This window comes from Hemitrygon akajei, unplaced genomic scaffold (genome assembly GCF_048418815.1).
Source record: "Hemitrygon akajei unplaced genomic scaffold, sHemAka1.3 Scf000045, whole genome shotgun sequence".
Classification (NCBI taxonomy): Eukaryota; Metazoa; Chordata; class Chondrichthyes; order Myliobatiformes; family Dasyatidae; genus Hemitrygon; species Hemitrygon akajei.
In genome coordinates, this window is record NW_027331931.1 from 2,582,920 (window position 1) to 2,655,008 (window position 72,089).

Consider the following 72,089-nt stretch of genomic DNA (forward strand, 5'->3'; position numbering starts at 1 on the left):
CAGAGCCGGGACCCCTCCTTGAGTACAGGATGTAGAGCCGGGACTCATTACACAGAACACAGAGCCGGGACCCCTCCTTGAGTACAGGATGTAGAGCCGGGACACATTACACAGAACGCTGAACAGGACGAGAGAGTTCGCAACACTAGGTAGCGGCAAAACAGCCGGACCTACCTAGCGAAGACGTGAACACAGACAGACAGTTCCAAACAGGGCGAGGCTCCAGGCAGAGACAAGGCGAGGCAAGGCAAAGGCTCCAGGCGAGGCAAGGCTAGGCAAGACAAGGCTCCAGGCAGATGCAAGTCTAGGCTCCAGGCGAGGAAAGGTTAGGTTCCAGGCGAGGCAAGGCTAGGCAAGGCAAGGCTCCAGGCAGAGTCAAGGCTAGGCTCCAGGCGAGGAAAGTTTAGGCTCCAGGCGAGGAAAGTTTAGGCTCCAGGCAGAGGCAAGGCGAGACTCCAGACACAGGTTGCAGTTCAAGGCTGAAGACAGAGGTTGCAGGCAGGGCTTCGGAAGGAGGGAAGGGAATAGTCCATCCTCAGGGTAACGGCAATGACGGACTGACTTACCCAACGGAGGCGAGGATCGGGAGGGGCAGATCCCACCGTAGGGTAACGGCAAGGACGGCCTGGCTTACCCCACGGAGGCGAGGACAGGATACCGACGGGACAAACCCACACAGAGGTAAGGACATGAACTGACGAGACGAACCCCACAGAGACAAGGACAGGATACTGAAAGACGAACCAGCCACCAGCCTCGAAACCAGGGACACTTATATTCCTGGGCCCAAGACGAGAATCAAGTACCTACGATTAAGCCCAAATGAGACAAGGGACAGCCAGAAGACGCGGAGTCTGGAGTCTACGGACAGGCCCGTGCGCCGGAACGCGGACTTCATGGACCGGACCATGACAGATATAGAGTACAGGCGTTTTTAGAGTACAGCAGTGTTTGTTACGCTGTTACAGAAACGTTGTGATTAAAATTTAGAGAAGATTTCTGATGATATTGCCAAGAAAAAATGCCTGAGAATGAACAGTGACTTTACAGAAATATTTACAATTATGAGAGTGAGAGACAAGGCCAGGGTTAATTATTTTCCTGAGGGCAGGGGAGACAAACACTAGGGAAATATATTTTGTAAGTGAGCAGAAGTTTTAAAAAGGACATGAGCAGCAATGGTTTCATGCAATTCATGCTGTATTGCTCTGTGATTCTGTCAGTAAGATGCACCAGATATTTCTGGACAGACATACCGAATGGTATGGACGTTGATGTTAACGGGAAATGTTTGGTCCCTAAGCCAGCTGCTGCTCTGATACAGGGGACAAACATGCTCTCATATTTACAAATTCATACTCTCTCTGACTCAATGTCTCCTTCTGTGTTATTCAGTGCACCACCAGTAGGTGGGGCTTTCCTGCACTGGGACCAAAGTTTAAACAAGAAGGCGACGTTCAACAATCGTCAGTCACAATCGGAATGGACACAGGTATGATTACAATTAGTCATTATAATCGTTTTAATTAAACTGCTCCACAGGGTGTACAATAATTCAAATGAAGAAATTTATGCAGGCGCACAGAAAGTTTTCATCAGACGTGGACATTGATACCAGTGGTAAAACAGACTTGAGTTATAGATCAATCCAGCAGTTCCATGGCATGGGCCTGACATCGGGAATGGTTGAATCGCTGCGTTCATCATGCAAAGCTTCACTTGAGTGAAAGGAACAAGTTCTCCTTGATCATGTGATCGTGAGTGAAACACAGACAGGAATGTGACAGCCGTCTTGTGAATGATGTGACAGTCCAGGGAATAGTCAGGGTCTGTTTCACTACCATACAGGCCCTGATGTGGAAGACGCTTTCAACTTTCATCTATGAAATCTGCCACCAGATGATTTGAGCAAGAGTTCTGGGATTGAGCGATTATGAGTACAGTTTAACTTTTGGAAGGGCAATTGCCCGCAAACTTTTCGGGCTGTTGCGCAGTGGAAATGTGGGAAGATTCCTATAGTCTATTTTCTATGGCCAAGTTAGAGAGGGTAACTTCCAACGGTTGGAATGGTTCATTTTCGATACATAAGTCACGGTTACAGATTTAAGCTTTGCTATAACGGTTTATTGCACTGACGAACACGAAGTTCTGCAGATGCAGGAAACCCAGAGTACCACAAACACAAAACTCAGTAGGTCAGGCAGCATCCGTGGAAGTGAATAAACAGTCTACGCTTTGGGTAGATACCCTTTATCAGAATTGACTGACGATGGTCAGTTCTCATGGAGTGCATCGACCACTTTGTAAGGTCCATTCACACGGCCGTACATTTACTCCCAGCAGACAGGCAGAGAAAAAAGAGCACGCCGCCAGTCGTAAGGACCAAGAAGGCATGGTCAAGGGAGTCGGTGGTTCACTTACAGGACTGATGAGTTGGACTAACCAATCACGAGAGGGCAGCATAAATAGCACCAGTTTTTCAGTCAGGCCCGGAATCAAGATTTAAAAAACAGAGCTTTGTTACTGTTTTTCGGAGCTGGGTTGTGAGCAATCACCGAGAGGGTTTCATTAGAAAGGGCAAATAAAATAACACAGGTGCAGTGGCTATTCTTTTGAACGCGCGAGTGGTTTTGGCTCATCAGGCTTAGGCAAGATCAGACTTGGGCGAGGTAAACTACCTGCTAAGTTCCTCTCTTTTTGTTCCGACTTGTTCATTCCTCGCCTATTAGTGTTCGGTGGTGTAGCCCATATGGCTCCGGGGCAGTATGTGGGACACCGGAATTCCGGGAGAACTCCAGGTTCCCAGATAAATATATCTGCATTAGCAGCAGCTCCTGGCTGAACGTATTGACAATGACCTTTGACCCATACAGGGTAACGAGGAGGTGACAGGAGCTGCGGCGAGGTAGTCACACCTAGGTTGCAGGAGGCAGGTATTTTGCAGCACTCGGTGGAGTTGTGGAAGTTAGTAATGTGTGGCAAATGATGCAGTACAATATTGACCGGTTATAGCAGAGAAACGGCAGGTGGACTGTAATGTGGCAAAGAGTGAGGAGATGCACATTGAGAAGCCAAATATAAGAAGAAGGTTCAAGACCATAAGGCACAAGACCCTGAGGAGAATTGATATATAGTATCGAAGAATTTAGGGTACAAGTGCATATTTCCGTGAAAGAGGCAACACATGTAGATGGATCGTAAAATCAATCTTCGGTATTGGTCGAATGTTGAGCCGATATGTGGGAAAGCCATAGTGTCGCTGTAGGAAACTTTGATCAGGGCACAATTGTGGTTTGCGTGCAGTTCTGGTTTACACATTACAGAATAATGTTGTGTCTCTGGATCTGGTTCAGAACCGAGTTGTATGGATTACAGAGTATCGTGTGTAAGGGGAAAGGCTTGGATTGCATTGACGCTCAGTCACTTAGTGTGGAAATGTCAAATCTAGAGGGCATGTACTCATGTGAAAGGGCGGATTGAACAAAGGAGAGTTACGATGTAGGCTTTCCACCGAGAGAGATCAGTGCCGGGAACGCGCTGCCAAGGACGAGATTGTATCAGATACGATTGCAGCCTTGAAGAGACATTTAAATGGACAAATGGACAGGCAGGTACTGGAGGTATATAGACCATGAGCATGTAGATAGGATTGTTTCACCTTGACATCATGGTTGACACCGGCATGGTGTCACGAAGGGTCTATTCCTGTGCTGTACTGTTCCATGTTCTATCCCTGTTTACAGATCTGAATTCCGCTATCTCCACCTTCCTGTCACATTGTGACGATCACCAACTGTTCCGGTTGACGAGATTCTACATGGAGCGGCTGGAGCAGGCGATTGAGGAGGGTGTGGAGGGAGTCAGCTTCACATTAATGGGCGAGGATCACTTCACCGGGCAAGAGTATCACGTAAGTGGAAGGGACACGGACTGAGTGTAGATCCTTCTGAAGCTTTCACAGAATTTAAAAAAAAACAAATGTAAAGAAACAGGTATGTGTGGGTCAACAAAACAGCTGTTCTCTCTCGCTGAGAGTTTATTTAGCAGAGACAAGCTCTGGCAGGATTCTCTCCAGTTGTGTGAACACATTAATTATTAGTGTTACGATACAGTCAGACATTGACTACCGACTTTAGTGATAGGACATGTTATGGGTACTACCAATGGACAGTGAATAACATTATTATTAATCTGTTCATCTTTCTACCTTGTTTCCAATGTTTGACCTCACTGGCCATTGAACGGAGTTGTCTTGAAGCTTCTGGGGTCCCATAATTCATATTATCTGTTTTGTCTTTCTCCACGCATTTCTGCGGTCTCCCTTCACCCGTCATGGGACCCCTCTGCATCACGTGAACAGACAACACTTGACTATTGCCTTTCCTTTGAACTACTGATGTTCTTTCATTTGATCGAGTATCTCATTATGCCTCATGGTTAAGGTACTGTCTGTTGCACGTGATTGTTCTATTTGGAGTTTCTAATGACTGCAGCAGATAATGTTAACTCTGAGAGTTTCAACATTAGTGTCATTGAAAATATTCCAACAGGGAGATACATTTACAGTGGTCTTCGTGCTCCTGGGCACACTCACCTGTTGCCACCGAGACTGAATTGTAGCAAGGAAACACAAATACCCCATGAGGCAGCTGACAGTCTCACTCCAAATTTCCTTCTAAGCATTGCTACCAGTTGACTTTGGTCTCTGATGCATGCACAATAGTCGTGGAATTGCTGTCTGCTCCTCACCGCCAGTTCCCAGCTGTAGGCTGACACTGGACCCTCATGGAGCCTGGCAGTGAAGTGTAATCCTGCTGTGGTTCACCAGCAATTAACCCAGGGAAAATCAACAGTGACCCTGTCACAGTTTGACCTAGCCATAGTCATCAAATTCTACAGTGCAGCAACAGGCTCTTCTGCCCATCTAGTGTTCACTGACCTATTATCTGCTTAGTCCCATTGATCTGCACCCGGACTGGAGACATCCAAAACTCCCCCATTGAATGAACTCATCCAAATTGATCTTAAATGTTCAAATCGAATGTACATTGACTAATTCCAATAGCAGCACGTTCCACACTCTCAGCAACCTCTAAGTGAACAAGTTCCCCTCATATTAAACACGAAGTACACTGCAGATGCAGTCAGGATTCGGCCCGAAATGTTGACTGCTCATTTCAATGGATGCTGCCGGACCTGCTGAGTTCATCCAGCTTGTTTGCAAGTGTTGAGTCCTCCTCATATTGCCTTGAACAGTTTAAGAATAAGGGGTAGGCCATTTAGAACTGAGATGCGGAAAAACGTTTTCACCCAGAGAGTGGTGGATATGTGGAATGCTCTGCCTCAGAAGGCAGTGGAGGCCAAGTCTCTGGATGCATTCAAGACAGAGTGAGATAGAGCTCTTATAGATAGCGAGGTCAAGGGATATGTGGAGAGAGCAGGAACGGGGTACTGATTGTGTATGGTCAGCCATGATCACAGTGAATGGCAGTGCAGACTAGAAAGGCCGAATGGCCTACTCCTGCACCTGCTGTCTATTGTCTATTGTTCACCAGTCATCATTACCCCATGACTTCTAATTCCAGTCGTACCCAACCTCAGTAGAAAATGCCTTTTCACACTAACTCTCTCTATACCTTTTATAAACTTGTATAGCTCTATCACATCTCTCTTGGTCCTCCTACACTCTATGGAATAATGTCCTAACATATTCACACTTTCTCTATATCTCAGGTCCTTGAGTCCTGGCAACAATCTGTATTTTTTTCTATACTCGTTCAATCTTATCGATATCCTTCCGAGAGGTAGGTGCACACATTGCTTCAAATTAGCCTCTGCAACATCAATTTCGACACAATATCCCAACTTCTCTATTCAATATTTTGACTTATGAAGGCCGATGTCCTAAAAGCTTTACAACGCCATCTACCTTCGACAACAATTTCAAGAAATTTCAGATCTGTATTCCCTGATACCTTAGTTTAAGCGCACTGCTCAATGTCCTACCACTCAATGTCTTAGTGGTATCGTGGTTTGTCCTCAAAAAGTGCAACATCTCTCACGTGTCTTCATCAATTCTATCTCCCAATCTCCATTCTACCTTTTTCTAGCTGTTCCATGTCCCGCTGCAAGCTCTGATAACCTTCTTCGCTGTCACTACCTTGGTGTCATCCAGAGATTTGCTGACCCAGTTTACCGCATTATCATCCGGACCGTTGATATATATGACAGACAACACCAGACCCAGTACAGATCTCTGCCGCACACCACTAGTCATAGACCTCCAGTCAGAGAAGCAAACCTCTACTGCCACTCTTACCTTCCCACGCGAATCCAATATCTAAACTAAATTACTACCATGTCATGACTGCCAAGCAAATTAATCTTATTCACCAAGATTTCATGAGGGGTCTTCTCAAAGGCCTTGCTGAAATCCATGTGGATATCATTCACTAACTTGTTTTCATTATTTGCTTGGTAACTTCCTCGAGAAGCTATAAGATTGGTTAGACGGGATCTACAGGGCACAAATAAGTGTTGACTATCAATAATTAATCCTTGGCCATCCAAATACTCATATTCGGTCCCTTAGAATACCTGACAAGTAACTTTACCACCACGGGTGCAGGCTCACCAGCCTATAATTCCCTGGCTTATTCTTACAGCCTTATTCAAACAGCAGAACCCTCCAATATGTCCGCATCTGACTTTTTAAATAGCTTTAAATACTCTTAAATACCTTTGCTGGAGCACCTGAAATCTCTGAACTAGCCTCAAACGAGGTACGAAGGAAAGTCCTATGGATTTATCCACCCTAATCTGCTTCAGGACAGCAAATACCTCCTCTATAATCTGTATAGAGTCCATGATTTCATTGCTGCTTTGCTTCATTCTCAAGAATCTGTATATCTCCTGAGTAAATATGAATGCAAAAAAAAAATCAATTTAAATCCCCCCCCCCCACCATTTTCAGCTTCATGCATAAAGTCCTACTCTGAACTTCAAGAGGACCAATATTGTCCATTGATATACTTCTGTTCTAAATACATTCGATGAAGGGTTAGGGGTTCTCTTTTCCCTTGACCGTTAGAGCAAACTCATGCCATACTTCAGCCCTCCCGATTTCCTCCTTTACTAATTCTTGCATTTCCTGTATTCATCAAGTACCTCATTTGATCCTTCGAGTCTGTACTTGCTATGTGCTTAGGGTCTGAATATATCCCAAAACCTAAGGTTCCCTAAATATCTTACCCTTGCCTTTTATTCCGTCATGAACATTCAAACTCTGTACTTGTGGCCACTTTTGCATTCGAACTCTGTACTCTCAAATTCTCAGTTTTGGAGGCCACACACATGGCAAGCACATCTGTACCAGAAAACAACCTGTCCAATCCACTTTCGTCAGATCCTTTCTGATACCATTAAAATTGGCCTTTCTCCAATTTAGAATATTAACCTGAGGACAAGACCTATCCCTTTCCATAAAAGATCTTTAAACTAATGGTATTGTGATCACCAGATCTATCTGTACTTGGAAACAACTGGTCCCAATCCACTTTCGCCAGATCCTTTCTGATACCATTAAAATTGGCCTTTCTTCAATTTAGATTCTTAACCCGAAGACCAGACCTAGCTTGTTCCATAATGATGTTTAAACTAATGGCAATAGATCCAAAGTGTTTACCTGCACACGTCTGTCACCTGTTTTGTTCCCTAATAGAATTCCAGTAGGCACTGTCATAGTTATGACCTCAATATATTAATTACAAAAACTTCCTTGAACTTATTTGACCAGCACTGTCGCATCCAGCCCTTTACAATATGGTTGTCCCAGTCGATAAATGGGAAGTTAAAATTATCTATCATCATAACCTTCTTTTTCTTGCAACTGTTTGTGATCTCTCTACAAAGGTGATCCTCTAAATCCATTGACTGTTGGGTGCGCTATAATATAATCCCAACCATTTATTGATCAATTTCACCCATGCAGTCTCAGTAGACGAGACCTCCAGCAATGCAGGGACATTTTTCCTGACTAGTTATGCCACCTCTCCTTCTTTAATTCCTCCCGCTCGATTGAATCAGTTCTAATGCAACGGAACGCTCAAATGCTGAACGGCCAGTCCTGCACCTCTTCCTACCAAATCACATCAATGGTTACTATGCTGTAATTCAATGTGCTGACCGATGCTCTAGGCTCATCGGCCTTTCCAACAATAATCCTTGCATTGACATAATACGCAACTCAGAACATTAGCTTCAGAATGTTTAGTGTCCTGACTCTGTATGTCAGCTTAACAACGTATTTCCCACACAGTCATCCATTATCGACTCTGGTTCTTCATCCTCCTGAAACTCTAGTTTAACACCTCCCCCATCCCTACGCCGCGCTAACAGCCCTTTCTGCAAGGGTATCAGTACCCCACTAGTTTGGGTACAAAACAATCACGTGTCTCCAGGTCCCATCTTCCTTGGAAGAGAGCTCAATCATCCCAACATCTGAAGCCCTCTGTAATGCACCATCTCATCAGCCACACATTAGACTGCATTATCATCCTACTTCAGGCCTCACTCGCACGTTTTATGGGTAGCAATCCTGAGAACATAGCACTAGAGTACCTGCCCTAGTAACTTAGCCCGAACCCCATAAAATCACTTTGCAGGACCTCATCACAATTCCTACTCTTGTCATTGGTACTGACGTGAACCACGACCTCTGGCAGCTCATCCTGTCCTTAAGAAAGTTTCAGACTCGATGCAAGATATCCCTGACCTTGGCAACACACCATCCAGACATCTTGTTCTCATAAATAGAATCACTTGTCTGTTCTCCTAACCATTGAATTCCCCCTGTCAGTACAGCTCAGCTCTTCTCACCCTTTCTGAGCCACAAAGCCAAACTCAGAGCCAGGGGCATAATCGCCGTGATTTTCCTCTACTAGGCAATACCCCGAAACAGAAAGCTGTATATCTGTTACAGAGGAGTTCCCTGCAGTGGCTTCCTATCCCCTTTCCCCCTCCTGATGGTTACCCAATTAGTTGTGTCCTGCGCCTTCTGTATAGCTCACTTCCTGTAAAGTCTGTCAGTCAACATTTCAGCCACCTGAATGATCCTGGTTTCACCCAGATCCAGCTCCAATTCCTGAGCACAGTCTGTGAGAAGCTGCCGCTGTATGCAATTCCTGAAGGTGCAGTTATCAAGGACACTGGAGGTCTCCCTATCATGCCACACAGTATAGGAAGAGCATTCCACTATCCTGCCTGGCATTCCCACTGCTCTAACCTTGAAAAAGAGGAAAAAATATCACCCAAAATCTACCTAAAGCCTCCGCCTCTCCTAACTGAACCCTCTCTGACACAAAGCCTCAAGTCCCCACTCTATCTCCAGCTCACTCACACTATGTCTGCTCCACTTAAACCTTGCCAAGTGGATAATTACCTTGCCATCCATGGCGCAGTCTGACCTTGTTCGCTTTTTTTTTAATCTTTCTCCCGCTATGAACACTTCAATGGCTCTCAGTGATCTGTGGTGAGCTGGGTCAGTCCATGTTCAGGGTAGATTTGTACCCATCCCTCCGCTCCTCAATATATTCCTCATTGTTCATTACAGAGCGTGACTGAGCTCGCGGAGAAGGGAAACCGAGCGGGCGCTTCCAAACTCCTCCTGGACCTGGTGATGGAGAAGGGCTCCGGGGCACGGAGGGTGATGTGGGAATCCTTTGTGAAACTACATCATCATTTACCGAAGCTGAGCAGAATATTGAATGAAATACAGGAACGTGGTAGGGTGAACAATACACTGTGTGTTACAGATGTCAATGCTGATGAATTTACAGTATTACACAGAACAGACTTCATGCAGGTTAATCTGTTTGAACAGGTGACGGCCAGTTCGCCTACATGGACACTGAGCGGGGTTTATCTGAAGTGCCCGCGCATCTGAAAGGTAAGTGATGGACTGGAAAGCTCAAAGCCTTTATTTCACTCTGAGAGTCTGAATACGTGTCTTTAGAGGCCTGTTTAGAGACTATCAGAGTCTGGGAGACAGGTTTTTGTTGTTATTTCACACTGAGAGTCTGAATACATCTCTTTAGAGGCCTGTTTAGAGACTGTCAGAGTCTGGGAGACAGGTTTTTGTTGCTGTGGCTGGAGGATAGGAAGCAATTTGCATTTGTCACAACACCCGGCACCTTCCCGGTCTCGGGATCTTTACCCAGTGGCCTCTATGAGTTTGATAAACAGACATTCCCGTCGGCCTCTGTTCTGTTGCAATCGCTGTACCTACCTCTCCACCTATCTTTGTATCATCCGCAAACTTTGCCACAAATACATTTATTCCATCATCTAAATCATTGACAAACAATCTGAAAGTCAGCGGTCCCAATACTGATCCCTGAGGAACACCACCAGTCACTGGCAGTCAATCAGAAAAAGGCCCCTTTTATTCCCACTCGCTGCCTGTCAGCAATTCCGCATCACGTGCCAGTATCTTTCCTGTGACGTCATAGATTTTTATCTGGTTAATCAGGTTCGTGTGCGGCACCTTATCAAATGCTTTCTGAAAATCCAAGTAAATGGCATCCACTGACTCTCCTTTGTCCAGCCTGCTTCTTACTTCCACCGTGAAATCTAACAGAACCATTGCTAACTTATATTGTCATTAGTCTCAAGTACCTCGAAACCTCTACCTTAATTAAAGACTCCAACTCTTTTCAATCGCCAAGTTTTAGCTATCTGGCCTATAATTTTCCTTCTTTTGCCTTTCCCCCTTTTAAAGACTAGAGTGACAATAACAATGTTCCAGTCCTCCGGGACCATGCCCGAATCAAGTGATTCTTCAAAGATCATGACCAATCCATCGGTCATCCCTTCAGCAACCTCTCTCGGATCTCTGGGATGTAGCCCATCTGGCCCAGGTGACTTTGCACCTTAAGGGCTTTCAGTATGCCGAGAACTTTTCTCTTTTGAAATAGCAATGGCACTCACTCCTACTGCCTGTCACTCGCAGACCACTGCACGCTGAGCATCTTCCATAGTGAAGATATATGCAAAGTACACATTAAGTTATTCTGACATTTGTTTGTCCACTATTACTATCACACCAACATCATTTTCCAGTGTTCCAGTATCAACTCTCACCTCCCTTTTACTCTTCATATAACTGAAAAAAGTGTTTATTATCCTGTTTTATATTATTGGCTTTTCTGCCCTCACATTTCATCTTTTCCCTTCTTATCGCTTTTTTAGTTGCCTTTTGTTGGATTTTAAAAGTTTTCTATTTATCCAACTTTCCCTCACTTTTGTTATCTTGCATGGCCTTTCCTCGGCTTTTATGCAATCCTTAACTTCCTTTGTCAACCATGTTTGCCGACACGTGACACTTGAGAACTTCTTCCTCCGTGGGCCGTATCTATCCTGCAAATTGTGACCTATTCCCGGAAGCTTCAACCATCTCTGCTCTGCCATCATCTCCACTGGTATCCTTCTCCAATCTACCTGGGAAAGCTTCCCTCTCGTGCCTCTGTAATTCACTTTATTCCATAGTGATACTGATACCATAAGTTATGCTTCTCCCTCTCAATCTGCAGTATGAATTCACTCATATTATGATCACTACCAGTTGAGGGCTCTTTTACATTAAGCTCCCTTATAAGATCCGAGCTATTACATAACACCCAATCAAAGACAGAATTTTCCTGAGTAGTTTCAAAAAAACTAGTTTGTTTGATTTTCCAATTCCCCGTGCAAATTGAATTATGTCATCACCTTGATGACACGCCTTTCCCAGCTCCCTTTGCAATCTCAACCCCACGCCCTCGCTACTATTTGCAGGCCGATATAAGATTCCCTTAAAGCTTTTTTAAACCCCTGTAGTTTCTTATCTCCACCCACAAAGATTCAACATTCTCTAACCCCATGTAACCTCTTTAACAAGATGTGATTCCATCTTGAACCAACACGGCCACACCACCACCGCCTATGCCTTCCTGCCAGTCCTTTCGATAAGACGTAAATCTTTTAACGTTAAGCTCCCAGCTATGGTCTTCTTTCAACCACGACATGGTGATGCCCACAACATCATACCGACCAATCTCTAATTGCGCCAAAAGTTTGTCCACCTTATTCTGAATGTTGCGTGCATTTAAGTGCAATGCGTTTAGTCCTGCATCTCCGCCCTTTTGAATGTTGTCGATGTGGTACAATTTAACAGTTTGCTCTGTCTGTATTTGAACCCAGTCATTGGCTTGTCCTTAATTACATTCATGTTAAACCCATCATCTACTTGTAAAACTGTTGGTTCATCCACAGCTCTATCGTCCTAGTTCCAGTCCCCCTGCCATTTTAGGTTAAAACACTCCCAACAGCTCCAGTAAATCTGCCCGTAAGAATATTGGTCCTCATCGGATTCACATGCAACCTGTGCCTTTTGTACAGGTCCTACCTGCCCCGGAAGTGGTCCCAATTATCCAGAAATCTGAATCCCTGCCCCCTGCTCCAAATGCTCTGCCACACATTTCTCTGCCACCTCATTCTATTCCTATTGCCACTGTCGGGTGGCACAGGCAGCAATCCTGAGATCACTACTTTTGAGGTCCTGTTCCTCAGCTTTTTTCCTAACCCCCTGTGTTCTGTTTTCCAGACCTCCTCCCTTTGCTTTTCCTATGTCGTTGTTACCAATGTTTGTCACGACTTCTGGCTGCTCAACCTCCCTTCTCAGGATATTGTGGACGCGTCCAGAAATATTTCGGACAATGGCACCTGAGAGGCAAAGTACCATCGGTGTCCACAGAATCGCCTACCTGTCCTCCTGACTTTAGAGTTCCCTATTCCCGCTGCCATCCTCTTCGGCTTCCTGCTCTTCCACACATCATCGGGGAATTGCCAGGGTTCATGTACCGGCTCCTCGGAGAATAAGAGACTGTAGACCAGTGCGGGGTGTGTTACATCGTGACTGGCTCAGCCTGGGAAATTCCTTTTCTGTGGCTCAGTACTGACAGTTTAATCCTAAAGGAGTGTCAAGAACATGGGGTCCATTGTGAGAGAAGGAAAAGTCAGTAGAGCAAGTAAATGCCCCCCCCCCCACTGTTACCCTCTGCAGGGTTGCACAGTTCAGCAGAAGCTGAGCAGTGAAAGCAGTGAAACCACCCGCTCCACACAACACTCTCCCCTCCAGAATCACGTGTGCACTTGGTGCTCGCTGGAACACCGGGGAATCTGCAAACTACCGACAGAGGGGAGAGTGGAGCCTTTAACAGCGGATCTGAATCAGATCAGAAATGTTTCTGGGCCGTCTTTCACTTTCAGACACTCTATTCTCTGATCACCCGATTTCACACAAACAGTGTCTTTAACGAGTATTTTTTTATTAAAGAAAATATGTTGTGAGCTCCATGTTCATCAGATCAGGCATTGACAACCTATTTCTGCCCGTCCTAAGATGTTCGAAGGAAACACATGGAGACGCTGCGGACACAGACTGAAACACTGAGAGTGAACACGATCCTGATGAGGGAGAAGGTGAAGGTTTTCCAGCTGGTTGATCGATACGCTGAGCTCACGGTCATTTCTACTGTTCGAGATCGGAGACTGGTGGAACATGAGCTGCTGGCAAGAGGCAGAGACCACGAGGAGTGGAGAGAAAAAGATCTCAGTGGTAAGCTGGAAAAAATCCGGACTGATCAGTTATTCAAGAAGAGCTTTGTTCAAAAATTGAAAAGATCTGTCTTTAGAAACAAATTCGGGATGTCTGCAGCAGTGGCCGGAGTCCCAGGGATTGGGAAAACAACAATGGTACAAAAGATTGTTTATGACTGGGCCACGGGGAAGATATACCAACAATTCCAGTTTGTCTTCAGTTTCAAATTCCGGGATTTAAACTCCATTAACTGCAGAATAAACCTGAAAGAACTGATTCTGCATCAGTATCCTTACTTTGGGAATATTCTGGGAAAGGTCTGGAAACACACAGAGGGACTGCTGTTCATATTTGATGGATTGGATGAATTCAAGGACAAAATTAACTTTGTTGATGGTCGGAGAGACACAGAATCACAGTACACAGATCCTGAATTCAAGTGCAACGTGTCTGACATTGTGTATAGTTTAATCCAGGGCAAGCTGCTCCCAGGGTGTTCAGTGCTGGTGACCACCCGCCCCACTGCGTTACATTTAATGGAAAAGGCAGACATCAGTGTCTGGGCTGAAATCCTGGGATTTGTTGGTGAAGAACGGAAGGAATATTTCATCAGGTATTTTGAAGATCGGACGGTGGCAGAAGCTGTTTTCAAACACGTGAAGGAGAACGAGATCCTGTACACCATGAGCTACAACCCCTCCTACTGCTGGATCCTCACTCTGGCACTGGGGCCCTTCTTCACACAAAGAGTCAGGGACCCACAGCGAGTTCCCAAAACCATCACCCAACTGTACTCCTACTATATTTACAACATCCTGAAAAACCACGGCCGTGAGATTGAGAGCCCCCGTGATGTGTTACTCAGGGTTGGTCAGATGGCCTACAGAGGAGTGTCTGAGAAGAAGATTGTGTTTACACATGGAGATTTGATCAACTACAATCTGCAGCCTTCCCAGTTCCTGTCCGGATTCCTGATGGAGCTTTTGGAGAGAGAGGATTCTGCCCAGAGTGTGGTGTACACATTCCCACACCTCACCATCCAAGAGTTTGTAGCTTCAGTCGCACAATTCCTGAATCCACATCCCGGGGATATCCTGAAGTTCCTCACTAAAGCCCACAACACGACAGATGGGCGATTTGAGGTATTTCTCCGTTTTGTTGCTGGTCTCTCCTCCCCAATGACAGCTCGGGGCCTGGAGGAGTTTCTGGGTCCATTTCCTCATCAAACAACCTGCCGGGTGATTGACTGGGTGAAGGAGGAGGTTAAACGCCAGAGTGGAAACACGAGGAATGAAGCTGGTAAAAGGAGCCTCCTGAACACATTGCACTACCTGTTTGAGTCTCAGAATCGTGGCCTGGCTCAGGCCACACTGGGATCTGTGGAAACACTTTCATTCAGTGGAATGACACTGACCCCGATTGACTGCGCGGTCCTGTCTCATGTCATCGGACTCTGTGATACAATAAAACACCTCGACCTGCAGGGCTGTCACATTCAGTGTGAAGGAATCCAACGGCTGGGACCCGGGCTGCACAAGTGCCAGGAGTTGAGGTAACTTGATTTATCTCTCACTCTGAACTGTGAAACTGTTCCATTGTGTTGTTTCAATGGAAAGGAATTTCGGTAAATTTGTAGTAAATCAGATTGTGAAGAATTATGACAAATGCCCAGGGGATCGGTCAGTAATTCCCCAAGGAAAGGAGGGTTCTTTGGTTCCTTGTGAAGGGATGTTGGAGACTTCATCAGATCAGTGAACAACGACCATTGCTTTAATGGTAGTAAATCACAGGAATGGCCGTGTTTCTCGCTGCCTGTGACCCGTCCATTGACAATGTTCCTTCTCACTGTTACTGACACCCAGACCGACACTGACTGCAGCAGGTGGGTCAGAGATTCACACCCCCTTCCCGGTGAGGGACAAGAGACTGTCAGCAGACTGTCCCAGTGAGAAGGAAAGAAATACCATTGTGAGATTGTCCTCACCTGCCCTTCCCCGTGTGTGACTTTGCTCACTTCCAGATACGCAAAGAGCGAGGGCGCATCTCCTCTGGGCCTCTGTTCAGACCCAACACACACATACAAAAAATTTCTGCATCTTCTCGTCTTGTAGGATTATCGTTTACCCTTGGAATCCTCCCGTGGGACCTCTCATCCCAATCCCCCTTCCATTCTTTGGAATCTTGCACACACCCCCATTCCTCCTGTAGGCTCTCTATTACTCTTTCCTCATCCTCCTGTGGGATGTCTTTTCCACACAACCCACACACCCCCCCGCCTTCCTGTAAGATCTCTTCTCCCCATCCCCCTTTCATCCTGTGGAATCTCTCTTCCCCATCCCCGTTCCCCGTGTGGGATCTCTCTTCCCCATCACCTTCCTCCTGTGTGATCCCTTCCTCCTTTGGGTTCTCTCTTCCCCATCCCTCTTCCTCCTGTGGGATCTCACTTCCCCATCCCCTTCCTCCTTTGTGATCTCTCTTTCCCATCCCCATTTCGCCTGTGGGAACTCTCCTCCCCATAGAATCATAAAATCATAGAACACTACAGCACAGAAAACAAGCCATTCAGTCCTTCTAGTCTGTACCAAAACCTTATTCCGCTAGTCCCATTGACCTGCACCCAGTCCATAACCCTCCAGTCCTCTCCCATCCATGTATCTATCCAATTTATTCTTAAAGCTTAAGAGTGAGTCCATATTTTCCAAATCAGATGGCAGCTCGTTCCACTCTCTCACCACCCTCTGAGTGAAGAAGTTCCTCCTAATGCTCCCCCTAAACCTTTCCCCTTTCACACTGAAGCCATGTCTTCTCATTTGTATCTCTCCTAATCTATGCCTATTCGCATTTACCCTGTCTATACCCTCATAATTTTGTAAACCTCTATCAAATCTCCCCTCATTCTTCTACGCTCCAAGGAATAAAGTCCTAACCTGTTCAATCTTTCCTTGTAACTCAACTCCTGCACACCCAGCAACATCCTAGTAAGTCTTCTCTGCACTTTTTCAAACTTACTGATATCCTTCCTACAGTTCGGTGATCAGAGCTGCACACAATACTCCAAATTTGGCCTCACCAATGCCTTATACAACCTCACCATAATATTCCAACTCCTATACTCAGTACTTTGATTTATGAATGCCAGGAGGCCAAAAGCCTTTTTTACAACCCTGTCCACCTGTGACGCCACTTTCAGGGGCTTATGTATCTGAACCCCCAGATCCCTCTGTTCCTCCGCACTCTTCAGTGCCCTACCGTTATTGTGTATGTCGTACCTTGATTTGTCCTTCCAAAATGGAACACCTCACACTTGTCTGCATTAAATTCCATCTGCCATTTTCTGGCCCATTTCTCCAGTTGGTCCAGATCCCTCTGCAAGCTTTGAAAGCCTTCCTCGCTGTCCACAACGCATCCATCTTAGTGTCATCCACAAACCTGCTGATCCAATTTATCAAATTATCATCTACATCATTGATATAGACAACAAACAACAATGGTCCCAGCACAGATCCCTGAGGCATACCACTAGTCACAGGTCTCCAGTCTGAGACCAATCATCCACTACCACTCTCTGTCTTCTCCCACACAGCCAATTCGAATCCAGTTTACAACCTCTCCATGGATACCTAGTGTCTGAACTTTCTGAACTAACCTCTTACGTGGGACCTTGTCAAAGGCCTTACTAAAGTTCATGCAGACAACATCCACAGCCTTTCCTTCATATGCATTCTTGGTAACCTCCTCGAAAAACACTACAAGATTCATTAAACATGATCTACCACACACAAAGCCATGTTGACTATCTTTAATCAGCCCTTGGTTGTCCAAATCCTTGTATATCCGATCTCTCAGAACACCTTCTGATAATTTACCTACTACTGATGTCAGGCTCACTGGCCTGTAATTACCTGGTGTACTTTTAGAGCCTTTTTCAAACAACAGAACTACATGAACTACCCTCCAATCCTCCGGCACCGCACCCGTGGCTGAGGACATTTTAAATATTTCTGCCAGGGCCCCTGCAATTTCTACACTAGTCTCTCTCAAGGTCCGAGAAAAAATCATGTCAGGCCCGGGGGATTTATCTATCTGTATTCACTGTAAGGCAGCAAGCAACACCTCCTCTTTAATCTCTATATGTTCCATGACACTAATGTTTGTTTGCCTTAATTCCATATCCGCTATGCCAGTTTCCTGAGTAAACACTGATGCAAAAAACCTGTTTAAGATCTCCCCCATCTCGTGAGGCTCCACACATAGACGACCACTCTGATCTTCTAGGGGACCAATTTTGTCCTTTACTAACCTTTTACTCTCAATATACTTGTAGAAACCCTTTGGGTTTACCTTCACATTATCTGCCAAAGCAACCTCATGTCTCCTTTTTGCCTTCCTGATTTCCTTCTTTAGTATTCCCTTACATTTTCTATACTCTTCAAGTACCTCATTTCTTCCTTGTTGCCTATACCTGCTAAACACCTACTTAACCAGATCACCAATATCACTTGTAAACCAACGTTCCCTATGCCTGTTAACTTTGCCTTTAATCCTGGCAGGAACATGCAAACTCTGCACTCTCAAAATTTCACCCTTGAAGGCGTTCCACTTACTAAACACATCCTTGCCAGAAAACAACTTAACCCAATCCACACTTCCCATATCCTCCCTCTTTTCCACAAAATTGGTCCTTCTCCAATTCAGAACCTTAACTGGTGGATGAGTCCTATCCTTATCCATAATTATCTTGAAACTAATGACATTATGGTCACTGGACCCAAAATGTTTGCTTACATATACTTCTGTCACCTGACCTGTCTGGTTCCCTAATAGGGGATCAGGTACTGCACCCTCTCTCGTTGGTACCTCAATATATTGATTTAGAAAACTTTCCTGAACACATTTGACAAACTCCACGCCATCTAACCCTTTCTCAGAGTGGGCGTCCCCGTCAATATGTGGAAAGTTAAAATCCCCTACGATTACAACTTTCTGTTTCTTACATTGGACTGCTAACTCTCTACAGATTTGCTCCTCCGATTCTCTGTGACTATTGGGCGGTCTATAATACAACCCTATTCGTGTGGTCGCACCTTTCCCGTTCCTCAGCTCCACCCATACGGCCTCTGCAGACGAGTCCTCCGGGCTGTCCCATCTACGCACAGCTGTGATATTCTCCCTGACTGGTAATGCCACTTCTCCCCCTTTCATCCCTCCGCCCTATCACCTCTGAAACAACGGAAACCCAGAACATGAAGCTGCCAGCCCTGCCCCTCCTGCAAACCAAGTCTTACTAATAGCAATAATGTCGATATAATTATCGTGCCAATCTACGCCCTAAACTCATCTGCCTTACCTACAATACTCCTTGCATCAAAATAGATGTACCTGAGAACATTTCTATCACGTACAAACCATTGATATCTGTCTATACAAGCAGTCCTCGCATGACCCTTATCCTCCTACACCTCACTATCTGCTCTAACACTCTGCCCCCTCCCCCTGCAAACTAGTTTAAAACCCCCGGAGCAGAACTTGCTAACCTACCGGCTAGGATGTTAGTCCCTCTCCAGTTCAGGTACAAACTGCCCAATTCGAACTGGTCCCACCTCCCCTGGAAGAAAGCCCAATTGTCCAGAAACATGAACCCCACCCTCATGCACCATCCCCTCAGCCACGTATTTAGCTGCATTATCTACCTAATTCTAGCCTCACTAGCACGTGGCACAGGTAGCAATCCACCTGTGGGATCTCACTTTTCCATCCCCCTTTCATCCCCTGGGATCTCTGTTCCCACTCCACCTTCCTGCTGTTGGATCTTTCCTCAGCATCCCCCTTCCTCGTGTGGGATCTCTCTCCCCCATCCCCCTTCCTTCTGTTGGATCTCTATTCCCCATTCCCCTTCCTCCTGTTGGATCTCTCTTCCCCATCCCACTTCCTTCTGTGGGATCTCTCATCCCCATCCCCCTTCCTGCCGTGGGATCCCTCTTCCCCATCCCCCTTCCTTCTGTGGGATCTCCCTTCCCCATTCCGTCCTGCTGTGGGATCTCTCATCACCATCCCCCTTCCTGCTGTGGGATGTCTCTTCTCCATACACCTTCCCCCTGTTGGATCTCTCTCCCCCATCGACTTCTTCCTGTCAGATCTCTCTTTGGCATGCCCCATTGTCCTGTGGAATTTCACTTCCCCAACCCCCTTCCTCCTGTGAGATTTCTCTTCCCAATCCCACATCCTCCTGTGGGAACTCTCTTCCACATCCCTCCTCCTCCTAGCCAATCTCTCAACCCCTTCTCGCGTCATCCTGTTTAATCTCTCTCTATATCCCCTTCCTCCTGTGGGATCTCTCTTCCCCATCCCCCTTCCTCCTGTGGGATCTCTCTTCCCCATCCCCCTTCCTCCTGTGGGATCTCTCTACCCCATCCCCCTTCCTCCTGTGGGATCTCTCTTCCCCATCCCCCTTCCTCCTGTGGGATCTCTCTTCCCCATCCCCCTTCCTCCTGTGGGATCTCTCTTCCCCATCCCCCTTCCTCCTGTGGGATCTCTCTACCCCATCCCCCTTCCTGCTGTGGGATCTCTCTTCCCCATCCCCCTTCCTCCTGTGGGATCTATCTACCCCATCCCCCTTCCTCCTGTGGGATCTGTCTTCCCCATGCCTCATCCTGCTTGTGGGATCTCTCTTCCACACTCCCTTCCTCCTGTGGGCTCTCTGTTCCCTATACAACTTCCTCCTGTGGGATCTCTCATCACCTGCTCCCTTCCTCCTGATGAATCTCTCTTCCCCACTCCCATGCCTCCTGTGGGATCTCTCTACCCCATCCCCCTTCCTCCTGTGGGATCTCTCTTCCCCATCCCCCTTCCTCCTGTGGAATCTCTCTTCCCCATCCCCCTTCCTCCTGTGGGATCTCTCTTCCCCATGCCTCATCCTGCTTGTGGGATCTCTCTTCCACACTCCCATGCCGCCTGTGGGATCTCCCTTCCCCATCCCTCTTCCTGCTGTGAGATCTCTCTACCCATCTCCCTTCCTCCTGTGGGCTCTCTGTTCCCTATATAACTTCCTCCTGTGGGATCTCTCATCACCAGCTCCCTTCCTCCTGATGAATCTCTCTTCCCCATCCCCATTCCTACAGTGGAATCTCTCTTCTCCACCCCTCATGCTCCTGTGGGATCTCTCTTCCGCATCCCCTTTCACCCTCTGGGGCCTCTGTTCCCATCCCACTTCCATCTGTTGGATCTGTCTTCCCCAACTCCCTTCCTCCTGTGGGATTTAAACTCCCCACCCCTTTCTTCCTGTGGGATCTCTCTTCAATATCCCATTTCATACAGTGGGATCTCTCTTCCCCATCCACCTGACCCCCGTGGGGGCTCTGTTTCCATCCCTCCACTTCTTACGGGATCTTGCTTCGCCATTTCCCTTCCTCCTATACATCTCTCTTCCCCATTCCCCATCCTCTTGTGGGATCTCTCTTCCCCATCCCCCTTCGTTCTGTGGGATCTCTCTTCCCAATCCCCTACATCGGATGGGATCTCTCTTCCCCGTCCCCCTTCCTCCCGTGGCATTTATTTTCCCCATCACTCTTCCTCCTATGGGATCTCTCCTACTCATCCCCCAACCTCCTGTATGATCTCGTTTCACCACCCACTTCCTCCTGTCTCCTCTCTCGTCCCCATGCCTGATCATCCTATGGGATCTGTATTCCCCATTCCCATTCTTTCTGTGGGATCTATTGTCACCACCCCCTTCCTTCCGAGGGATTGCTCTTCCCCATCCCATTTCCTCCTGTGGGTCATCATAATGCCCCCTCTTCCTGTGGGATCTGTCTTGTCCCTCCACATGTATCTCACAAGCCCATTCCACATCCTCCTGTCAGATCTCTCTTACCCATTCTCCTTCCAACTGTGGGATATCTCCTCCCCACCATCTTTCTCCCCAAACCCCATACTTCTGTGGGATCTCTATTCCCCATCCCCTTCCACCTGTGCACTCTCTGCTCCCCATCAACATCCTGCTGTGGGATCTCTCTTCCCCATCCCCCATCCACCTGTGGGATCTTCCTTCCTCATCCCCCATCCTCCAGTGGGATCTCTTTTCCCCATCCCCCTTCCCCCTCTGCGATCTCTTTTCCCCATCCCCCTTCCTCCTGTGGGATCTCTCTTCCCCATCCCCTTTCCTCCTGAGGGATCTCTCTTCCCCATCCCGCTTCCTCCTGTGGGATCTCTCTGCCCCATCCCGCTTCCTCCTGTGGGATCTCTTTTCCCCATCCCCCTTCCTCCTGCGGGATCTCTCTTCCCCATCCCCCTTCCTCCTCCGGGATCTCTCTTCCCCATCCCCCTTCCTCCTGTGGGATCTCTCTTCCCCATCCCCCTTCCCCCTGTGGGATCTCTCTTCCCCATCCCCTTACTCCTGTAGGGCCTTGTTTCGAAGACCTGCCAATTCCTGTCGGATCGCTCTTTGGCATGCCCCATTGTCCTGTGTAATTTCTCTTCCTCATCCCCCATCCTCCAGTGGGATCTCTTTTCCCCATCCCCCTTCCCCCTCTGGGATCTCTTTTCCCCATCCCCCTTCCTCCTGTGGGATCTCTCTTCCCCAACCCCCTCCCTCCTGAGGAATGTCTCTTCCCCATCCCCCATCCACCTGTGGGATCTTCCTTCCTCATCCCCCTTCCTCCTGTGAGATCTCTTTTCCCCATCCCATTTCCTCCTCTGGGAACTCTCTTCCCCATCCCCCTTCGCCTGTGGGATCTCTCTGCCCCATCCCCCTTCCTCCTGTGGGATCTCTTTTCCCCATCCCCTTACTCCTGTAGGGCCTTGTTTCGAAGACCTGCCAATTCCTGTCGGATCGCTCTTTGGCATGCCCCATTGTCCTGTGTAATTTCTCTTCCCCATCCCCCTTCCTCCTGTGGGATCTCTCTTCCACATCCCCATTCCTCCTGTGGGATCTCTCTCCCATCCCCCTTCCTCCTGTGGATTCCCCAATCCCCATCCCCCTTCATCCTGTGGGATCTGTCTTTCACACCCCCCTCCTCCTGCGGGACATCTCTTCCACATCCCTCCTCCTGGCCGATCTCTCAAACCCTTCCCCCTTCATCCTGTTTAATCCCTCTCTCTTCTCTCCCCTTCCTCCCATGGGACCTCCCTTCACCATCCCCTTCTTCCTGTGGGACCTCTCTTCGCCATCCCCTTCCTCCTGTGGCATCTCTCTTCCCCTTCCCACATCCTCCTGTGGGACAACCCTTCCCCATCTCCCTCCTGTGAGATCTCTCTTCCTCATCCCCCTTACTCCTGTGGGGTCTCTATTCCCCATCCCCCTTCCTCCGGTGGGGTCTCTCTTCCCCATCCCCCTTCCTCCGGTGGGATCGCTTTTCCCCATCCCCCTTCCTCCTGTGGGGTCTCTCTTCCCCATCCCCCTTCCTCCTGTGGGATCTCTCTTCCCCATCCCCTTTCACCCTGCGAGTTCTCTCTTCCCCTTCCCACATCCTCCTGTGGGACATCCCTTCCCCATCTCCCTCCTGTGAGATCTCTCTTCCCCATCCCCCTTACTCCTGTGGGGTCTCTCTTCCCCATCCCCTTTCCTCCGGTGGGGTCTCTCTTCCCCATCCCCCTTCCTCCGGAGGGATCGCATTTCCCCATCCCCCTTCCTCCGGTGGGATCTCTCTTCCCCATCCCCCTTACTCCTGTGGGGTCTCTCTTCCCCATCCCCTTTCCTCCGGTGGGGTCTCTCTTCCACATCCCCCTTCCTCCTGTGGGATCTCTCTTCCCCATCCCCCTTCCTCCGGTGGGATCGCTTTTCCCCAGCCCCCTTCCTCCTGTGGGATCTCTCTTCCCCATCCCCCTTCCTCCTGTGGGGTCTCTCTTCCCCATCCCCCTTCCTCCGGTGGGATCGCTTTTCCCCATCCCCCTTCCTCCGGAGGGATCGCTTTTCCCCATCCCCCTTCCTCCTGTGGGGTCTCTCTTCCCCATCCCCCTTCCTCCTGTGGGGTCTCTCTTCCCCATCCCCCTTCCTCCTGTGGGATCTCTCTTCCCAATCCCCTTTCACCCTGCAAGTTCTCTCTTCCCCTTCCCACATCCTCCTGTGGGACATCCCTTCCCCATCTCCCTCCTGTGAGATCTCTCTTCCCCATCCCCCTTCCTCCGGTGGGATCGCTTTTCCCCAGCCCCCTTCCTCCTGTGGGATCTCTCTTCCCCATCCCCCTTCCTCCTGTGGGGTCTCTCTTCCCCATCCCCCTTCCTCCGGTGGGATCGCTTTTCCCCATCCCCCTTCCTCCGGAGGGATCGCTTTTCCCCATCCCCCTTCCTCCTGTGGGGTCTCTCTTCCCCATCCCCCTTCCTCCTGTGGGGTCTCTCTTCCCCATCCCCCTTCATCCTGTGAGGTCTCTCTTCCCCATCCCCCTTCCTCCTGTGGGATATCTCTTCCCCATCCCCCTTCCTCCTGTGGGATCTCTTTCCCCCATCCCCCTTCCTCCTGTGGGGTCTCTCTTCCCCATCCCCCTTCCTCCTGTGGGATCTCTCTTCCCCATCCCCTTTCACCCTGCGAGTTCTCTCTTCCCCTTCCCACATCCTCCTGTGGGACATCCCTTCCCCATCTCCCTCCTGTGAGATCTCTCTTCCCCATCCCCCTTACACCTGTGGGGTCTCTCTTCCCCATCCCCTTTCCTCCGGTGGGGTCTCTCTTCCCCATCCCCCTTCCTCCTGTGGGATCTCTCTTCCCCATCCCCCTTCCTCCGGTGGGATCGCTTTTCCCCATCCCCCTTCCTCCTGTGGGATCTCTCATCACCAGCTCCCTTCCTCCTGATGAATCTCTCTTCCCCATCCCCATTCCTACAGTGGAATCTCTCTTCTCCACCCCTCATGCTCCTGTGGGATCTCTCTTCCGCATCCCCTTTCACACTCTGGGGCCTCTGTTCCCATCCCACTTCCATCTGTTGGATCTGTCTTCCCCAACTCCCTTCCTCCTGTGGGATTTAAACTCCCCACCCCTTTCTTCCTGTGGGATCTCTCTTCAATATCCCATTTCATACAGTGGGATCTCTCTTCCCCATCCACCTGACCCCCGTGGGGGCTCTGTTTCCATCCCTCCACTTCTTACGGGATCTTGCTTCGCCATTTCCCTTCCTCCTATACATCTCTCTTCCCCATTCCCCATCCTCTTGTGGGATCTCTCTTCCCCATCCCCCTTCCTCCTCTGGGAACTCTCTTCCCCATCCCCTTTCCTCCTGTGGGATCTCTCTGCCCCATCCTCCTTCCTCCTGTGGGATCTCTTTTCCCCATCCCCTTACTCCTGTAGGGCCTTGTTTCGAATACCTGCCACTTCCTGTCGGATCGCTCTTTGGCATGCCCCATTGTCCTGTGTAATTTCTCTTCCCCATCCCCCTTCCTCCTGTGAGATTTCTCTTCCCAATCCCTCATCGTCCTGTGGGAACTGTCTTCCACATCCCTCCTCCTCCTGGCCGATCTCTCAACCCCATCCCCCTTCATCCTGGTTAATCCCTCTCTCTCCTTCCCCCTTCCTCCCATGGGATCTCTCTTCCCCGTCCCCCGTCCTCCTGTGGGATCTCTCTTCGCCATCCCCTTCCTCCTGTGGGATCTCTCTTCCCCATCCCCCTTCCTCCTGTGGGATCTCTCTTCCCCATCCCCCTTCATCCTGTGGGATCTCTCTTTCACACCCCCCCTCCTCCTGCGGGACATCTCTTCCACATCCCTCCTCCTGGCCGATCTCTCAACCCCTTCCCCCTTCATCCTGTTTAATCCCTCTCTCTTCTCTCCCCATCCTCCCATGGGACCTCCCTTCACCATCCCCTTCTTCCTGTGGGATCTCTCTTCGCCATCTCCCTTCCTTCTGTGGGATATCTCTTCCCCTTCCCACATCCTCCTGTGGGTCATCCCTTCCCCATCTCCCTCCTGTGAGATCTCTCTTCCCCATCCCCCTTACTCCTGTGGGGTCTCTCTTCCCCATCCCCTTCCTCCTGTGTGATCCCTTCCTCCTTTGGGTTCTCTCTTCCCCATCCCTCTTCCTCCTGTGGGATCTCACTTCCCCATCCCCTTCCTCCTTTGTGATCTCTCTTTCCCATCCCCATTTCGCCTGTGGGAACTCTCCTCCCCATAGAATCATAAAATCATAGACCACTACAGCACAGAAAACAAGCCATTCAGTCCTTCTAGTCTGTACCAAAACCTTATTCCGCTAGTCCCATTGACCTGCACCCAGTCCATAACCCTCCAGTCCTCTCCCATCCATGTATCTATCCAATTTATTCTTAAAGCTTAAGAGTAAGTCCATATTTTCCAAATCAGATGGCAGCTCGTTCCACACTCTCACCACCCTCTGAGTGAAGAAGTTCCTCCTAATGCTCCCCCTAAACCTTTCCCCTTTCACACTGAAGCCATGTCTTCTCATTTGTATCTCTCCTAATCTATGCCTATTCGCATTTACCCTGTCTATACCCTCATAATTTTGTAAACCTCTATCAAATCTCCCCTCATTCTTCTACGCTCCAAGGAATAAAGTCCTAACCTGTTCAATCTTTCCTTGTAACTCAACTCCTGCACACCCAGCAACATCCTAGTAAGTCTTCTCTGCACTTTTTCAATCTTACTGATATCCTTCCTACAGTTCGGTGATCAGAGCTGCACACAATACACCAAATTTGGCCTCACCAATGCCTTATACAACCTCACCATAATATTCCAACTCCTATACTCAGTACTTTGATTTATGAATGCCAGGATGCCAAAAGCCTTTTTTACAACCCTGTCCACCTGTGACGCCACTTTCAGGGGCTTATGTATCTGAACCCCCAGATCCCTCTGTTCCTCCGCACTCTTCAGTGCCCTACCGTTATTGTGTATGTCGTACCTTGATTTGTCCTTCCAAAATGGAACACCTCACACTTGTCTGCATTAAATTCCATCTGCCATTTTCTGGCCCATTTTTCCAGTTGGTCCAGATCCCTCTGCAAGCTTTAAAAGCCTTCCTCGCTGTCCACAACGCATCCATCTTAGTGTCATCCACAAACCTGCTGATCCAATTTTTCAAATTATCATCTACATCATTGATATAGACAACAAACAACAATGGTCCCAGCACAGATCCCTGAGGCATACCACTAGTCACAGGTCTCCAGTCTGAGAAGCAATCATCCACTACCACTCTCTGCCTTCTCCCACACAGCCAATTCGAATCCAGTTTACAACCTCTCCATGGATACCTAGTGTCTGAACCTTCTGAACTAACCTCTTACGTGGGACCTTGTCAAAGGCCTTACTAAAGTTCATGCAGACAACATCCACAGCCTTTCCTTCATATGCATTCTTGGTAACCTCCTCGAAAAACACTACAAGGTTCATTAAACACGATCTACCACACACAAAGCCATGTTGACTATCTTTAATCAGCCCTTGGTTGTCCAAATCCTTGTATATCTGATCTCTCAGAACACCTTCCGATAACTTACCTACTACTGATGTCAGGCTCACTGGCCTGTAATTATCTGGTGTACTTTTGGAGCCTTTTTCAAACAACGGAACTACATGAACTACCCTCCAATCCTCCGGCACCGCACCCGTGGCTGAGGACATTTTAAATATTTCTGCCAGGGCCACTGCAATTTCTACACTAGTCTCTCTCAAGGTCCGAGAAAAAATCATGTCAGGCCCGGGGGATTTATCTACCTGTATTCACTGTAAGGCAGCAAGCAACACCTCCTCTTTAATCTCTATATGTTCCATGACACTACTGTTTGTTTGCCTTAATTCCATATCCGCTATGCCAGTTTCCTGAGTAAACACTGATGGAAAAAACCTGTTTGATCTCCCCCATCTCGTGAGGCTCCACACATAGACGACCACTCTGATCTTCTAGGCGACCAATTTTGTCCTTTACTATCCTTTTACTCTCAATATACTTGTAGAAACCCTTCGGGTTTACCTTCACATGATCTGCCAAAGAAACCTCATGTCTTCTTTTTGCCTTCCTGATTTCCTTCTTTAGTATTCGCTTACATTTTTTATACTCTTCAAGTACCTCATTTGTCCCTTGTTGCCTATTCCTGCTAAACACCTACTTAACCAGATCACCAATATCCCTTGTAAACCAAGGTTCCCCATGCCTGTTAACTTTGCCTTTAATGCTGGCAGGAACATGCAAACTCTGCACTCTCAAAATTTCACCCTTGAAGGTGTTCCACTTACTAAACACATCCCTGCCAGAAAACAACTTATCCCAATCCACACTTCCCATATCCTCCCTCTTTTCCACAAAATTGGTCCTTCTCCAATTCAGAACCTTAACTGGTGGATGAGTCCTATCCTTATCCATAACTATCTTGAAATTAATGACATTATGGTCACTGGATCCAAAATGTTTGCTTACACATACTTCTGTAACCTGACCTGTCTGGTTCCGTAATAGGAGATCAGGTACTGCACACCCTCTCTCGTTGGTACCTCAATATATTGATTTAGAAAACTTTCCTGAACACATTTGACAAACTCCACGCCATCTAACCCTTTCTCAGAGTGGGCGTCCCTGTCAATATGTGGAAAGTTAAAATCCCCTACGATTACAACTTTCTGTTTCTTACATTGGTCTGCTATCTCTCTACAGATTTGCTCCTCCGATTCTCTGTGACTATTGGGCGGTCTATAATACAACCCTATTCGTGTGGTCGCACCTTTCCCGTTCCTCAGCTCCACCCATACGGCCTCTGTAGACGAGTCCTCCGGGCTGTCCCATCTACGCACAGCTGTGATATTCTCCCTGACTGGTAATGCCACTCCTCCCCCTTTCATCCCTCCGCCCTATCACCTCTGAAACAACAGAAACCCAGAACATGAAGCTGCCAGTCCTGCCCCTCTTGCAAACCAAGTCTTACTAATAGCAATAATGTCGATATCATTATCATGCCAATCCATGCCCTAAACTCATCTGCCTTACCTACAATACTCCTTGCATCAAAATAGATGTACCTGAGAACATTTCTATCACGTACAAACCTTTGATATCTGTCTATACAAGCAGTCCTCGCATGACCCTTATCCTCCTCCACCTCACTATCTGCTCTAACACTCTGGCTCCCCTGCCCCTGCAAACTAGTTTAAAACCCCCGGAGCAGAACTTACTAACCTACCGGCAAGGATGTTAGTCCCCTCCAGTTCAGGTGCAAACTGCCCAATTCGAACTGGCCCCACCTCCCCTGGAAGAAAGCCCAATTGTCCAGAAACATGAACCCCAGCCTCATGCACCATCCCCTCAGCCACGTATTTAGCTGCATTATCTTCCTATTTCTAGCCTCACTAGCACGTGGCATGGGTAGCAATCCACCTGGGGGATCTCACTTTCCCATCCCCCTTTCATCCTCTGTGCTCATTGTTCCCACTCCACCTTCCTTCCAACTGTTGGATCTCTCCTCAGCATCCAACTTCCTCCTGTGGGATCTCTCATCCCCATCCCCCTACCTGCCGTGGGATCCCTCATCCCCATCCCCCTTCCTTCTGTGGGATCTCCCTTCCCCATCCACCTTACTCCTGTGGGATCCCTCTTCCCCATCCCCCTTCCTCCGGTGGGATCGCTTTTCCCCTTCCTCTTTCCTCCTGTGGGATCTCTCTTCCCCTTCCCACATCCTCCTGTGGGATCTCTCTTCCCCATCCCCCTTCCTCCTGTGGGATCTCTCTTCCCCATCCCCCTTCCTCCTGTGGGATCTCTCTTCCCCATCTCCCTTCCTCCTGTGGGATCTCCCTTCCCCATCCCCCTTCCTCCTGTGGGATCTCTCTTCCCCATCCCTCTTCCTGCTGTGAGATCTCTCTACCCATCTCCCTTCCTCCTGTGGGCTCTCTGTTCCCTATACACCTTCCTACTGTGGGATCTCTCATCACCAGCTCCCTTCCTCCTGATGAATCTCTCTTCCCCATCCCCATTCCTACAGTGGAATCTCTCTTCTCCACCTCCCATGCTCCTGTGGGATCTCTCTTCCGCATCCCCTTTCACCCTCTGGGGCCTCTGTTCCCATCCCACTTCCATCTGTTGGATCTGTCTTCCCCAACTCCCTTCCTCCTGTGGGATTTAAACTCCCCACCCCTTTCTTCCTGTGGGATCTCTCTTCAATATCCCATTTCCTACAGTGGGATCTCTCTTCCCCATCCACCTGACCCCCGTGGGGGCTCTGTTTCCATCCCTCCACTTCTTACGGGATCTTGCTTCGCCATTTCCCTTCCTCCTGTACATCTCTCTTCCCCATTCCCCATCCTCTTGTGGGATCTCTCTTCCCCATCCCCCTTCGTTCTGTGGGATCTCTCTTCCCAATCCCCTACATCGGATGGGATCTCTCTTCCCCGTCCCCCTTCCTCCCGTGGCATTTATTTTCCCCATCACTCTTCCTCCTATGGGATCTCTCCTACTCATCCCCCAACCTCCTGTATGACCTCGCTTCCCCACCCACTTCCTCCTGTCCCATCTCTCGTCCCCATGCCTGATCATCCTATGGGATCTGTATTCCCCATTCTGATTCCTTCTGTGGGATCTATTGTCACCACCCCCCATCCTTCCGAGGGATTGCTCTTCCCCATCCCAGTTCCTCCTGTGGGTCATCATAATGCCCCCTCTTCCTGTGGGATCTGTCTTGTCCCTGCACATGTATCTCTCTTCCCCATCCCACATCCTCCTGTCAGATCTCTCTTCCCCATTCTCCTTCCAACTGTGGGATATCTCCTCCCCACCATCTTTCTTCCTAGGGATATATCTTCCCCAATCCCCTTACTTCTGTGGGATCTCTATTGCCCATCCCCTTCCACCTGTGCACTCTCTGCTCCCCATCAACATCCTGCTGTGGGATTTCTCTTCCCCATCCCCCATCCACCTGTGGGATCTTCCTTCCTCATCCCCCTTCCTCCTGTGGGATCACTTTTCCCCATCCCCCTTCCTCCTGTGGGATCTCTTTTCCCCATCCCCCTTCCTCCTCTGGGATCTCTTTTCCCCATCCCCCTTCCTCCTCTGGGATCTCTTTTCCCCATCCCCCTTCCTCCTGAGGGATCTCTCTTCCCCATCCCGCTTCCTCCTGTGGGATCTCTCTTCCCCATCCCCCTTCCTCCTGTGGGATCTCTCTGCCCCATCCCCCTTCCTCCTGTGGGGTCTCTCTTCCCCATCCCCCTTCCTCCTGTGGGATCTCTCTGCCCCATCCCCCTTCCTCCGGTGGGATCTCTCTTCCCCATTCCCCTTCCCCTGGTGGGATCTCTCTTCCCCATCCCCCTTCCTCCGGTGGGGTCTCTCTCCCCCATCCCCCTTCCTCCTGTCTGGTCTCTCTTCCCCATCCCCCTTCCTCCTGAGGGGTCTCTCTTCCTCATCACCCTTCCTCTGGTGAGATCTCTCTTCCCCATCCCCCTTCCTCCTGTGAGATCTCTCTTCCCCATCCCCCTTACTCCTGTGGGGTCTCTCTTCCTAATCCCCCTTCCTCCTGTGGGATCTCTCTTCCCCATCCCCCTTCCTCCGGTGGGATCGCTTTTCCCCATCCCCCTTCCTCCTGTGGGGTCTCTCTTCCCCATCCTTCTGTGGGATCTCTCTTCCCCATCCCCCTTCCTCCGGTGGGATCGCTTTTCCCCATCCCCCTTCCTCCTGTGAGATCTCTCTTCCCCATCCCACTTCCTCTGGTGGGATCGCTCTTCCCCACCCCCCTGCCTCCTCTGGGATCTCTACTCCCCATCCCCCTTCTCCTAGTGGGATCTCTCTTCCCCACTCCTCTTCCTCCTGTGGTTCCTCTGTTCCATGTCCCCACTTCCTGAGGTATCTCTCCTACTCATCCGCCTTCCTCCTGTATGATCTCTCTTCCACGTCCCCTCCCCCTTCCTATCAGATCTCTCTTCCCCATGCTCCTTCCTCCTGTGGGATTTATCTTCCCCACTCCCTTTCTTCCTGTGGGATCTATTTTCCCCATCCCACTTCCTGCTATGTAATGTCTCTTCCCTGTCAGATTTATCTTCCCCACCAGCTTTCTTCCTCTGGGTACTCTCTTTCCCATCCTCTTCCTTCTGTTGGACATCTCTTCCACATTCCACTTCCTCCTCTGGGCTTTCTTCCGCAACAACTTCCTGCTGTTGGATCTCCCTTCCCCATCACCTTCCTCCTGTGGGATCTCTATTCCCCTTCCCCTATCCTCCAGTGGGATCTCTCTTCCCCATCCACCTTCCTCCTATGGGATCTCTCTACCCCATCCCCCTTCCCCCTGCGAGTTCTCTCTTCCCCTTCCCACATCCTCCTGTGGGATATCCCTTCCCCATCTCCCTCCTGCGAGTTCTCTCTTCCCCATCCCCCTTCCTCCGGTGGGATCGCTTTTCCCCTTCCTCTTTCCTCCTGTGGGATCTCTCTTCCCCTTCCCAAATCCTCCTGTGGGATCTCTCTTCCCCATCCCCCTTCCTCCTGTGGGATCTCTCTTCCCCATCCCCCTTCCTCCTGTGGGATCTCTCTTCCCCATCTCCCTTCCTCCTGTGGGATCTCCCTTCCCCATCCCCCTTCCTCCTGTGGGATCTCTCTTCCTCATCTCCCTTCCTCCTGTGGGATCTCTCTTCCTCATCTCCCTTCCTCCTGTGGGAGCTCTCTTCCCCATCCCCCTTCCTGCTGTGGGATCTCTCTTCCCCATCTCCCTTCCTCCTGTGGGATCTCTCTTCCCCATCCCCCTTCCTCCTGTGGGAGCTCTCTTCCCATTCGCCCTTACGCCTGAGTGAACTCTCCTCCCCACAGCCCTTCATAGCATCATAAAACACCAGCGCACAGAACACAAGCCATCTGGCCCTTCTGCTCTGTACCGAAACTTTATTCCGCTTGTCCCAGTGACCTGTACCCAGTCCATAACCCTCCAGACCTCCCCCATCCATGTATCTATCCAATTTATTCTTAAAGCTTAAGAGTGAGTCCACATTTTCCACATCGGATGGCAGCTCGTTCCACACTCTCACCACTCTCTCAGTGAAGAATTTCCCCCGAAACCTTTCCCCTTTCACCCTGAAGCCAAGTCCTCCTGTAATTTATCTCTCCTAATGTCTGTGGAAAGAGCCTATTCTCATTTACCCTGTCTATACCCCTCAGAGTTTTGTCAACCTCTTTGAAATCCCCCCGCATTCTTCTGCGCTCCAAGGAATAAAGTCGTAATCTGTTCAATCTTTCCCTGAAACTCAACTCCTGAAGACTCGGCAACATCCTAGTAAATCATCTCTGCACTCTTTCAACCTTACTGATATCCTTCCTATAGTTCAGTGACCAGAACTGCACACAATATTCAAAACTTTACCTCACCAATGTCCTTTACAACCTCACCATAATATTCCAACTCCTATACTCAGTACTTTGATTTATGAATGCCAGGATGCCAAAAGCCTTCTTTACAAACCTGTCCACCTGTGACGCCACTTTCAGGGAATTATGTATCTGAACTCCCAGATCCCTTTGTTCCTCCACACTCCTCTGTGCCCTACCATTTACTGTGTATGTCCTACCTTGATCTGTCCTTCCAAAATGCAACACCTCACACTTGTCTGCAATAAAGTGGTGACTAGTGGTGTGCCTCAGGGATCTGTACTGGGTCCAATGTTGTTTGTCATATACATTAATGATCTGGATGATGGAATGGTAAATTGGATTAGTAAGTATGCAGATAATACTAAGATAGGTGATGTTGTGGATAATGAAGGTTTTCAAAGCTTGTTGTTTAAAGATTTAGGCCAGTTAGAAGAGTGGGCTGAAAGATGGCAGATGGAGTTTAATGTTGATATGTGTGAGGTGATACATTTTGGTAGGAATAATCCAAAAAGGACATACATGGTAAATGGTAGGGCATTGAGGAATGCAGCAGAACAGAGTGATCTAAGAATAATGGTGCATAGTTCCCTGAAGGTGGAATCTCATGTGGATAGGGTGGTGAAGAAAGCTTTTGGTATGCTGACCTTTATAAATCAGAGCATTGAGTATAGGAGTTGGGATGTAATGTTAAAATTGTACAAGGCATTGTTAAGGCCAAATTTGGAGTATTGTGTACAGTTCTGGTGACCGAATTATAGGAAAGATGTCAACAAAATAGACAGAGTACTAAGTAAATTTACTAGAATACTACCTGGGTTTCAGCACCTAATGAACAAGTTAGGTCTTTATTCTTTGGAGCGTAGAAGGTTGAGGGGGGACTTGATAGAGGTATTTAAAATTATGAGGGGGATAGATAGAGTTGACATGGATAGTCTTTTTTCCATTCAGAGTAGGGGAGATTCGAACAAGAGGGAATGAGTTGAGAGTGAAAGGACAAAAGTTTAGGGGTATCACAAGGGAGATCTTCTTTACTCAGAGAGTGGTAGCTGTGTGGAACGAGCTTCCAGTAGAAGTGGTAGAGGCGGGTTCAATTTTGTCATTTAAAAAAAATTGGATGGTAATATGGACAGGAAAGGAATGGAATGGGGGGTTATGGGCTGAGTGCAGGTAGGTGGGACTAGGTGAGAGTAAGCATTCGGCACAGACTAGAAGGGCCGAGATGGCCTGTTTCCGTGCTGTAATTGTGATATGGTTATATGTCATATGTTCTAAATTCCATCTGTCATTTTCTGGCCCATTTTTCCAGTTGGTCCAGATCCCTCTGCAAGCTTTCAAAGCCTTCCTCACTGTCCACAACGCCTCCATCTTAGTGTCATCAGCAAACCTGCTGATCCAATTTATCACATTATCATCTAGATCATTGATATAGACAACAAACAACAATGGTCCCAGCACAGATCCCTGAGACCCACCACTAGTCACAGGTCTCCAGTCTGAGAAGCAATCATCCACTACCACTCTCTGTCTTCTCCGACTCAGCCAATTTCGAATCCAGTTTACAACCTCTCCATGGATACCTAGTGTCTGAACCTTCTGAACTGACCTTTTATGTGTGGGACCTTGTCAAAGGCCTTACAAAAGTCAATGTAGACAACATCCACAGCCTTTCCTTCATATGCATTCTTGGTAACCTCCTCGAAAAACACTACAAGATTCATTAAACATGATCTACCACATACAAAGCCATGTTGACTATCTTTTATCAGCCCTTGGCTGTCCAAATCCTTGTATATCCGATCTCTCAGAACACCTTCTGATAACTTACCTACTACTGATGTCAGGCTTACTGGCCTGTAATTACCTGGTGTACTTTTGGAGCCTTTTTCAAACAACGGAACTACATGAACTACCCTCCAATCCTCTGGCACCGCACCCGTGGCTGAGGACATTTTAAATATTTCTGCCAGGGCCCCTGCAATTTCTACACTAGTCTCTCTCAAGGTCCGAGAAAAAATCATGTCAGGCCCAGAGATTTATCTATGTATTCACTGTAAGGCAGCAAGCAGCTCGTCCTCTTTAATCTCTATATGTTCCATGACACTACTGTTTGTTTCCCTTAATTCCATATCCGCTATGCCAGTTTCCTGAGTAAACACTGACGCAAAAAACCTGTTTAAGATCTCCCCCATCTCGTGAGGCTCCACACATAGAGGACCACTCTGATCTTCTAGGGGACCAATTTTGTCCTTTACTATCCTTTTACTCTCAATATACTTGTAGGAACCCTTTGGGTTTACCTTCACATTATCTGCCAAAGCAACCTCATGTCTCCTTTTTGCCTTCCTGATTTCCTTCTTTAGTATTCCCTTACATTTTCTATACTCTTCAAGTACCTCATTTCTTCCTTGTTGCCTATACCTGCTAAACACCTACTTAACTATATCACCTATATCCCTTGAAAACCAAGGTTCCCTATGCCTGTTAACTTTGCCTTTAATCCTGGCAGGAACATGCAAACTCTGCACTCTCAAAATTTCACCCTTGAAGGCATTCCACTTACTGAACACATCCTTGCCAGAAAACAACTTATCCCAACCCACTCTTCCCAGATCCTCTCTCATTTCCACAAAATTGGCCCTTCTCCAATTCAGAACCTTAACTGGTGGACCAGTCCTATCCTTATCCATAATTATCTTGAAACTAATGACATTATGGTCACTGGACCCAAAATGTTTGCTTACATATACTTCTGTCACCTGACCTGTCTGGTTCGCTAATAGGAGATCAGGTACTGCACCCTCTCTCGTTGGTACCTCAATATATTGATTTAGAAAACTTTCCTGAATACATTTGACAAACTCCACGCCATCTAACCCTTTCTCAGAGTGGGAGTCCCCGTCAATATGTGGAAATTTAAAATCCTCTACGATTACAACTTTCTGTTTCTTACATCGGTCTGCTATCTCTCTACAGATTTGCTCCTCCAATTCTCTCTGTCTATTGGGCGGTCTATAATACAACCCTATTCGTGTGGTCGCACTTTCCCCGTTCCTCAGCTCCACCCATATGGCATGTGTAGACGAGCCCTCTGGGCTGTCCCGTCTACGCACAGCTGTGATATTCTCCCTGACTAGTAATGCCACTCCTCCCCCTTTCATCCTTCACCCCTATCACGTCTGAAACAACGGAAACCCAGAACATGAAGCTGGCGCTTTTAAGGAATATAAAAGTGGATAAATCTCCGGATCCTGACAGGATATTCTCTAGGACCATGAGGGAGGTTAGTGTAGAAATAGCAGGGGCTCTGACAGAAATATATCAAATGTTATTAGAAACGGGGATGGTGCCGGAGGATTGGCGTATTGCTCATGTGGTTCCATTGTTTAAAAAGGGTTCCCAGAGTAAACCTAGCAATTATAGGCCTGCCAGTTTGACGTCAGTGGTGGGTAAATTAATGGAAGGTATTCTTAGAGATGGTATATATAATTATCTGGATAGACAGGGTCTGATTAGGAAAAGTCATCATGGATTTGTGCGTGAAAGGTCATGTTTGACATACCTTATTGAATTTTTTGAAGAGGTTACGAGTAAAGTTGACGAGGGTAAAGCAGTGGTTGTTGTCTATATGGACTTCATTAAGGCCCTTGACAAGGTTCCGCACAGAAGGTTAATAAGGAAGATTTGATCGTTAGGTATTAATACTGAAGCAGTAAAATGGATTCAACAGTGTCTGGATGGGAGATGCCAGAGAGTAGTGGTGGATAACTGTCAGGTTGGAGGCCGGTGACTAGTGGTGGGCCTCAGGGATCTGTACTGGGTCTAATGTTGTTTCTCATATACATTAATGATCTGGATGATGGGGTGGTAAATTGGATTGGTAAGTATGCAGATGATACTAAGGTAGGTGGCGTTGTGGATAATGAAGTAGGTTTTAAAAGTTTGCAGAGAGATTTAGAACAGTTAGAGGAGTGGGCTGAACGATGGCAGATGGAGTTTAATGCTGATAAGTGTGAGGTACTGCATTTTAGTAGGAATAATCCAAATAGGACATACATGGTAAATTGTAGGGCATTGAAGAATGCAGTAGAACAGGGTGATCTAGGAATAATGGTGCATAGTTCCCTGAAGGTGGAATCTCATGTGGATAGGGTGGTGAAGAAAGCTTTTGGTATGTTGGCCTTTATAAATCAGAGCATTGAGTATAGGAGTTGGGATGTAATGTTAAAATTCTACAAGGCATTGGTAAGGCCAAATTTGGAGTATTGTGTACAGTTCTGGTCACCGAATTATAGGAAAGATGTCAATAAAATAGAGAGAGTACAGAGAAGATTTACTAGAATGTTACCTGGGTTTCAGCACCTAAGTTACACAGAAAGATTGAACAAGTTAGGTCCTTATTCTTTGGAGCATAGAAGGTTGAGGGGGGACGATAGAGGTATTTAAACTTATGAGGGAGATAGATAGAGTTGATGTGGATAGGCTTTTTCCATTGAGAATAGTGGAGATTCAAACAAGAGGACATCAGTTGAGAGTTAGGGGGCAAACGTTTAAGGGTAATATAACGGGTAATTTCTTTACTCAGAGAGTGGTCGCTGTGTGGAGCGAGCTTCCAGTAGAAGTGGTAGAGGCAGGTTCAGTATTGTCATTTAAAGTAAAATTGGATAGGTATATGGACAGGAAAGGAATGGAGGGTTATGGGCTGAGTACGGGTCAGTGGGACTAGGTGAGTGTAAGCATTCGGCACGGACTAGAAGGGCCGAAATGGCCTGTTTCCGTGCTGTAATTGTTATATGTTTATATAGTTATTAGTCCTGCCCCTCCTGCAACCAAGTCTTACTAATAGCAATGATGTCGATATCATCATGTTCCAATCCACGACCTAAACTCATCTGCCTTACCTACAATACTCCTCGTATGGAAATAGATGTACCTGAGAACATTTCTATCATGTACAAACATTTGATATCAGTCTATACAAGCAGTCCTCACATGACCCGTATCCTTCTCCACATCACCATCAGCTCTAACACACTGCACCCTCCGCTTACAATCTGGTTTAAAAACCCCTGAGCAGAACTTGCCTAACCTACCGGCAAGGATGTTAGTCCCCTCCAGTTCAGGTGCAAACTGTCCAATTCGAACTGGCCGCACCTCTTCTGGAAGAAAGCCCAATTGTCCAGAAACATGAACCCCACCCTCATGCACCATCCCCTCAGCCACGTATTTAGCTGCATTATCTTCCTATTTCTAGCCTCACCAGCACGGGGCATGGGTAGCAATCTACCTGTGAGATCTCCCTTCCCCTTCGACCTTCCTCCTGTGCAATGTCCCTTCCCCGTCCCCCTTCCTCCTGTGGGATGTCCCTTCCCCGTCCCCCTTCCACCTGTGGGATCTCACTTCCCCATCCCCCCTCCTCCTGTGGGATCTCTCTTCCCCGTCCCCCTTCCACCTGTGGGATCTCCCTTCCCCATCCCCCTTCCTCCTGTGGGATCTCTATTCCCCATCCACCTTTCTTCTGTGGGGCTTCTGTTGTCATACCCCACCCTTCTTGTGGGTCTCCCTTCCACATCTTCCTTCCTCTTCAGGGATCTATCACTTCCCCTTCCCCCTTCCACCTGTGGGATCTCTCTACCACATCCCCCCTCCTGTGGGATCTCTCTTCCCCATCCCCCTTCCTCCTGTGGGATCTCTCTTCCCCATCTCCCTTCCTCCTGTGGGATCTCTCTCCCCCATCCCCCTTCATCCTATGGGATCCCTCTCCCCCATTCCCCTTCCTCCTGCGGGATCTCTCTCCCCCATCCCCCTTCCTCATGTGGGATCTCTATTCACCATCACCCTTTCTCGTGTGGGGCCTCTGTTCCCATCCCCCACTCTTCTTGTGGGATCTCTCTTGCCCATCCCTTTAGCTCGGGTGGGTCTATTTCACTGTGTCCCATTGACATTTCTGCTTTTCTGTCAGGAACGTTTTGTTTAGCCATCGGGGAATGGGACAGAATATGTGGAGTTTACAGAGTCACACCGACAGACGAAATTACCGACATTTGGTGAATACGCTGGAGCTGGTCAGTGAGGGACATTGATAGTGATGGGAACTCCGATCAGTGATTTACTGAAGGGTTTAATGTTTCCTGAAATATCCAAGTGAGAGAAATTCCCCCAGACCCACGGTTTGAATCACTTTGTTCATCAATCTGTCTCTTTGTGTTTAGACTCGGGGGGAATGACCTGGGAGATTCAGGAGTGAAACTGGTGTCTGCGGCTCTGAGGAACCCGGAGTGTAAAATACAGAAACTGGGGTAAGTACCAGACTGTGGGAGATTGTGTTTACAGTCACTGGGTGTCTGACACTGAACATTAATGTGATCAGTAGAAACAAAGAAACATAGAAAATCTACAGCACAATACAGGCCCTTCGGCCCACAACGCTGTGCCGAACATGTTTCTACTTTAGAATTACCTCGGTTTTACCCATAGCCCTCCATGTTCCTAAGCTCCATGTAGCCTTCCTGGAGTTAAAAGATCCGATCGTTTCCGTTTCCACCACCACCGCCAGCAGCCCATTCCACGCACTCACCACTGTCTGTGTAAAAAAACTTACCCCTGACATCTCCTCTGTACCTACTTCCAAGCACCTTAAAACTATGCCCTCTCATGTTAGCCAGTTTAGCCCTGGGGAAAAGCCTCTGACTATCTACATGATCAATGCCTCTCATTATCATGTACCTCTCTACCAAATCACCTCTCATCCTCCGTCACTCCAAGAGAAAAGGCCAAGTTCACTCAACCTATTCTCATAAGGCATGCACCACAATCCAGGCAACATCCTTGTAAATCTCCTCTGCACCCTTTCTATGGTTTCCACGTCCTTCCTATAGTGAGGCAACCAGAATTGAGCACAGTATTCCAAGTAGGGTCTGACCAGGGTCCTGTATAGCTGCAACATATAACCATATAACAATTACAGCACGGAAACAGGCCATCTCAGCCCTCCTAGTCTGTGCCGAACGCTTACTCTCACCTAGTCCCACTGACCGGCACTCAGCCCATAACCCTCCATTCCTTTCCTGTCCATATACCTATCCAATTTTACTTTAAATGACAATACCCAACCTGCCTCTACCACTTCTAATGGAAGCTCGCTCCACACAGCTACCACTCTCTGAGTAAAGAAATTCCCCCTCGTGTTACCCTTAAACTTTTGCCCCCTAACTCTCAAATCATGTCCTTTTGTTTGAATCTCCCCTACTCTCAATGGAAAAAGTCTATCCACGTCAACTCGATCTATCCCCCCTCATAATCTCTCAACTGTTAAACATTACCTCTCGATTCTTAAACTCAATCCCACGACTGATGAAGGCCAATACACTGTATGCCCTTTTAACTACAGAGTCAACCTGCATAGCATCTTTGAGTGTCCTATGTACTCGGACCCCAAGATCCCTCTGATCCTCCACACTGCTAAGAGTCTTACCATTAATACTATATTCTGCCATCATATTTGACCTACCAAAGTAAACTACTTCACACTTATTTGGGTTGAACTCCATCTGCCACTTCTCAGCCCAGTTTTGCATCCTATCAATGTCCCATTGTAAACTCTGACAGCCCTCCTCACTATCCACAACACCCCCAAGCTTTGTGTCATCATCATATTTACTAACCCTACCCTCCACTTCCTCATCCAGGTCATTTATAAAAATCACAAAGACTTGGGGTCCCAGAACAGATCTCTGAGGCACTCAACTGGTCACCGGCCTCCATGCAGAATATGACCCGTCTACAACCACTCTTTGCCTTCTGTGGGCAAGCCAGTTCTGGATCCACAAAGCAATGTCCCCTTGGATCCCATGCCTCCTTACTTTCTCAATAAGTCTTGCATGGTGTACCTTATCAAATGCCTTGCTGAAATCAATATACACTGCATCTTCTTCCTTCCTTCATCAATGTGTTTAGTCACATCCTCAACAAAATCATTCAGACTCGTAAGGCACAACCTGCCTTTGACAAAGCCATGCTGACTATTCCTAATCATATTTTGCCTCTCCAGATGTTCATAAATCCTACCTCTCAGGATCTTCTCCATCAACTTACCAACCACTGAAGTAAGACCCACTGGTCTATAATTTCCTGGGCTAACCCGACTCCCTTTCTTGAATAAGTGAACAAGATTTTCAACCCTCCAATCCTCCGGAACCTCTCATGTCCTCATTGATGATGCAAAGATCATCGCCAGAGGCTCAGCAATCTCTTCCCTCGCTTCCAACAGTCGCCTGGTGTACACCTTTTCCGGTCGCGGTGACTTATCCAACTTGATGCTTTCCAAAAGCTCCACCACATATTTCTTAATATCTACGTTCTCAAGCTTTTCAGTCCACTGCAAGTCATCCCTACAATTGCCCAGATCTTTTTCCGTCATGAATACTGAAGCAAATAGTTCATTAAATATCTCCGCTATTTCCTCCGGTTCAATACGCTCTTTTCCATTGTCACACTTGATTCGTCCTATTCTGTCACGTCTTATCTCTTGCTCTTCACATACTTGCAGAATGCTTTAGGGTTTTCCTTAATCCTGTCCGCCAAGGCCTTCTCATGGCCCCTTCTAGCTCTCCTGATTTCATTCTTAAGCTCCTTCCTGCTAGCCTTATAATCTTCCAGATTCATATCACTACCTCGTTTTTGAACCTTTTGTAAGCTCTTCTTTTCTTCTTGACTAGATTTACAACAGCCTTTGTACATCACAGATCTTGTCCCCTACCATCCTTTCCATGTCTCATCGGAACATACCTTCTCAGAAGCCCACGCAAATATCCCCTGAACATTTTCTACATTTCTTCGGTACATTTCCCTGAACATCTGTTTCCAATTCATGCTTACAAGTTCCAACCTGATAGCCCCATAGTTCCCCTTACTCCAATTAAAGGTTTCCCTAACTTACCTGACCCATACCTCTTTAAAGGTGTGGTAAAAGAGACAAAATTGTGATCACTATCTCCAAAATGCTCTCCCACTGAGAGACCTGACACCTGACCAGGTTCATTTCCCAATAGCAGATCAAGTACAACCTCTCCTCTTGTAGGCTTATCTACATATTGTGTCAGAAAACCTTCCTGAACACACCTAACAAACTCCACTCCATCTAAACCCCTCACTCTAGGGAGATACCAATCAATATTTGGGAAATTAAAATCTCACACCTCAACAACCCTGTTATTAAAACTCCTTTCTAGAATCTGTCTCTCTATCTGCTCCTCGATGTCCCTGTTACTGTTGGGTGGTCTATACAAAACACCCAGTAGTGTTATTGACCCCTTCCTGTTCCTAACTTCCACCCAGAGATGCCGTAGTGTCCTCCTTTTCTGTAGCCATGACACTATCTCTGATCAACAGTGCCACGTCCCCACCTCTTTTGCCTCCCTCCCTGTCCTTTCTGAAACAATTAAATCCTGGCACTCGAAGTAACCATTCCTGCCCCTGCACCATCCTAGTCTCTGTAATGGCCACCACATCATATCTCCGAGAACTGATCCACGATCTAAGCTCATCCATTTTATTCATCATACCCCTTGCATTAAAATAGACACATCTCAAACCATCGGACTGAGTGCCTCCTTCTCTATCACCCGCGTATCCTCCCTTTCACACTGTCTCCAAATTCTCTCTATTTGTGAGCCAACCTCCCTCTCCTCCATCACATCAATTTGGTTCCCTCCCCCCAGCAATTCTTGTTTAAACTCTCCCCAGTAGCCTTAGCAAACCTTCCTGTCAGGATATTGGTCCCCCGGGAATTCAAGTGCAACCCGTCATTTTTGTACAGGTCACACCTGCTCCAAAAGAGGTCCTAATGATCCAGAGATCTGAATCCCTGCCTCCTGCTCCAATCCCTCAGCCACGCATTCATCCTCCACCTCATCCTAATCTTATTCTCACTGTCACGTGGCGCAGGCAGTAATTCCAAGATCACTACCTCTGAGGTCCTGCTTCTCAACTTCCTTCCTAACTCCCTGTAGTCTACTTTCAGGACCTCTTCCCTTTTCCTACCTATGTCACTGGTACCAATATGTACCATGACCTCTGGCTGTTCTCCCTCCCACTGCAGGATATCTTGGAAGTGATCAGAAACATCCCAGACCCTGGCACCTATGAGGCAAACTACCATCCGAGTTTCCTTCCTGCCACCACAGAATCATCTGCCTGACCCCCTGACTATAGTCCCCTATCTCTGCTGCCTTCCTCTTCCTTTCCCTGCCCTCCTGAGCCACAGGGCCAGACTCTGTGCCAGAGGCATTGACACTGATGCTCCCCAACCCATAGGCCACCCCCCTCCGGCAGTACTCGAACAGGAGTATTTATTGTAAAGGGGTACAGCCACAGGGGTACTCTCTAGTACCTGCTTCTTGCCCTTCCTTGTCCTCACTGTGACCCACTTCTTCAGTCTCCCGTGGCCCCGGTGTGACCACCTGCCTGTAACTCCTCTCTATCACCTCCTCACTCTCCCTGACCAGACGAAGGTCATCGAGCTGCATCTCCAGTTCCCTAACTCGGTCCCTAAGGAGCTGCAGCTCGACACACCGGGTGCAGATGTTGCCGTCTGGGAGGCTGGGAGTCTCCAGGATCTCCCACATCTGACACCGAGCACAGAAAACCAGCCTCACACACATACTCTCTGTCTGTATTGTAAACAGATAACCTACCTCGCCTCGACCCTTTATCGCCGAAGCCCCGTTGATCCAAAGCCTTCCTACTCCCATCTCCCGCTCCTCTGACACTCGCTCTGTAAATCTGTCTTCCTTTTAAACTCTTCTCACTCTTCTCACTGGCCGACTTGCGCAGTCGTGCTGAGGAAAATAATCAGTAATTGTGTTACTGAGAAACACTGGGGATTTGTACCGTCTCCTGTCTCCCTGTGTCCTTCACCCTCACTCTCTCTCATCTCCAGGCTGATCAATGTCGGTCTCACAGATTCTGGTGAAGAGGATCTCGTCTCCGCTCTCAGTACAAACCCATCACTGACAGAGCTGAACCTGAGTGGTAATAAACTGGGAGATTCAGGAGTGAAACTGGTGTCTGCGGCTCTGAGGAACCCGGAGTGTAAAATACAGAAACTGTGGTAAGTACCAGACTGTGGGAGATTGTGTTTACAGTCACTGGGTGTCTGACACTGAACATTAATGTGATCAGTAATTGTGTTACTGATAAACACTGGGGATTTGTACCGTCTCCTGTCTCTCTGTGTCCTTCACCCTCACTCTCTCTCATCTCCAGGCTGGACAATGTCGGTCTCACAGATTCTGGTGCCGAGGATCTCGCCTCCGCTCTCAGTACAAACCCATCACTGACGGATCTGAACCTGAGTGGTAATAAACTGGGGGATTCAGGAGTGAAACTGGTGTCTGCGGCTCTGAGGAACCCGGAGTGTAAAATACAGAAACTGTGGTAAGTACCAGACTGTGGGAGATTGTGTTTACAGTCACTGGGTGTCTGACACTGAACATTAATGTGATCAGTAATTGTGTTACTGATAAACACTGGGGATTTGTACCGTCTCCTGTCTCTCTGTGTCCTTCACCCTCACTGTCTCTCATCTCCAGGCTGGAGAATGTCGGTCTCACAGATTCTGGTGCCGAGGATCTCGTCTCCGCTCTCAATACAAACCCATCACTGACGGATCTGAACCTGAGATTAAACTCGCTGACAGACCGATCTGTCCCCGGTCTCCGCCGCCTCATACTGACCCACCCGAGTCTGGGGTGGATCGGGTGAGTGTTTGTGTTAATGTTCAATGTGATAAAATATCAGCGGATCTGCGGGTTTTCTGGTGATATTTGTCTGTGAGTGTTGTTGAAACATTAACCCCGGTCCCCTGTTACTGACACTGTTGTGTGATCTGTTTATTTCATCTGTTTCAGGCTGGTGGGGAATCGGTTCAGTTGGACCGGGTGGAAGGAACTGAGATCTCTGCAGGAATTCAAACCCGAACTGAGAGTGGATCTGTGAACATCTGAATGTGTGAACATCCCCGCCCGCGGGATGGGGACATTTGGCCGACTCCCCGCCCTCCCCTTTAACTCCCGCCCTTACCTTTAATGGCCGCGCGCCGGGGCTGATTCCCAACGGTTTTAACGGAACCGGCTCGGGCCTCGCGCTGTGTGTCGCTCAGAGCGGTCCCGCAGTGACGTGTTTCCGCCTGTTGTCCGGCGGGGCAGGTTCCGCCGGATGTGCGTGTTCGAGACTCCCCACGTGACACCCCGGAGAATTACCCGGACAGGAAGAGCCCGGGGGTCCGGGGCTCAGTCTGGGACACCGGTGTCCCGGGGTGGGATTATCCCGGGAGAGAATCCTTTTGCTCCCTTTGCTGAGGACGGTGCATTCGGCAGCCTGGCCGATATAATGATGTTAAATGGTCAAATCCCTCGGCAGTGACCCTGGATCTGCAGCGATCTCGGTCACCGCCCTGCATTGTGTGATTTGATAATCATCGGTTCCCCGATGCAGAGTGACGGTGAGAAACGGGACTGATTATTCAACCAGTCACTTGTTGTCGCCAGTCAGTTGAATCGGAGGCAACTTATTTATCCCTGCACGTTGGCAGCTCACACATTGTTTAATTTACATTTGTCATGATGAAATCAATAAACCGCTGTAACTTCCTGTCCTGGTGCCGGACTCGAGTTTTATTTGAGGTTTCTGCTGCCCCCCGCACCCTGTGCACTGCAACAGTGGGTCGGAGCTCCTCACACTGACACAGTAGCGTCTCAGATCCAGGCTGAGGGAGGTCGGACTGGCAGAATCTGGGTGCCCGGGATCTCATCTCCACCGAACTCCCATTCTGGCTATCTGCCCACCGATTGAAAATGGTGAATAGGGAGGGAACGACAGAAGGATTTAGAATGGTCACTAGGGAGGGAGTGAAAGGTTGACTGAAAATGGTCTCCGGGGAGAAAGTGATGGGCTGAGTGACAATGGGCGCCAGGGAGGGGCCGATGGGCCGAATTAAGATGGCCGCGGTCACCTTGTTTCTCATCGCGGGCAGGGAGGGAGTGATACACTGACAAGAGAGTGGGAGTGACAGGCAGATTTAAAATGACCGACAGGGTGGGGATTGTGCACTGACTGAAAATTATCACGGGGTGTGGGGAGTTACCTGCTGATTAAAATAGGATTCTGCATTAAAGCCAGAATATAAAATTATTACCAGGGGCAGAGTTTTGGGCCGAGATAACATTGTCACCAGGGAGGGAGGGAGGGATGCACTGACAAATCCGAGGGAGTGGCGGCCCGACCTGAAATAGTCCCTGATTCCTTTGTTACAATGGCCGGCAGGGAGAGAGTGATGGACAGAATTCAAATGGTTCACAGGGAGGGAGAGATGCACCGGGAAAAAATGGCCGAAATGGAGAGAGTGGCACATTGAGAAGAGAGAGGGGGTAATGGGTCGATGTACAATGATCTAATGGAAGAGAGTGACGCTCTGACATAAAATAGCCGTTGTTTCGCTTAAAATGTCCGACGGGGCAGTTTAGGGTTCGTGATACCTTGTTTAAAGTAAGCGCCAGGAAGGGAGGGGGTGAGACTCCGATTGAGACTCCATCGTTTATTCTGTTGAGACAAAGGGAGAGGTGTATTGACTGAAGGAGACCCCGATCGGCCGGGTTGAAACGGGACCAAGGAGGGAGAGATGTGGTGACTGAAGGAGACCCCGTTCGGCCGGGTTGAAACGGGACCAAGGAGGGAGTGATGTGGTGATTGAAGGAGACCCCGATCGGCCGGGTTGAAACGGGTCCAAGGAGGGAGAGATGTGGTGACTGAAGGAGATCCCGTTCGGCCGGGTTGAAACGGGACCAAGGAGGGAGAGATGTGGTGACTGAAGGAGAGCCCGTTCGGCCGGGTTGAAACGGGACCAAGGAGGGAGAGATGTGGTGACTGAAGGAGACCCCGCTCGGCCGGGTTGAAACGGGACCAAGGAGGGAGAGATGTGGTGACTGAAGGAGACCCCGCTCGGCCGGGTTGAAACGGGACCAAGGAGGGAGAGATGTGGTGACGGAAAGAGACCCCGCTCGGCCGGGTTGAAACGGGACCAAGGAGGGAGCGACGCCTCGGTTAAAGTGAGCGGCAGAGAAGGAGTGAACGACACGTTGACTTCAAATGGCCGACGCTTCACTTGAAATGGCCGCTGGGGAGGGAGTGGCGGCTTTGTTAGAAGTGAGCACAAGAGAGGGAGGGACGCGCTGATTTAAAATGGGCGAATCCTTGGTTAATGTGGCCGCCAGGGATGGAGTGAGACACTGACTTACAGTGGCCACTGTCACACACAAAATCTATGGCGAGGGAACATGCGGTGCCCATGGATACAATCCCGCGATCGAATGTGTTATTGATTGTAATAACAGTATTTTAATTTGTGTTTTATATCGTCTACCATATTGTATATATGTTTTAATTCTAATGATTCTGTCATTGGATAAACTAATGTATATATCTCAGATATTCACACATACACATATACATGTGGGTTTTGGGGAGCAGGGTGAGGGGTTTGGGAGGAAGAGGAGTGACGGGACGAGGAGTGGACTGATGAGACGGTGAGCGTGGCGAAGTCACTGACTCAATAGGGGACGGAAAGGGGAGGGGTGAAAGTTCCTGTCACAAGCTGGTGGCCGACATGGAGAAGACAACGACGGGGTGAGGAGGAGTGAAACGACGGGAAGGGAGCGGGAGTGATGGGACGGGGAGGGAGGGGAAGTGATGCGACGTGGAGGGAGGGGATGTAATGGGACGGGGAGGGAGAGGATGTAATGGGACGGGATGGAGTGGTCTGATTGGACAGGTTGTGGAGGAACAGGATGGGGAGTGTGGGGGGAGTGACTTTTTCAATAGTGGAGGATGAATGGGTGGTGATATTTCCTTCGCAAATAAGACCAGCTGCAGGAAAGGGGGTATGCTTGGAGGAAAGGTGGAGCGGGGGCTTCGGGGTCGCGGTCAAGGCTGATGGGACGGAGAGTTGAGTGTCGCAACAGAGGGAGAGGGGAGCGACTCACTCAACGACGGAGGGACGGGAACCTGAGGGGGAGCGAAATTTCCCATCAGAAAATGTTCACCACCCAGGATGTGGTGGATGGCGGGAGAAAGGGCAAGGGGCCAGAGAGGGGAAAGAGTGTCAGGAGTGACGGGGTGAGTATGGGAGTGACTCACTGGGTAACAGAGAGAGAGAGAGAGGACGATGAGGAGAGGCGAAGATTGGCATCGCAAAATGGCAGCCAACCAGCATAAGATGCAGAGCATCGAGGTGGCAGGGAGAGGAAAGGGAGGGGGAGGAGGGAAGGGGTTTGCGAGTGAGGGGATAGGAAAGGGTTTGACAAGATGGTGAGTGTGAGGAAATGACACACTTCGTGGTGGGGGAGATGGGAGGGAGGATCTCACACTGTCACAGAATGGCTGCCGGCAGAATGTTAAATGGAGAATCGGGAGAGTGAGGAGGGACGGAAAGGAGAGGAGGGATGAGGAGATGAGATTGAATAAACAGGGAGGGAAGTGAGTGAAAGGTGAGGAAAAGGGTGTGCCCCATTCTATGATGCTGGGAGAGCGGTTGCCAATGGTAACCATCACAAAATGGCCGCCAGACAGGGTGAGATGGGCGGTGATAGAGGGGAGAGCGAGGGGACAGAGATCGGAGTGTTTCACGAGTGACGGGAGCCGAGGGTGGGAGAGGGCGACTCGTAACAAGGGAGCTGGAACTGAGGCTTTCCCACGGGGAGGAATGTGACTGGTACCGTTACCCTCCATCCCCCTCCGTCTCCAAAATCCCGCCCTGATATTTCTTTCGGGCTGAGCGTAGAGTAGGGGGACGTGTCGTCACTGGGGCCCGTCAAAGGCAGGAGTGGGCGCCGGCTTGCCGGAGAAGATGGAGGCGAGGTCTGGCGGTGCGCACTGGGTGGTGTGGACCACCACCATTTTCTGCGGGGGAGGGAGAAGGAGGGGTCAGATTGAGGAGGGGAAGGGGAGAAAGGTGAGGAGATGAGTCCCAACACCCACACGCTCAGCCTCTCTCTCCCTCAGTCACTTCCCTCCCTCCGGGTCCCGTCTTCTCTCTCCATCTCTTCTTCCAACCCTATCCTCCTCTCTCCACCCCTCCCCACCCTTTTATTCATTTTCTGCCCCATCTCTCTGAACTGTCTATTCCATCAGCAATAACAGGAACGATTCTCTAATTCCTAATAAAGTATGAAATTATAAGTATTATCTCGGATAACTTCCCCCGAGGAAAAGACAGTGATGTGCGAGTTTGCATTTGAACAATCGTTGTCAGACGAAAAATACAGATGTTGGCAATAAATTATTCCATTTTAGGGTAGCTGGCAATCAGATGTGCGGTACCGAACAGACGGATATCAGATGAAATTCTTTACCGCTCGTGAATGGCGAATCATTGGATTCCGATAGCAGTGAATCTGAGGTTAACAGTAACTCAACCTTACCCGTGATGGGTAGACGAGGGCGATTAAGTTGGGGGTTCCTGACTGCGAATCATAATGTTTATGTCATTCCGTTCTCTTTCTCCAGTGAATTTAGTGGCGATTGTGATCCTGTCCCGGGGAAAGTGCGGCCTCTCCTTCTGCACCACTCGCTACCTGGTGGCCATGGCAGCGGCGGATCTACTGGCCATTATCACTGAGGCAACACGAGTGAATCTGCAGATGCTGGAAATAAATAAAAACTCAAAATGCTGGCAGAACTCAGCAGGCCAGACAGCATCTATGGGAGGAAGCATCCTGATGAAGGGTTTCGGCCCGAAACGTCGTCACTTCCTCCTCCATAGCATTCTGCTAGCATTTTGTGTTTTTAATTATCACTGAGGTCGTTTTATATCAACTCAATTATCATTATTTTCCCGTTTGTTTCCTGAACGTCACCTCTGTGTGCACTATTCTCCGTGTCCTGTCCCGCATTGCCGTGAACTGTTCCGTCTGGTTCACAGTCACTTTCACCTTCGATCGGTTTGTTGCCATTTGCTGTCAGAAACTGAAAAGGAGAACGACGGCCGTTGTTCTAGCGCCATCTAGCGGTCTGTTCTGTCTGAAAAACGGCCCACTCTACTTCACTTACAGAGAGATCATTCACAATGGACCATGGTTCCGTTATCCGAAGCCAAGTTACTTCACTGAACCGGCGTGGGTGGCGTATGACTGGTTTGATATCGTTTTAACTCCGTTCCTCCCATTCGGCGTAATTCTGCTGCTCAACGCTCTGACAATCAGGCACATTTTAGTGGCCAGTCGGGTCCGTAGGGGGCTAAGGGGTCAGAGCAAGGGGGGAAACAGCAGTGACCCGGAGATGGAGAGCCGGAAGAGGTCTGTGGATTTACTCCTCACCCTCTCCGGCAGCTTCATCCTCCTGTGGATGACGAAAGTTGCAGAATTTATCTCCAACTATCATCACCGGGATAGGAACACAGGGGAATGACTCGGAAATTATTTCCGCCTGTGCCGGATATTTGCTAAGGAATTTCAGCTGCTGCACGAACATATTCATTTACGACGCCACTCAGTCCAGATTCCGAGAGCAGATGAAAAGCGCGGTGAAATATCCGTTCATTTCAGTACTCCGGTTCATTAACAGAGCAACCCCCTAACGAAGCACAAACCTGCTCACAGTCAGACTCGTGACGCTGTATATCCATCTCCCATCGAGTTCTCATTCCCCAGGTCAATGTGTCGGGTGAATGACGTCATCCTGCAATCTCCGGGTATGAGCAGTAATGTCACCCCTCCTCCCCTTTTCCTCCCTCTCTATCCCTTTTAAAGCACTGAAATCCAGGAATATTGAGAATCCATTCCTGCACTGGTGCCAGCCAAGTCTCCGTAATGGCCCCTACATCATAATTCCATGAATGTATCCAAGCTCTCAGTTCATCACCTTTGTTCCTGATGCTTTTTGCATTGAAGTACACACACTTTACCCCTTCTACCTTACTACCTTTACACCCTTTATTCTGCTTCTCTTTCCTCAAAGCCTCTCTATATGGTAGATCTGGCTTTACTCCATGCACTTCTTTCACTGCTCTATCGCTCCGGGTCCCATCCCCCTTACAAATTAGTTTAGAGACTGAGGGAGGAGCAGTGCCTCCAATCGCCTTTATACAGGGGTATGTGGGAGGAGCCACAGGAGCAGTCAGCAGAGGGGCGTGTCCAGACAGGTATACATAGTTTACCGCAGGCACTGACTTACAATGGCCACTGTCACACACAGAATCTATGGCGAAGGAACATGCGGTGCCCATGGATACAATCCCGGGATCGAGTGTGTTATTGATTGTAATAACAGTATTTTAATTTGTGTTTTATATCGTCTTTGCGTATTTTATATATGTTTTAATTCTAATGATGTTGTGATTGAATAAACTAATGTATATATCTCAGATATTCACACATGCACATATACATGTGGGTTTTGGGGAGGAGGGTGAGGGGTTTGGGAGGAAGAGGAGTGATGGGACGAGGAGTGGACTGATGAGACGGTGAGCGTGGCGAAGTCACTGACTCAATAGGGGACGGAAAGGGGAGGGGTGGAAGTTCCTGTCACAAACTGGTGGCCGACATGGAGAAGATAAAGACGGGGTGAGGAGGAGTGAAACAACGGGAAGGGAGCGGGAGTGATGGGACGGGGAGGGAGGGGGAGGGAGGGGAAGTGATGGGATGGGAAGGGAGGGGGTGTAATGGGACGGGAGGGAGTGGTCTGATTGGGCAGGGAGGGGAGGAACAGAATGGATAGGGTGGGAGTGTGACGTTTTCAATAGTGGAGGAACGATGGGTGGCGACATTTCCTTCGCAAGTAAGACGAGCTGCAAGAAAGGTGTGGACGAGGGAAAGGGGGGAGCAAGAAGTCGCGACGCGGTCAGGGCTGATGGGCCGGAGAGTGGAATGTCTCAACGGAGGGAGAGGGGAGCGACTGACTCAACGACGGGGGGCGGGGGGGGGGGAAGCGAAATTTCCCATCAGAAAATGTTCACCACCCAGGATGTGGTGGATGGCGGGAGAAAGGGCGAGGGGTCAGAGAGGGTCAGAAGTGATTGGGTGAATAGGGGAGGGACTCGCTGGGTAACAGAGAGACGGAAGGCGATGAGGGGAAGCGAAAATTGGTATCGCAAAATGGCCGCCAACCAGCATAAGGTGCCGAGCATCGAGGTGGTGAGGGGAGGGAAGGGGTTTGCGAATAATGGGAGAGGAGGTAGGGTGAAAAGATGATGAGTGTGAAGAAGTGACACTTCGTGGTGGAGGAAGTGGGAGGGAGGGTCACGCCCTGTCACAAAATGGCTGTCGGCAGAAGGTTAAATGGAGAGATGTGAGAGCGAACGCTGAGGGGAAGGAGAGGAGGGATGAGGAGTTGAGATTGGATAAACAGGGAGGGAAGTGAGTGGAAGGTGAGGAAAACGGTGTGACTATTTCTACGATGCTGGGAGAGCGGTTGTCAATGGTAACCATCAGAAAATGGCCGCCAGCCAGGGTGAGATGGGCGGTGATGGAAGGGAGGGCGAGGGAACAGAGAGCGGAAATTTTCAGGAGTGACGGGATGGCGAGGATGGGAAAGGGTGACTCGTAAACCGGGAGCTGTAACTGGGGGGTCACCAGGGGAGGAATGTAGCTAGGGGTAGAGATTGGCACCCTTACCCCCTCCCCGTCTACAAAATCCCGCCTGAGGGACCACACCCCTTGCCGTCCTCTCCCACCGTCCGCACTCCTAACGGGACTCCCTGTCCCCATCACTCTCTCTCTCTCATCTGCGATTTCTCTCCCTCTCCTACTGGTCTATCTCCCGTCTTGAACTCACCCTCTCCCTCACTGGCCTTTCTCCTCGTCTCACTCTCTTCTCTCCACAATCGTTCTCTCTCCAACAGTCTCTCTCAAAGTTAAAACCAAATTTATCATGAAAGTAGATTTATGTCACCATATACAGCTCCGACATTATTTTTTCTTGCATGCAAACCCAGAAAACCGACATAAAATAATAACCATAATAGAATCAATGAAATATATCTGCTGATGGTAATTAGACAGGGTTTTCTTCCTCCAGGGTCCTTCTCAACTGCCCCCTTACCCCCGTCTGTCTGCCTCAGACCCTCTCTCTCCCTCTCCAGACTCTCCTCACCCCGTCTGTCTGTCTCAGACTCTCTCTCCCTCTCCAGACTCTCCTCACCCCGTCTGTCTGTCTCAGACTCTCTCTCTCCCTCTCCAGACTCTCCTCACCCCGTCTGTCTGTCTCAGACTCTCAGACCCACTCCAGACTCTCTACCCCAGAGCTCTTTCTCTCCCGTCTCTTTCTCTGTCTCTCTCTCTCTGTCTGTCTCTCTGTCTTTCTGTCTCTGTCTCTCTCTTCCTTTCTCTCTCTCTCTTTCTCTGTCTCTCTCTCTATCTCTGTCTCTCTCTGTCTATCTCTCTTTCTGTCTCTGTCTCTCTCTCATTCTCTCTCCCTTTCTCTCTCTATGTGTCTCACTCACTCTCTCTGATTCGCTCTCACTCTCTTTCTGTCTCTCTCTCTGTCTGTCTGTCTCTCTTATTTCTCTCTCTCTTATTTCTCTCTCTCTCATTCCCTCTCTGTTCTCTCTCCCGTTCTCTCTCTGTCTCTCTTTCTGATTCTCTCTCTCACTCTTTCTGTCTCTGTCTCTCTGTCTGTCTCTCATTCTCTCTCTCTTTCTCTCTCACTGTCTCATTCACATCTCTGTCTCTCTCTCATTCTCTCTTTCGCTCTCTCTCTCTCTCTCATTCTCTTCCTCTCTCTTTCTCTCTCCTCTCTCTCTGTCTCACTCTCTGTCTCTTTTTTTCTCCCCCGATCCCAGACATACAGACAAATACGGGAGAGAGACAGAAAAAAAACAGAAAACAAACCCGAGAGGGAAAGTGTAAGTCGGAGGGAGCAATGAGTAAGACCGAGAAAGGGAGAGAGAGAGAGAGAGAGAGAGAGAGAGAGAGAGAGAGAGAGAGAGAGAGAGAGAGAGAGAGGGGGGGGGCGAGAGAGAGAAAGACAGAGAGAGACCGAGCAGAGAGTGAGATTAAAGAAAGTGTGATAGTTAAAGAGAGAGAGGGAGAGACACAGTGAATGTCAGGATCAGTGTCAATCGGAGACGGGATGTGATCAGAACAGCGACGCGTGGAAGGCTCCATTCAGAGTTGCGGAAAGTTGCACCGAAGCTCGGAGACAGGAGGAACTGGCGAACGGGGCGAGAATGAGGAACCTCAGACCCTTTCCCTTGTGATGCTCTGGTTACTCTCCCGCACCAAAATCTCTCCTCTGTCCACACGCCTCAACTCCTCCATCTCCCCCCCCCCCCCCACCATCCTCCCCACCCGTCACCATCCTCACACAGCAGTATGTCAGTAAATCTCCAGAATTACTAACCACCATTAGAATAGTCGGGAAGTTCTGAGCAATTGAGAAATGAGTGTGCCCGTACCCCTAGTTTTATCAGCTTGACACGAGAAAAACAAAATAATACATATTATTTTCTGAACCGCAGCAAGCAGGCAGCGGAGTAAGTCGCCGTTTTTTCGGGAAAGAGTTCAGATTATTTTTCAAACTACTTGGGATAAAAGAGGCACAACTGCGCAGGCGCGTGACCTCAGAGCGCGGAAGATTTAAAAAGAACACCGCCATATCCAGCGGGCAGCGGAGTGAACGGGTACAGAGTGATAGGGCTTCGGCTCAACGGGCTTAGGCGGAAACGGGAAGAGGCTTCCTGCGACCGTTGAGTCTTACAGTTAAGTGGTAGGTTACAGGTTTATTTATTTAGAGCTAACGGTAGGATTAGAGGTATGCATTTAGGATTAGTGTTGTGCCTGGAGTGCCAAATGTGGGGACCTTGGGAGACTCCCAGCCTCCCCCAGGAATACATCTGCTCCAGATGCAATGAGATGAAGCTCCTTAGGGATCGTGTGAGGGATCTGGAGCAACAACTTGATGACCTTCAGTTAATTACAGAAAGTGAGGAGGTGATCGATAGCACCTATGGAGAGATCGTGGACTGCACCTCTGTGACAGTCCCTCTCAGGAATCGATATATAGTTTTAGGTACTGTTGGAGAGGTTGACCTGACAGAGGAAGACCACAACGAACGGTACTCTGGCCCTCTGCCCAGTGCCGTGATCAAGAGAGCAAGGAGAAATGCCGTAGTTATAGGGGATTCCATCCTAAGAGGAACAGACAAGAGATTCTGCGAGCTGGTCGAGGATACCCGAATGGTGTGTTGCCTCCCTGGTGCCAGGGTACGGGATGTCTCGGATCGGGTCCAGAGTATTCAGAGAAGAGAGGGCGAGCAACCAGAAGTACATGTTGGTATCAATAACATTAACAGGAAGATTACTGGGAGTTAGGAAGAAAATTGAAATGCCAGACCTCCAGAGTAATAATCTCAGGATTACTGCCTGAGCCACGTGCCGATGATGGTAAGAATAGCAGAATTAAGCAGAAGAATGTGTGGCTAAGTAACTGGTGCAGGGGGCAGGGCTTCAAATTCTTGGATCACTGGGATCTATTTTGGGGAAGGCATGACTTATACAGAAACAATGGGTTACACCTGAACTCAAAGGGTACTAATATCCTGGCGGGATTGTTCAATATTGCTGTTAGGGAGGGTTTAAACTAAGTTGGCAAGGGGAAGGAAACCAGGGTGTTAGGGTCGAGGAAGAGGAAAATAGAAATAAGTCAAGGATACTGTGCAGCAAAGATGGCAAGAAGGACAGGCAGTGAATAGACAGAATAATTTGCTGTGCAATAGAAGTATAGCAAAATCAGTAACAGATACTGATCTAAGTGTACTATACTTAAATGCCCGCAGCATTAGAAATAAAGTGGATGACCTTGATGTACAACTACAGGTTAAAAGATATTACAGAGTGGCCATCACTGAGTCATGACTGAATGATGGATGTGATTGGGAGTTGAATGTTCAAGGATACACAGTGTATAGGAAAGATAGGAAGGTAGGTAAAGGGGGTGGCGTGGCCCTGATGGTAAGCAACGATATCAAATCACTAGAAAGAAGGGACATAGGATCAGCAGAGGTAGGATCCTTATGGGTCGAGTTATTAAATGACAAGGGTAAAAAGACACTAATAGCAGTTATATACAGGCCTCCAAACAGCAGCCGGGATATGGACTACAAGTTACAGCTGGAAATAGAAACAGCGTGCCAGAAAGAAAATGTCAAGATAATTATGGGGGATTTTAATATGGAAGTGGATTGGGAAAGTCAGGAAGATACTGGATCTCAGGAGAGGGAGTTTGTAGAATGCCTACGGGATGGCTTTCTGGAGCAGCTTGTCCATAAGCCCACCAGGTATCAGCTGTTTTGGATTGGGTGCTGTGTAATGAGACTGAGGTGATTAGGGAGCTAGAGGTAATGGAAGTAGTGATCATAATATGATCGAGTTCAGTTTCAAATCTGAAAAGGAGAAGCTGGTATCAGGTGTATCGATATTTCAGTGGACAAAGGAAATTACAGTGGTATGAGAGAGGAACTGGCCCAAGCTGATTGGAAAAGTAAGCTAAATGGAGGGACGGTAGAGCAGAATTGAACGAAATTCCTACAAGAAATAAGGAGAGTGCAGGAAAAATATATTCCAAGAAAAAATAAAATCATAAAAGGAAAAACGACACAAACGTGGCTAACGAGAGAAGTTCAGGCTAAAATAAAAGCAAAAGTACAAGGAAGCAAAAATTAGAGGGAAAACTGAAGATTGGACGAATTTTAAAAAATTACAGAAGGAAACTAAGAAAGTCATTAAGAAAGAAAAGATGAATTATGAAAGGAAATTGGCAATTAACATAAAAAAGAACACTAAGAGTTTTTTTAAAAAAAATATGAAGAGTAAAAGAGTGACACAGGTAGATATAGGACCTATCGAAAAGGATGCTGGAGAAATTATAATGGGTAACAAAGAGATGGCAGAGGAACTAAATGAGAATTTTGCATCAGTCTTCACTGTGGAAGACATTAGCAACATACCTGATAGCCAGAGGTCTCAGGGAATAGAACTAGGTACAGTCAAGATTACCAGAGAGAAAGTGCTTGAGAAGGTAAATAGACTAAGGATAGATGAGTCTCCCAGACCGGATGAAGTGCATCCTCGGATTCTGAAGGAGTGGGGAGATTGTGGAGGCATTGGAAATAATCTTCCAGGAATCAGTAGACTCTGGCACGGTCCCGGAGGACTGGAAGGTCGCAAATGTAGTTCCGTTGTTTAAGAAAGGGGGGGAGGCAGCAAACAGAAAATTCCAGACCTAGTAGTCTGACATCGGTAGTTGGAAAGTTATTGGAGTCGATCCTCAAGGACGAGGTTATGAAATACCTTGAGGTGCATGACAAAATAGGCCCAAGCCAACGTGGTTTCATGAAGGGAAAATCCTGCCTCACCAACCTATTGGAATTTTTTGAGGTAATCTCAAATAAGATTAACAAGGGAGAGGCTGTGGATGTTGTGTATTTGGATTTTAAAAAGGCCTTTGATAAGGTGCCGCATAAGAGGCTGCTTAATAAGATGAGGGTCCATGGAATTACAGGAAGGATATTGGAATGGGTGAAGCATTGGCTGATCGGCAGAAAGAAAAGAGTGGGAATACAGGGATCCTATTCTGATTGGTTGCCGGTTACCAGTGGTGTTCCACAGGGGTCGGTGTTGGGGCCTCTTATCTTTACACTGTAGATCGATGATTTAGATTATGGATTAAATGGTTTTGTGGCTAACTTTGCGGATGACACCAAGATAGGTGGAGGAGCAGGAAGCGTTGAGGAAACAGAAAGGTTGCAGAGAGACTTGGTCAGTTTAGGAGAGTGGGCAAAAAAAAATAGCAGATGAGATACAATGTCAAGAAATGTACGGTTGTACGGGGATAAAATTCAAAAATCTGAAGTATAAAGGGTCTTGGGAGTCTTAGTGCAGGATACCGTAAAGGTTAACCATCAGGGTGGATCGGCAGTAAAGAAAGCGAATGCTATGTTGACATTCATTTCAAAAGGAATAGTGTATAAGAGTAAGGAGGTGTTAATGAGGCTCTGTGGGGCACTGGTGAAACCCCATTTGGAAAACAGTGTGCAGTTTTGGGCCCACTATCTTAGAAAGGATCTGCTGATGTTGGAGAGAGTTCAGAGAAGATTCACTAGGATGACTCCTGGAATGCAGGGACTAACATATGAGGAGCGTTTGCCGGCTCTTGGATTGTATTCATTAGAGTATAGAAGAATGAGAGGGGATCTCATAGAAACATTTTGAATGTTGAAAGGGTTGGACGGAGCAGATGTGGAAAGGCTGTTTCCCTTGGTGGGTGAGTCCAGGACAAAAGGTCACAGTCTTAGAATTAGAGGGTACCCGTTTAAAACAGAGATGAGGAGAACGTTTTTTAGCCAGAGGGTCGTGGATTTATGGAATTCGTTGCCACATACAGCTGTGGAGGCCAAATCATTGAGAGTGGTTAAGGAGGAGATTGATAGGTATCTAATTAGTCAGGGTATCAAGGGATATGGGGAAAAGCCGGAAATTGGAACTAGATGGGAGAATAGTTTAGCTCATGGTAGAGTGGTGGAGCAGACTCGATGGGCCGAATTGCCTACTTCTACTCCTTTGTCTTGTGATCCTGTGAGGAGCTGGATGACCCCTGGATCATTCTGGAGACTGGCAGTTTATAGATAGTAGCTTCCGGGAGGTAGTTACACCTAAGGATCAGGGCACAGGTAACTGGGTTACCGTAAGGCGAGGGAAGGGGAAAGGGCAGGTAGTGCAGGGTTCCCCTGTGGCCATTCCCCTCCAAAACAGATATACTGATTTGGATACTGTTGGGGGGGGGGGGGGGATGGCTTACCTGGGACAAGCTGCGGCAGCCGGATCTCTGGCACTGAGTCCGGTTCTGCAGTGCAGAAGGGAGGGAGGAAGAAGAAGAGCGCGGTAGTGATAGGGGACACCGTAGTCAGGGGTGCATACAGGAGGTTCTGTATTCGTGACAGAGACTCCGGGATGGTTTGTTGCCTCCCGGGTGCCAGGGTCAGGGATGTCTCTGATCGCGTGCACCGCATTCTGAAGGGGGAGGGTGATCAGACAGATTTTGTGGTACACATCGGTACCAGTGACACAGGTAGAAAGAGTCAGGAGGTCCTGAAGAGTGAGTACAGAGAGCTTGGTAGGAAGTTAAAAAACAGGACCTCAAGGGTAGTAATCTCCGGATTGCTTCCTGTGCTACGTGCCAGTGAGGGTAAGAGTAGCATGCTGTGGCAGATGAAAACGTGGCTGAAAAACTGGTGTAGGGGGCAGGGTTTCAGATTTCTAGATCATTGGGACCTCTTCTGGGGCAGGTGGGACCTGTACAAAAGAGACGGGTTACACCTGAACTACAAGGGGACCAATATGCTTGCAGGGAGGTTTGCTAGTGTTATTGGGGAGGGTTTAAACTGGATTTGCAGGGGGATGGGAACCAGAGTACCAGAGTAGATAGTGGAACGGAGGTAAATATACACGATATTAGTAGTTCATGCAAAGTTTCAAAAAGTAAGGTTGTGTGTGGTGGTATTAATCTTCTGGTGGTGGTATCAATCTTCTGAGGTGCGTATATTTCAATGCGAGGAGTATTGTGGGAAAGGCAGACGAGCTGAGGGCCTGGATTGACACGTGGAATTATGACATCATAGCCATTACTGAAACTGGGCTACAGGAGGGGCAGGACTGGCAGCTCAATGTTCCAGGGTTCCAATGTTTCAGACGTGGTAGAGGCAGAGGGATGAATTGTGGGGGGGTGGCTTTGCTAGTCAGGGAAAATATTACAGCAGTGCTACGGCAGGACAGATTAGAGGGCTTGTCTACAGAGGCCATATGGGTGGAGCGGAGAAACAGAAAAGGTATGACCACTTTAATAGGGTTGTATTACAGACCACCCAATATCAGCGAGAATTGGAGGAGCAAATCTGCAGAGAGATAACAGACAACTGCAGGAGACAGAAAGTTGTGATTGTAGGGGAATTTAATTTTCCACACATTGATTGGGATTCCCATACTGTTAAAGGTCTAGATGGGTTAGAGTTTGTGAAATGTGTTCAGGAAAGTTTTCTAAATCAATATATAGATGTACCAACTAGGAAGAATGCAATATGAGATCTCCTATTAGGAAACGAGTTAGGACAGGTGACGGAAGTGTGTGTAGGGGAACACTTTGGTTCCAGTGATCATAACGTCATTAGTTTCAACTTGATCATGGATAAAGATAGATATCTGGTCCTCGGGTTGAAGTTCTAAACTGGAAAAAGGCCAAATTTGAAGAAATGAATAAGGATCTGAAATGCGTAGATTGGGACAGGTTGTTCTCTGGCAAGGTTGTGACTGGTAAACGGGAGGCCTTCAAAGGAGAAATTTTGAGAGCGCAGAGTCTGTATGTTCCTGTCAGGGTTAAAGGCAAAATGAATAAGAATAAGGAACCTTGGTTCTCGAGGGATATTGGAACTCTGATAAAGAAGAGAGAGATGTATAACATGTATAGGCAACAGGGAGGAAATAAGATGCTAGAGGAGTATAAAAAGAATAAGAAAATACTTAAAAAAGACATCAGGAGGGCTAAAAGAAGACATGAGGTTGCTTTGGCAGTCAGGGTGAAGGATAATCCGATGAGCTTCTGCAGGTATGTTAAGAGCAAAAGGATAGTAAGGGATAAAATTGGTCCTCTTGAAGATCAGAGTGGTCGGCTATGTATGGAACCAAAAGAAATGGGAGAGATATTAAATGGGTTTTTTGCATCTGTATTTACTAAGGAAACTGGAATGGAGTCTATGGAAACAAGGCAAACAAGTAGGGAGGTCATGGAACTTAAACAGATTAAAGAGGAAGAGGCGCTTGCTGTCTTGAGGCAAATCAGAGTAGATAAATCCCCAGGACCTGACAGGGTATTCCCTCGGACCTTGAGGGATACTAGTGTTGAAATTGCAGGGGCCCTGGCAGAAATATTTTAAATTTTGATATCCACGGATCAAGTGCCGGAGGATTGGAGGACAGCTCATGTAGTTCCATTGTTTAAAAGTGGGTCAAAAAGTAAGCCGGGAGATTATAGGCCCGTAAGTTTGACATTGGTAGTAGGTAAATTATTGGAAGGAAAACTAAGAGATAGGATTTACAGGTATTTTGATAGACAGAGACTTATTAGAAAAAGTTAGTATGGATTTGTGCGTGGTAGGTCATGTTTAACAAATCCATTGGTTTCTAGAGAAAGTTACCAGGAAAGTGGATGAAGGGAAGGCAGTGGATGTTGTCTACATTGACTTCAGTAAGGCTTTTGACAAGGTCCCTCATGTGAGGTTAGTTAGGAAGATTCAGTCGCTAGGTATACATGGAGAGGTAGTAAATTGGATTAGACATTGACTCAATGGAAGAAACCAGAGATTGGTAGTGGAGGATTGCTACTCTGAGTGGAGGCCTATGACTAGTGGTGTACCACAGGGATCAGTGCTGGGTCCATTGTTATTTGTCAGCTATATCAATGATCTGGATGATAATGTGGTAAATTGGATCAGCAAATCTACTGATGATTCAAAGATCGGGGGTGTAGTGGACAGTGAGGAAGGTTTTCAAAGCTTCCAGAGGGATTTGGACCAGTTGGAGGAATAGGCTGAAAATGGTAGATGGCTTTTAATGCGGACAACTGTCAGGTATTGCACTTCGGAAGGTCAAACCAAGATAGAACATACAAGGTAAATGGTAGGACACTGAGGAGTGCAGTCGAACAGAGGGATCTAGAAGTACAGATACAGAATTCCCTAAAAGTGGCGTCACAAGTAGATAGGGTCGTAAAGAGAGCTTTTGGTACATTGGACTTTATAAATCAAAGTATTGAGTATAAGAGTGGGAATGTAACGGTGAGGTTGTATACGACATTGGTGAGACCGAATTTGGAGTATTGTGTGCAGTTCTGGTCACCTAATTACAGGAAGGATATTAATAAGGTTGAAAGAGTGCAGAGAAGGTTTACGAGGATGTTGCGGGGATTTGAGAAACTGAGTTACAGAGAAAAATTAAATAGGTTATGACTATATTCCCGGAGCGTCGGAGAATGAGGGGTGATTTGATAGAGGTGTATAAAATTATGATGGGTATAGATAGAGTGAATGCAAGCAGGCTTTTTCCACTGAGGCTCGGGGAGAAAAAAAAAACAGAGGTCATGGGTTAAGAGTGAAGGGGGAAAGTTTAAAGCGAACATTGGGGGGTTGCTTCTTCTCGCAGAGAGTGGTGGGAGTGTGGAATGAGCTGCCAGATGAAGTGGTGAATGCGGGCTCACTTTTGACATTTAAGAAAAACATCGACAGGTTCATGGATGAGAGGGGTATGGAGGGATATGGTCCGGGTGCAGGTCAGTGGGACTAGGCAGAAAAATGGTTCGGTATAGCCAAGAAGGGACGAAAGGCCTGTTTCTGTGCTGTAATGTTCTATGGTCCTATGGTTCTAAGTTTTTAAGCAAGACCAGCTCCGCACAGAGGCAAGCCGGCTATACCTAATCAGTCCATGGGTTTCCAAATACTCAGTTCGACTGTCCCTAAGAACTTTCGCCAGCAATTTCCATAGAACTGATGTGAATCTCTCCGGTCTGTCGTTCGCAGGATTTTCCCTTGTTCACTTCTTAAATAGCGATACAACATTAGCGACTTGCCAATCATCCGGGATGTGTCCTGTGCCTGGAGGACACGAACGTACCATTCAATACTCCATCAGTCTTGTCACTTTCCTCCTTCAATAACCTGGTGTAAATCCCATCAGGCCCTGGAGACCTCCAAGTTAATACTCATTAGGAGGCCCAACACTTTCTCCTGCTTGACCTCTAATCACCGTAACGTGTTTCTACACTCAGCACTGATCTCCTGGGCCTCCATACACGTTTCCTTGGTAGATACGGAAGCAAAATACTCATTCTGCCTCACCCACGTTCTCCGGAGACAAGCAAATATTTCACCCTGTATCCCTGAGTAATCCCACCTTCTCCCGAGTAATCCTCTTGCTCTTGATGCAGGCATGAAAAAACCTTGGGATGCTCCTGAATTTTATTCGCCAAGGACATTTCACCGTCATCCTGGCTTTTCCTAATTCCCTTCCTTTCTTCTTTACAGGCGTCTTTATTCTCCTGATGTGCTTCGTTTGATCCTGACTTCTGAAGCTTTACCTACTTTTCCTTTTTCATCTCGACTGCATTCATCACCTCTCTGGACATCCAAGGTTCTCTCATCTTTCCATCCCCGTCCTTCCTTCTAACGGGGACACACCATTCCTGTACTCTATGCTACTGATCTTCAAACGTCCTGCGCATGTCTGATGTGGATTTTCTAGAGAAAAGGTCTTCCGAAAGAACTCTGCTTATTTTATGCCTAATGTGTCCTACTGCAATTAAAAACTCTCCCTATCCTCATCTCCAGCTGTCCTGAAAGTTAGTGAGATGTGATCACTGTTCCCTAACTGCCCCCCGACTGAAAGGTCAGTCACCTGGCCAGGCTCATTACCCAACACCAGGTCCACTACTGCCCCTTCTCTCGTTGCACCGCCCACATAATGATCCAATAAAATGTACAGCATACACTTCACAAATCCAGCCCCATCTGAACTCCTTGCACTAAGAAGGTCCCAGTTTATAATAGTGAAATGCCTCATGGCAACAATGCCATCACTTTAACATATTTCTTGAATCGGATTACATATGTGATCTTCATAATCCCTGGGGCTATTTGGGAGACTGCGGTAGAATCCCATCAGTACGATTGCACCGTTCCTAGTCCTGGGCTCTGGTCGCCCCGTCATAGGAAGGAAATGGAAGCTTTAGAGAGGGTGCAGAGGATGCTGCCTCGGTTAGAGAGCATGTCTTGTGAGGATAGTTTGAGCGAGCTCGGGCTCTTCACTTCGGAGCGAAGGGGAATGGAAGGTGAATTGACAGGGATGTTCAAGATGATAAGAGGCATAGATTGTGCAGACATACAGAATTATTTTCCCCGGGGCGGAAATGGCGAGTACCACAGGACATTTGTTGAAGGTGATTAATGGAAATTTTCGGGGCTTGTCAGAGATTGGTGGAAGCGTGGAACGCGCTACTGGGAGGTGGGAAGGGGCATATACATTGGGGAAATTTCAATTCTCTCGATCTCCGTGTGTATGAAAGCAAAATGGAAGGATATAGACTGTGTAGGAGGGAAGTGCTAGGTTGACAGAGGGGTAAATTGAATAGTCAGCATGCCGTGGGCCGAAGGGCCCTTCTTGTGTTCGATCTTTCCTTAAGTAGGGAGAGCAGAACTGCATACGGTCCACCGGCTGCTGCATCGGCACTACCCTGAAAATACACAGCATAATCTCCCTGTTCTGAAATTCAAACCCTCCAGCTACGAAAGGTCGGCCTTTCATTTGCCTTCTCACAAGCAGTTGCACCTTTTGCGAGTCATACCAAAGCACTCCAGTCCATCCCCGCGAAAGCTCTCAGCAATCCTGCACTGTTTAAATAATGAATTGTATTTCTTTTCCAAAGTGGGGAAACTCGCAATCCCAGCGTTGTAATCCATCAGAAATACCTTTGCCCTCTCTCTGAACCTGTACATACCACAGTGCAGACTATCCATATCCACCGTTGTGTAAAGGGGGGTTTCTTCTTTTTCTTTGTTACTGCGTATGTTAATCAAAATGGGTTCTTTGTTTTGTTAACAGCAGGAATGCTTCTTTGTTGCGGGAGAGTGCTGGAAGCTTGTTTGGGTTAAAATTTACTGATAACGAGAATTGTATTCCTTTGTAAACCAATTGGGATTAATGTTGTTCTTTCTTCTGAGTCTGTAAGCTATTGCTGGCGGGCTTTTGGGGAGTCGGCGTGAGGGGGTGAGGGAGAGAGGACGCAATGCTGTAAACTGGGCGAGGAACGGACCCCAAGCGGGGATCCGAGGCCAGGAGGTACCCTGAGGAGAGGAGATGAAGCTAGATGTGCTTGGTTGACCACTTCGGATGGTCCTGAGCTGCGAGTTGAGGAGTTCGGAGGGGATCGAATGGTGGCCAGAAGACTTCAGTAATTGAGCTCCAACGGTTGTGCACTAAGTGGTTTGGACTTTGATAAGTTTGGCGACTTTTCTTTATTTTCTTTTCCTTCATATATACTGTATCGTTATTAATCACTTAGTTATAGCAATCTTTATAAATTGTACTCATTTAATCGCATATGGTGTCCTGTTTGTTCTTTGGCGAGACGGGGACATCACACAGCATCCACACCGGCTGATTACCCAGTTTGGTTGGGCCGAAGGCTGCTCCGCCTAGACGAGAACGAGCTGAGCGAGCCTCAGGCGACCCTGGGGGTTATAATTGAATCGATTTTTGAGTTTGCTGTGATCAGGAAAATGAACTTCGTTTCATTGGGTCCCCTCTTCCAGACCGGTGATGCAGACGGGCCCTGACCAAACCCGCTTAGTTCACCGTTCACCGCTGAGACCAACCAGAGGAACATCATAGGGAGGAGTATTACTGAGACAGTGGCTTCTCTGGGAGGAGAGGCGGAGTCAGTGAGAGCAGTGAGAGGAGGAGGCGGAGTCAATGGGAGGAGGGAGCGCTGTCATTGGCAGGATGGAGTGGGTCTGTGACTGGAAGGACGGGGTCAACGGGAGGAGGGGCGGAGTCCACCAACGGTAAGCAGACATCTGCATTCGAAAGCAAATAGTTTGCTGTTAACTTTCTCTTTACGATAGGGCCGTGCAAGGTTATATTTATTTATTGAGAGAGAGCGCGTGCAATGGGCACATCCGGGCCTCAGGCCGCGCCGCCCAGCAAACCGGGATCAACACGAGCCGAATCACAACCTGAGGTGTTGTTGCTGTTTGTGTGGGGTTGTTTCGTTGCTCCCAGGCGGAGTGGAGAGCCGGTGGGACTGTATCACTGAGACTGCAATCCCCGGCAAGCAATGATTAAATCCGACCAGTGTCTCTTTTTAGAATCATCGGGACGTCCGTGATGTTCAAACTCCTGCAAACCTTCGATATTTCCAACAACTGCTCCATTTGTTCCTGTCTCCTCTGCTCAGGTAAGCTGTCGGCATGTTTTGTTCCTGCTAGTTCTGTTCTCCTCAAATCTGTCTGTCCTTAACCATTCATGTTCGCACGTAACAAACCCGCAGAAAGCAAGGGAACAGGGGAGGGCTCACCGCAATCTCACCAACACATCCGCCTTGTCCTGCTTCAGCCTCCACCAGCCCACCGCCCCCACTCCAGGGATCTCCCACCAGCAGGACGCTCAACGCCCCACCACCAGCCCACCGCCCCCACTCCAGGGATCTCCCACCAGCAGGACGCTCAACGCCCCACCACCAGCCCACCGCCCCCACTCCAGGGATCTCCCACCAGCAGGACGCTCAACGCCCCACCACCAGCCCACCGCCCCCACTCCAGGGATCTCCCACCAGCAGGACGCTCAACGCCCCACCACCAGCCCACCGCCCCCACTCCAGGGATCTCCCACCAGCAGGATGCTCAACGCCCCCACCACCAGCCCACCGCCCCCACTCCAGGGATCTCCCACCAGCAGGACGCTCAACGTCCCACCACCAGCCCACCGCCCCCACTCCAGGGATCTCCCCCTAGCAGGACGCTCAACGCCCCACCTCCAGCCCACCGCCCCCACTCCAGGGATCTCCCCCCAGCAGGACGCTCAACGCCCCACCTCCAGCCCACCGCCCCCACTCCAGGGATCTCCCACCAGCAGGACGCTCAACGCCCCACCACCAGCCCACCGCCCCCACTCCAGGGATCTCCCACCAGCAGGACGCTCAACGTCCCACCACCAGCCCACCGCCCCCACTCCAGGGATCTCCCACCAGCAGGACGCTCAACGTCCCACCACCAGCCCACCGCCCCCACTCCAGGGATCTCCCCCCAGCAGGACGCTCAACGCCCCACCACCAGCCCACCGCCCCCACTCCAGGGATCTCCCCCCAGCAGGACGCTCAACGCCCCACCTCCAGCCCACCGCCCCCACTCCAGGGATCTCCCACCAGCAGGACGCTCAACGCCCCACCACCATAGCTCTTGCTCGCACACCCTAACCACGGAACTCTAGCAACCAGTCGGCTGTAACACGGGGGTGGGGGGAGGGAGACACGAAGTTCAATAGGGTCGCAACGGTTCATTCACCAAGCCCCGTCCCCCACCGTTACAGCTCGTTGAAGCCCCGCATGCAATGGCTATTCGACTGCAAAAGCTTCGCCCCAAATAAAATTGCATTGGTATAATTGGGTCTCTTTTCCTTTCCCTTTGATGCGGATGGCTATCTTACTGGTGTGGCCAGTAACTCCTGTGCAGAGGGGCTGCGTGGGGTGGTAGGCTGTGGACGGTGTGTTTCACTGCTGAGCGGTTAGGTGTTGTTAATCTGCAGAGTCCTGTTACGTACCCCGTAACTGCGTGACTGACCAGCAGAGAAAGAAGAATCCGTTGGAGTCTGGTGGTACCAAACTAAAGGTGTTTATTAATAAAAAATAAGCAAAACCATATCAATAATGCAAATATACATATAACACAATTTAGCAATAATAAACCTAAAAGTGTAGGAATAATAATAATAATAATAATAATAATAATAATAATAATAATAATAATAATAATAATAAACAAGCTCTATCGATGTCTAGGGGTAAATGAATTGTCATAGAAAAGTATAAAGTTCAGTTCATGAGTGCTGATGTAGGTATGCCTGTGTTGTAATTGTTGGAGAGAGTGAGAGAGAGAGAGAGAGAGAGAGAGAGAGAGAGAGAGAGAGAGAGAGAGAGAGCAATTAAGCAGTTGCAGTCAGCAAACCTTCCTGTTGCCTTTTGATTCCGTTGCACCGTTCCGGTGGTCATTCAGTTATGACTCCTCCGTCCTTCTGCTAGACCGTTCTTCTGTTGTGGACCCGTCACTCTGGCATGAGTGGACACGCACACAAGCCCCCACCGGCCCTGCGTTAACACTGATTGCCTTAATGACCGACCTCCTGGTTCGGACTTCGAAGCCCCCACCTTTCTTGTGGGTTCCAACACTCAATCAGTGTCCACTGGCGTGTCTGAAGGGTGTCTCTCCAGACCTGTCTTTTATCCCTACTCACGGGGACTCAGCTATCCATCAATCCTGAATGACTGTGTCCATCAAATCAGGCCACTCATTCAGTCCACTGAGGAATGTTTATGAGCAAACTATTGTCCTTGCAGCGAATCAGTAAATAATTCAAAAGGAGTCATAATACAGTTAATCAGCAATTTCCCCCTCTCTTTTATCTGTCGCAGATGTACTTGCCTGTTTTCGTCCTTCTTTCTCATGGTCAGCATAGCAACAGTAATAGTTCGTGGTTCTCAGGGGGGGGGGGGTTGGGAATGATTAACCCTTCACCCCATTGTCCATCAGGTCTGTTCATCACTCATAACAGTCCTCTCTGCTCTCCCGGGACCTGATCGGCTGATCCTCTTTCTCTTTTCCCTCTGTTTCGACCTCCTCCGAAGCACTCAGCGCCTCTTCCTATTTCTGTCCCCGTTCCCTATTACTCTCTTTCTCCCCATCCTCCCCCTTTCTCTCCCTTTACTCCCTTCCATAATGAACGGAAGGCGGAAGAACAGGAGTCGGTCATCTGACCTGTCGATCCTGCTCCGCTCTGCAATAAGATCCGGGAAGATTTTTGCCGTGGATACAGCGCCACCTACCGTTCCTGGGTCTCTGCGACGTGTCGAAGAGCGTTGGGCTTCTCCCTTTCTCCGATGCATGCATTTATTAATTATTATCTTAACAACGGCCGTTAAGTACTGGTCCCTTCTATTTAACCTTGTCAAGTTAATTGAGACTGGCACGCCTTTCACTGTGCCAGGCGCGACGGGCTATCGTGTGGTGTCTCACTTTTTGTTGACCAAAGAAGATGTTCCCGTGTTTCTGTGTTACGTATTGGACATAATGGCGTTTATGGAGTGTGGCGATCTCACACTAATGGTTTCTATGTTCCGTGATTTCCGCCCATTACTTACCCTTTTGATTTCTGAGGGGAGTGGGGTTTGGGGTCGATATTTTTGTTTTGTTTTGCGCGGAGCAGCGGTGTTGGGGTTTGTCGATCGGGATGCTGTTCCTTTCTGTGCGGTCTGGGGTTGAGTTTTCATTCCGAACGGTTTTTCTATTCTCTCTTCGTCTCCTATCTCGGTAGATGCACCGATGGGAGGGGTTGTGGAAGGTTATTGTACCAGTGCACTCCGAGAGGACAAGGCTAGAAAGCAGGTCGGCACAGATTGGAAGAGCCGGGGGGTCAAGTTGTGTGCGTGCTGTTCGATAATTCTACATCACCTCCCTAAGAATCCTGTCCAGTAACTTACTTACCCCTGTGGTGAGTTGGGTCTCTGTTTTTCAGGAGTATCCACCACCCTTCTGAAATAATAATAATGTCTATTTTTGACTTTCTGGGATCTTACCTGTGTCTAGGGACAACCCAAACACGTTGCTCAAGTCCCCAGTATACCCAGCAACACCGTCTCAATAAATGCAGTATAACCTGCCAGGAGCGGAAACATATCCCACTTAATTCTCCTTAAGAGACCAGACGCGACCCTTTGTGCCCTTGTACTTAGACAAATTTAAAGGAAGTTTGTCTGCCGACAGGATATTGAAGGTTTGATCATACAGTCCGGCAGCGGGGAAAAGACCCTTCAGCACATGTTCAAACCGACGGAGGTACATTTAAGTCAATTCCTGTCTCAGAGGGCATGAGGCAAACGCAGGCAGTTGTTTTCGCATGGTTTATTTGTTTATTTTAAATTTAGTGTAATTTTTATCTTTTCCCAAGACTGCTGCGGGAAAAAGAAAACAACCTGTATAATACAGTAATATCAAACCTGACCCATCATGTTTTTTAGCAGACGTGTGTTGCAAGTATTTTTTTTTTCATACTCATAGTGGTGAGTGTCTGCAATGAAATCCAGAGGTGATGCCAGAGGCGATGGGGGATATTACAATCCACATGAATATGAGGAGAATGGGGGGATGTGGAGCTTGTGTGGGCAGAAGAGAAAGGTTCAGCTGAGCACTAAATTACCAGTTCAATTGGTTCAGAGCAACGCAGTGAGGAGAAGGGTCTGTTCCTGTTCCCGTTCTGTCCCTTTCCGGTTTGGTGAGACCACAGCTGGAGAACCGAGTGAATCTCTGGTCGCCCGCCTCAGAAAGGACGTAATTAACCGAGACAGGCGCGGGAAGGATTCAGGTCTTTTGTTCCCGGGACGGGAGGACTCGAGTCAGGAGGAGACTGGATAGTGACTGTGCTCTGATCCCAAATATGAGCGTGGTGTAACAATGATCGTCCCCTCCGTCACAACAAGTCCCACTATCATCAGACATTTCTGGGGCAATGTAATGTGGGGCAAATGACGCAAGCTGTGCGTAGGAGTAAATGCTCGACATCATTCACAAAATGCGTCGTTGAATTGTGTTCGCTTTCCGAGGTGATGCGAGGCCAAGTGAAGAGCGTGTACGGCGACTGCACTTGGTTTCTTCGTCACGGAAGCAAAAGGCTGCGGCTCTGGTTGAACACTTAAAACGACTCGGACTCGTTTTATTCACAATATCCACATTAACTATACACTCATCCCAGAAATCGGACTCTTCCCCTGAAGGCGCAAGGTGTGCCGACTGCAAGACTATGAAAATGCATGTCAACTACAGCCCTGCAGTGAGATAAGCAAGGATTCCACTTCCGCTGGTCCATGCGACAATCCTCCCGGAAATAACACATGAGGGATCAGCTGGTGAATGTGAGGACCTTGGGCCCGGACTGGTTGCACTGCTGCCGCCTCTAGGCTCTACTCAGTCCACAACTCGACTGAAGCATCGCGGCGAACGGATATTTCACCGCGCTGATCACCTGTTCCCTGAATTTCGACTGAGTCACCGCGTAAATAAATGTGTTCGTGCAGCAGCTGAAATTCTTCAGCAAGGCTCCGACATAATGAAAGATCCATTCAGAATCAGTGAAATTGAATCGTAATCCTTTGATCTCATAATGCATGAAATTTTAAACGTTCGTCATCCACAGGAGGGTGAAGCTGCCGGAGAGGGTGAAGAGTAAAACCACAGACCTCCTCCGGCTCTCCATCTCCGGGTCCCTGCTGTTCTCCCCCTTGCTCTGACCCCTCAGCCCCTTACGGACACGACTGGCCACAACAATGTGCCTGACTGTCAGAGCGTTGAGCAGCAGAATCACAGCGAAAGGTATGAACGGATTTATAACTATGTCGAGCCAATCGTATACTATCCACCAGGTGTCGGTGAGAGTAGATAGATAGATAGATAGATAGATAGATAGATAGATAGATAGATAGATAGATAGATAGATAGATAGATAGATAGATAGATAGATAGATAGATAGATAGATAGATACTTTATTCATCCCCATGCGGAAATTCAACTTTTTTCCAATGTCCCATACAGTTGTTGTAGCAAAACTAATTACATACAATACTTAACTCAGTAAAAAATATGATATGCATCTAAATCACTATCTCAAAAAGCATTAATAATAGCTTTTAAAAAGTTCTTAAGTCCTGGCGGTAGAATTGTCAAGCCTAATGGCATTGGGGAGTATTGACCTCTTCATCCTGTCTGAGGAGCATTGCATCGATAGTAACCTGTCGCTGAAACTGCTTCTCTGTCTCTGGATGGTGTTATGTAGAGGATGTTCAGAGTTATCCATAATTGACCGTAGCCTACTTAGCGCCCTTCGCTCAGCTACCGATGTTAAACTCTCCAGTACTTTGCCCACGACAGAGCCCGCCTTCCTTACCAGCTTATTAAGACGTGAGGCGTCCCTCTTCTTAATGCTTCCTCCCCAACACGCCACCACAAAGAAGAGGGCGCTCTCCACAACTGACCTATAGAACATCTTCAGCATCTCACTACAGACATTGAATGACGCCAACCTTCTTAGGAAGTACAGTCGACTCTGTGCCTTCCTGCACAAGGCATCTGTGTTGGCAGTCCAGTCTAGCTTCTCGTCTAACTGTACTCCCAGATACTTGTAGGTCTTAACCTGCTCCACACATTCTCCATTAATGATCACTGGCTCCATATGAGGCCCAGATCTCCTAAAGTCCACCACCATCTCCTTGGTCTTGGTGATATTGAGACGCAGGTAGTTTGAGTTGCACCATATCACAAAGTCCTGTATCAGTTTCCTATA

The 72,089-nt window shown here is 48.3% G+C and overlaps 1 protein-coding gene across 1 annotated transcript; it reads left to right on the plus strand.

The window, feature by feature from the left end:
* The first annotated feature begins 1,400 nt into the window (after window positions 1–1,400).
* On the plus strand, window positions 1,401–44,897 carry LOC140720581 (NACHT, LRR and PYD domains-containing protein 3-like). Its single transcript, XM_073035415.1, has 10 exons — window positions 1,401–1,492; window positions 3,744–3,910; window positions 9,611–9,782; window positions 9,881–9,946; window positions 13,439–15,188; window positions 39,113–39,199; window positions 43,840–44,010; window positions 44,166–44,336; window positions 44,492–44,659; window positions 44,810–44,897. The coding sequence occupies exons 1-10, from the start codon at window positions 1,483–1,485 to the stop codon at window positions 44,895–44,897; spliced, it is 2,850 nt and encodes a 949-aa protein (XP_072891516.1). The 5' UTR covers window positions 1,401–1,482.
* Window positions 44,898–72,089: the final 27,192 nt, after the last annotated feature.

Excerpts from the sequence above, each read along its gene's own strand:
- LOC140720581 (XM_073035415.1), top strand. Across the intron at positions 3,911-9,610 it reads TCACCGGGCAAGAGTATCAC|AGCGTGACTGAGCTCGCGGA; the intron begins GTAAGTGGAAGG and ends TGTTCATTACAG. Across the intron at positions 44,660-44,809 it reads CCGAGTCTGGGGTGGATCGG|GCTGGTGGGGAATCGGTTCA; the intron begins GTGAGTGTTTGT and ends CATCTGTTTCAG.